The following is a 72089-nucleotide window of genomic DNA, read 5'->3' as shown; positions in this document are numbered from 1 at the left end:
TTCTTGAAAAATAACCCTTGATTATGATAGATAATGTTATAAGGATCATTTAGGCGCTTGAATCGCTCGATTCTGATTTACGGATCAAAATTATGGTCATTTTACTAAACGTGATTTACGCGATAAAAACTGCTACGAATTACGAACTTTGAAAATATAAAGGATCAACTTAAGAAGGTTCATAAATCATGAAATTTTTATAGAGAGTAGCATATTATTGAGTTTCCTAACTGCCATAAAATTTTCAAGTGAGAATAATAATTTTTTAATTTTATAAAAATATCGGAGCCGAGACCGCGCGATTAGAAACCGTAGAATCCATAAGCGGAGCCGGCGATAAAAATGAGAAAGGACTTAAGATACTTTGAAAAAGGAAGCGACCATAATGAGAATAAGGACTTAAAGAAATAATAAGGGTAATATAAGTTGAGAGGGTGCATAATAAGTAGCGCATGAGTGTGAGTCACCGTAAATTAGAACGGGACTTAACGAAATAAATTGTGTTTATGATTATAGATTTCTGAGCGGAACCTAGAGCATCCTCCACCTCGAGATACCCAGGCAAGTTTACGAACCCAACTCCATTTATTGTTGTGTTGTGAAAGGATTTTTTTATTATCATTGCATAAATACCATGCTTGTCATGATACGTAGTAATCGAATTTTCGCATAATATAGCGATGTTATACAATAAGTATATATCGTAAAATATTTAATTACGCTTCAAGCGTGACGTATAATTATAAGACCGAGAGTCGGTCGGGATTTTAAGATAAAAACCTGGGAATCATTCCGGTGATATTATTAGGACAATTAAAAGTCCATAGTAGTACGATTTGAAGGACTCAACATCCACTTACGAAATATTATATACCTCGAACTTTTATTTAAACGATTTCCAAAGATTGTATTCCCTCAACTATACTTTATCGTTCGATTAAAAAATATTTATTAACTATTTACTTATCATGGAGGAAGTATCTCCAGTGAATATTTATTTCAAGCTCGATTAAATGTAAAAGATTATTATATTACGTAAACATAAATTAGTTGAGGAATATTATTTAAATATTCTTTTCAAGTAAACTCATTCGAGGTTTAATTATTTATCGATTAATATTTAATCATTTATTATTTATTAAAGGGTTTATTTACGATTTAAAAATCATAAAACCTGATGTAAAATACTTTCTGATTTTCAGAAAATCATTCGAATAATTTCAGATCGTCGGAGAATATTATCTCGACTTATTTTAAATATTTTGAATATAGTTTCAAAAGGAAATCCCCCTTTATTTACTTATTTGTTGACAACGGTCAACTCACATCCTTAGTACTTCCTCTGAAATCTTTCGTAAGTACATATATATATATCAGAGGTAAAGTTGTGCCTATCAACAAGCAAAACGCTTGGGGAACTTCGATATAGTTCGATGATTCCAAGTATATGATAGGATTTCCTAAAGGACAAGGGAGGGGTAGGATCCAAGTACTTCGTGTATTGGATAGACTATCGGTACCGTAGGAGACGGTACTATACATACCTAAGGACCTGCGAAGTGTGTGTATACCCGAAATAAGGACACATAGCCCGTATACGGAAAGGGTGATAACCGGGATACGAAGGTGTCGTCCTTCTACTAGTAGAAAAGGTTACTATTATCCTAGTACGACTGATCATCGTATGCGGTGGCTCCAACGAGTATCCTATTCTTCTAATTGGAATTGTGATGCAATACCGTAACCCAAGCCTTGGTGCTGGGTTTACTATTAAGGTATTCGCAGGATAATAAAATCCACTAAAGAATTATTTTCATAAGAAGGTGTGTATCACCAAGGAAAACTAATTTCGAATAAAACATAATTATCATATATGATGTTTTACATAAGTTTATCATACAGTCATTTTCATACTGTACATTATTATGCTGGGCATCATAGCTCACACTTATTTTCTTAAATTGACACAACACAACAGTGAATCAAGGTGCCTACCATGAGAACCACAGCCAGGAAATGGGTAGGAAATGGCCAGCTGTTCCGTAGGTTGTTTGGTGCTGTACCACAGGTAGTCCGAATAAGCTGGATTGGTTTCCAGTTGTTTTTAGTTCGGCTTATTAATAAGTATGACTTATGTAAGATTATGAAAGGTCACACAACACTGTAGAAGGGGGTAGAATACAGTGTAGAATACAATCAAATCGATTTAAAACACAAGTAACTGAAAACAGATGTATTCGATATAATAAACTCTGTTACAATGGATCTGTTCTCTCTCAGTGATGAACAAATATCACGAGAGGTGCTAGGTTACAATGTATGATCTTCTCGATGATCGTAACATATATAGTGTAAACCTATGTCTGTGTTTATATAGACACACAGTTACAAGATAACTTCTAATTGATATAGAATATAATTCTGTCTCCTAAAATATATCAATCAGATATCTTATATAATTCTTCTAGTCCTCTAACTCTTTCCATGCATATCTTCTTCTTGTATTAGTCTCGATCTTTTTTCCTTTAAATCAGCTTCCTTCCTTAACTGTTAGTCCTCCAGTACTTAAGTTCTGATATCCATCTTCTGATATTATCTTCTGATAATCTAAGTCCTGATATCCTTAAGTCCTGATTTCCAGTCAGAACTGATATTTCCTGTTAGTTAAGATCTGAAAACTAAACATGAAACATATTAGACATGACATCTCAAATATATATTCAACAATCTCCCCCAACTTGTAAATTATGCAAGAATATACAAGTTAATAGATTTGATGATGTCAAAAACATTTAAGTTAAATGCAATAAGAGTTTAATAAGACTATTAACTACAACTTACAAAACATCCAGCTTTACCAACATCAATGAATCAATCTGAATCCATAATGATTCATAACAAAATTATTTATCAGATTATCTTCAGCTTTCTTCAGAACTTCAGCCAACTGTGCTTTGACCTGCAATAGTTCTTCTTCTTTACTATCACCAATTTGATAAATGGCTGTTCTGAGAGCTTGAATGGATGTTCTTTCAAGTCCATCACCAAGTCTGATAACCTTAGGATGTGAAGAGTTTTCATTAAAACATAAGCATCTTCCTTTCAGAATAACTTCCACCTTAGCAGAATTCTTCAGCATAGGAATTTCTCTTCCATCACCTTTAGCAATCATTGGACTGTAATGAGAAGTCTTTGTACCAGAGATTCTGAATAGATCTCTTATAGCCTTCAAAATGTATTCTGACCATCTTCTTGTAATATCAGATTTTACTTCCAGAAGATAGTGAATATATTGAAGTTCTCTGATAGACTTCTTTAGTACATCAGTATCAGCTAATCTATAAGTCCTTCCATCATTGAGAAATAAGATCAAGTTCTCTTTTAGATTCTCTTTGTCATGAGCATCTATCACAATTTGAGCAGACAACACCTTGTCAAGGTGCCTTTGTTTGATTTGTTTATATGGTTTGTCTGTCAACATGAAAGGATCTCTTAGAGTAACCTTTACTCCTGTTTGAATCTTCTCTTCGTCAGAACCTAATCCAGCTCTATCTCTAGGTTTCTTGGATTTCAACCCAAATGTAGCAAGTTGATTAATCATGAGATTGGATTTTGGTTCAACTGGATTAGCTTTCATTCATAACAGCTTCTTCTTATCAGCAATTGTCATTTTATCCAAATCAACTTGAGCATTGTCAGTAGTTGATGTCTTGATAGCTTGATCAGAATTTGTTGTTTCTTTTGTACCGTCCTGTCCTTTATTCTGAACAACAACTTGAGCAGTGTCAGAGGTTGTTTTAGAATCTTCATTTATCTTTCTTCTTTTCAGAATTTGAACAGTTTCATCTTCAACAAGATTATCATTAGTTACTTGAACCATTTTACGCACTGGTTTCATCAGATCTTGAGAAGTTTTCAAGTCTAGTGACTTGGTTGGTTCATCAACTTTTCCTTTCCCTTTGTCTTTGGGATCACTCTCAGTCTATGATCTAGTCTTGAACTTTGAAGTTTCAGAATTTAACTTTTCCTTGATCACAATGCCTTTTTCCTTAGGCCTTGGAGGTTTCTTTGCATCAGAAGCTTTAGACTTAGGATTTGTTTTTTCAGCAGCAAATCGAGCTTCTTCCTCCTTGAGAGTTTCTAAATCCATTCCTGGATTGTGTTTCAGAAATAATCTTCTTGATATCTCCTCATCAAGTGTCTGGATTTTAGGATCTTTGTAATAAACAGTAGTCTTCAGATCCTGACTGAATCAGAATATCAGAACTTGAAATCAGACTTTGCTTATCACCACTTGACTTCAGTCTTTGAGCATTCACAGCATCAGAACTTGACTTGTTCTGAATAGAAGATTTTCCTTGAACTTTTCTTTGACCTGTGCTCTTTTTAGAGTTTCCCTGGTCATCACCTTTATCATCCTTTTTCTTCAGTTCTTGAGTAGGTGAGCATTTGGACTTAACTACCTTCTCCCCCTTTTTGGCATCATCAGGAAGTAAAAGAGAAAGAAGAAGTTCAACTGAAGATTGGATTTCATCCAATTGAGCTTTCTGAGAATCTTGATTAGCCAGGACCTCAGCAATTTGGGCATGTTGCTCCTCTTGAGTTTTCTCAATGGCTTCAACTTTTTCAGAAATAGGTCTGATATACCTGTTCTTGTCAAGCTTGATCTGTAGATCTGGCTTATCAGCTTTTTCTCTGAGTGTATCAACCTTTTGATGAGTAGAAGTATGTAGACCTTGAAGATGTTTTGTAGACAGAGTTTTGATCTTGAGTTGTGTCTTGAAATCAGTATTTGTGAGCAACTCATCAGCTTTTGCAATATGCTCTGTCAGAACTTTAGAACATGGAATAAAATCTGATTCATTCCATCTCTTGGTCCACTCAACACCTCTGTGAGTATCCTCCCAAGGAATAGGTGCTTCATTTTCAACAAATTTCTTCACCAATTCTTCCTTGCTTAGAGTAGGTACTGGAGTCTCAACAGAAACACTGTCATCAGAACTTGAGGAAGACTCATTCTGTTCTGATAGCTCAACAGTGTGTGAAGCAATTGGAGATTTAGGAATAACATCATCTAAATTATGATCAGCAGAATTTATCTCCAGAGCTGGTGTCTTTGATGTAGATGGAGCTTCCAGATAAAGAACTTCAGGAATATTCAAATTATGAATATCTATTTCAGAATTGTCAGTTTGTTCTTTAGCATCATCTGTAGCTTTAATAGGAGAGACAGGAGGGGTAACATATGTGTCATTAGCAGTGTCTTTGGCTTGAGCTGGAAGGGCTTCAATGATAATTGGTTTCTGTGAGATCAGAGATTCCTGATCCCCTTCCTCAGCTTCTTCAGTATCTTCTGATATAGCCTTAGCCAAATACCTCCTAGCCTTCATTTTCTTCAATCTCCTTGCCAATGAAGGAGTTGCTTCAGCAGCATCAGAATTTACAGATTTCCTTTATAAAGTATGAGAACTTTGAGCTGCTTTCTCTTTCTGAGAAGTAACATTCTCAGCTTCAATTATCATAGGTTCAGATGCATGAACTCGTGCTTCAACTGTTTCCTCTTCACTCTCAGACTCATCTCTGAGAATCATCTTCCTTCTCTTTTGTGGAGGTTGAGGAACAGACTTTGTCCTCTTAGAAGGTTTGGAAGATGAAGGTCTGGTTGTTTGTGCTGATGGTTGAGAAGTCTGAGGTGTTTGTGTAGAGGTGGTAGGTGTTGATGGTTGAGGTTCTGATGGTTGGACATCAGGATATAGTGTAGTGTATTTAACTGGATCATAGGTTATTAAGGCTTGTTTGACAGATAAAGGAACTCGGAGGGGTCTTAACACAGCCTTCTTATTATCAGTAGATAATAAGTCATTAAAAGCTCTTTTAGCTAGTCTGAATGATGGAATTAATTCACTAGCTGATTGGGGCTTATCATCACAACAAAAACTATAAATAAGCTGACAGAATCTAGCAAAATAAACAGTATTTCTATCTGCTGTCATCCTATCCCCAATGAAACCTAAGACAGCACTTGCATTATCAAAATCAGTTTGATTAATGAGAGCATACCCGATTTGTTGACTGGATATGGGGATTGCATCAAAGTTAGAACATTTGTTTGCAAAAGACTTGGTGATGCAGTCAAAGAAGAAACTCCATTCCCTTCTTATGTAAGGTCTCTTCAATTAACCCAGCTTTGCCAATGTCCTTTCATACCCCAGACTGGCCATCATATTTTGAAGAATATGCTCCTCAACAGTTGTATAGGCTTCATTTTCAGGCAACTACAGTGCTTGGCATACTGTAGACAAAGTTACGGCATGCTCATCCTCCCCTATTGTAAAGATTATACTTGGGGTCCCTTGAGCACCACCATCATCATATACTCCACTTCTCCAGAACTCCAGCACTTGAGTTCTAGAGACTGCATCAGGTTGGGTCAGAGTGTACCCAATATCAGAATTAGCGAGAAAATCCTGAATGAAGTGAATTTCCGATGGAGCTTCAGCCTTGCTAAGAATGGCGGAGTAGTTGTTAGGAACAAACTTAGCTCCATTGAAAATTATGACTTTTGGTGCCATCTGTGTAAGAAATTAAATGAGAAAGAGAGTGTTTGCAAAGTGCTTGTTAAAAGTCCTGAAAGAAAACACTTCAAAGAATATTTTTGAAGCCTGGGATACACTTTACACCTGGAACCGTGTGAACAGTCAATAAACGGTTAGATCAGGAGTTAATGGGCACGTAAAATAAGCAATAATTACTGTGCACATGCAGTTTTTTAGGACATACAAGATAACCACTAACCCATAATGATTATGACTGTTTTTATCTCACCCAAATTATTCTGATTTAACTATGACTGTTTCAGATATTATCACAAATAAGTCAAATAAAGAAAAATGCCACGTAAGCATCAAGGATTCCATCAGGATTTAATATCAGAACTTAACTTATATCAGATTTTAACAGTCATCAGAACATGGCTTCTGTACTCAAAAAGTGAATATCTTTTTCTATGATTCTTCATACAAATACTGACTTGTTTTCTTTAGAGTTTAATCATCCGAACTTCCATCAGAACTTGTCCTCAGAATTTATGCAAATAACACTAAACTGTTTGTGAAAAATGACTTAATCACCACAGTAATTTTCATCATTCATATGGAGTGAAAGTGTGTACATTCAGCAAAATATCGGATAAAGATTAAGGTCTGATAAACTTTAGTACATCTTAGAAATAAGGCATAACTAAGAAAAATGCTTAAAATCTGTCATCATTCATGATTTCTACTATAGAACAAATTTATGCAAGAGTCCACCTCAACTGTTTGTGCTTATTTTATGCATCTTTTGAAATTCCTTTTTACAGTGGCTTCTCAGTGTAAGTGAGTCACGACTGCTTATCAGAATTTATGCTGTTATCAGAGTATTTCTCCAGTAATCATAGAGTGTGAAAAGTCACCAAGAAATTTTTTTGCTTTTCTAATGCATATTACTTAATACCAGCAATGCACTTGGGTCTTCCCTTCCATATTTTTACTCTAGATCTCAAAGGAGTGCCTGACTTTTATTCTTTTCTTTTCTTTTGATAAGTGAGGCTTATCAGCACTTAGTTCATTCTTAAGATTTACTGATATCAGAATTTGACAGATAAGAAACAAAAATCTAGTTTGTGACTTAGTAATAAGATACACAAAGTAAACTTGACTAAGCTCAATATCAGAATCTGCTTGTGTTAATGAGTTTCCACATAAATAACTAATTCAAACACGGGATTTCTAGTATGTTAAAGACTACTAGGTCAGCATCTAGCACAGTTATCCTCATTGGATTGAATAGTCACAGAACATTCAAAGCACGTATCAGAGTATATAAATCCACATCAGATAACAATCAGCATTTAATGAATTTTTAAATTAAGCACAGATTACATATAGATAATACAATCTGTAAACACTGATCATAAAGTCTGATGCATGAGAACAAAAACTAAGCAGATTTAGAGAAAGAACCTGAAACCATTCCAAGTTCATTTACCAATCTTATAAAAGTAGCTTCACATAGTGGTTTTGTGAAGATATCTGCTAGCTGTTGATCTGTTGGAACAAAATGCAATTCCATTGTACCTTCATCCACATGTTCCCTTATGAAATGGTACCTAATGCTGATGTACTTTGTCATTGAGTGTTGAACTGGATTACCTGTCATAGCAATAGCACTTTGATTATCACAGTAAATAGGGATTTTAGAAAATTCTAACCCATAATCCAGTAATTGATTCTTCATCCAAAGAATCTGTGCACAACAGCTTCCTGAAGAAATATATTCTGCTTCTGCAGTTGATGTACAAATTGACTTTTGTTTCTTGCTAAACCAAGAAACCAATCTGCCTCCAAGAAATTGGCAGCTTTCACTAGTGTTTTTCCTGTCTATTTTGCATCCTGCAAAATCTGCATCTGAGTAACCAATTAGCTTAAAATCTGATTCCCTAGGATACCACAATCCTAGATCAGTTGTACCCTTAAGGTACTTGAAAATTCTTTTCACAGCTAATAAGTGAGGTTCTCTTGGATCAGCCTGAAATCTTGCATAAAGACAGGTAGCATACATGATATCAGGTCTACTTGTAGTTAGATAGAGTAATGAGCCAATCATACCTCTGTAGTTAGTAATATCTACTGATTTACCAGTATCCTTATCTAACTTGGTTGCAGTGGCTATGGGAGTGGATGCAGTGAACACTCTTGCATTCCAAATTTCTTCAGTAAATTTCTGGTGTACTTGGATTGATAGATAAAAGTGCCTTCTTCAGTTTGCTTGACTTGAAGGCCCAGAAAATAGTTGAGTTCTCCCATCATACTCATTTGATATCTTGACTACATTAGCTTTGCAAACTTCTCACACAGTTTGGAATTAGTAGATCCAAATATGATATCATCAACATATATCTGTACCAAAAGTAAGTCTTTTCCATGGTTGAGGTAGAATAAAGTCTTGTCAATTGTGCCTCTGTGAAATCCACTTTCCGGAAGGAATTGAGCTAACGTCTCATACCATGGTCTTGGAGCTTGCTTAAGGCCATAAAGTGCTTTTTCAAGCCTGTAGATATGATTGGAAAATTTAGGATCTACAAAGCCTGGAGGTTGTACAACATATACCTCTTCTTCCAATTCTCCATTGAGAAAAGCACTTTTCACATCCATTTGAAAGACTTTAAAATTCTTGTGAGCAGCATAAGCCAAAAAGATCTTTATGAATTCTAATCTAGCAACTGGTGCAAATGTTTCATCATAATCAATACCCTCCTGTTGAGAGTAGCCTTTAGCAACCAGTCTTGCTTTATTACTTGTAATAATGCCATCACTGTCAGTTTTGTTTCTGAAGACACATTTTGTACCAACAACTGATCTGTTCTTTGGTCTTCGCACTAGGGTCCAGACTTTATTTCTTTCAAATTCATTTAACTCTTCCTGCACTGCTTGCACCCAATCAGCATCTTGAAGAGGTTCTTCCACTTTCTTTGGTTCAGTCTGAGATAGAAAGGAATGATATAGACATTCATTTAAAGTCGCAGTTCTAGTTCTAACACCTGCTTTAGGATACCCAATGATTAAATCAGGTGTGTGTGCTTTAGTCCACTTCCTTGCAGATGGAAGTTGATCTCCAGAACTGGATCCTCCCTATGATCCATGCTGTCTCCATCAGCATTTTCTGATGCTCCCCCTGTAGTTATGCTCTATGAGACTTCAGAATTTGAATTTGATTTTTCAGGAGTTGAAGAATCAGATATTCCAAAATTATCAGAATTTGGCTCATCAGAACTAGATGAATCAGAACTTGAAGAGCCAGTGACAGGTTCTGATGCTTCTCGAGAGTCTTGAGATGTGGTAGGTTCTTCAGCTTGCTCCCCCTGGACAGGTGCATATTCCTTTGGAGTTGTTACCACAGAGTCAATGACATCAGAACTTAATCCATCAAAATTTACTGGTTCAGGATTTAAGTCATCAGAATTTCCAGAATCATAATTTAAATCTTCATTCTCAAATCTCAGCTGATCATGATCATCGAAATCTTCAAGTCCAGTAATCTTCTTATCATCAAAAGAGACATTGATAGATTCCATGACAACTCTTGTTCTTAAATTGTAGACTCTGAAGGCTTTTGTGGAAAGTGGATATCCAACAAAAATTCCTTTATCGGCTTTTAGATCAAATTTTGACAGCTGTTCAAGATGAGTCTTAAGAACAAAACACTTGCAACCAAATACATGAAAATATTTCAGATTTGGCTTCTTTTTCTTCACCATCTCATATGGTATTTTTCCATGCTTGTTTATGAGTGTAGCATTTTGTGTAAAACAAGCAGTCTGCACAGCTTCAGCCCAAAAATAGGTTGGTAGCTTTGCTTCATCAAGCATTGTTCGTGCAGCTTCAATGAGAGTCCTGTTCTTTCTTTCTACAACTCCATTTTGCTAAGGAGTTCCAGGTGCAAAAAGTTCATATTTGATTCTATGATCTTTGCAGAACTCTTCCATGATTGAATTCTTGAACTCAGTGCCATTATCACTCCTTATTATTTTAACAGAATCTTTGATCAATTTATCCAACTGTTTGACATGATCAGTTAGAGTAGATGATGTTTCAGTTTTCTTGTACAAGAAATACACCCAAGTGTATCTTGTGAACTCATCCACTATAACCATAGAATATTTCTTCTTTGCAATAGACATGACATTGACTAGACCAAATAGATCAACATGCAGTAGGTGATAAGGCTCAAGAATTGATGACTCAGTTTTGCTCTTGAAAGAAGATTTTCTTTGTTTTACCTTCTGACATGAATCACAAAGACCATCAGGAGCAAATACTGTTTTTGGCAGTCCTCTCACAAGATCTTTCTTTACAATTTCATTTATATTGTTGAAATTTAAATGAGAGAGTTTCTTGTGCCAATTCCAGCTTTCTTCAATTGATGCTCTACTCAACAGACAGATTGCAGAACCATCAGTACTTGTTGAAAGTCTGGCTTCATAAATGTTACCATGCCTGTAACCTTTCAGAACCACTTTGCCTGTAGAATTACTTATAACTTCACAGTGTTCTTCAAAGAAATCCACGTGATAACCTCTGTCACAGATTTGACTTATACTCAACAGATTGTGTTTAAGTCCTGAGACAAGAGCTACTATTTTAATGATGACATTCCCAAGATTGATCTTGCCATATCCCAGAGTTTTTCCAATGTTGCCATCTCCATAAGAAACTCCTGGGCCAGCTTTCTCCACAAAATCTGATAGCAGGGCTTTATTTCCAGTCATATGTCCTGAACATACACTATCCATAACTAGGATGTTCTTCCTGTTTCCCTGCAATCACAAAGACCACTAATGGTTAGTTTTAAGGACCCAGACTTGCTTGGATCCTTTGGCCTTTTTAAGTTTGTTAACATTACAGCGGATTTAACATCAGAGTTTATGCTAACATTTTTCTTATCAGTATTAACAATATCAGACTTTGCATCATACTTTACACTAGAAGGAATTAAAGCAACTTTCTTCAAAGAAGGTTTTATCTGATAATAATCATAGTACAAACTATGATATTCCTTACAAGTAAAAATGGAATGCCATATACTACCACAATGAAAACAAGGATTTTGTGGCTTAAACCTAACAGACTGACTCTTAACTCCTGACTTAGAAGGTAAGGAGTTTATATTCTTATTCTTCCTGCAAAAGGAAGCCAGATGGTTAGAGTTTCCACAGTTATAGCATTTCTTTCTAGGAGCATTAGGAACAGGCATATAATTGTTGCTTTTATTCATACCTTCCTTTCCATTCCTATTTTTCCTAGCTACCTTTACCTTGTTTACACTGGTAATCTCTTTCAGATTATGTTTAAGCTGCTTCTTAGTCATTAAGCATGTGTTAACTTCAGTTGGTTTATCCTGTTCTAATTTGTCAGAAGTTGACTCTGGTATCACTTTTATCTCAATATCTTTCATCTTTTCAAAATCAGACTTTACAGTTTTAGCTACAAATTTAACAGGATTTACCTTTGGTGTAGTAGTCTGTTTAACAATAATTGGCTTAACTTGTTCAGTTCCTTTTTCACTTTTCTCATCTCCATAACCTAAGCCCTCTTTCCAGTTCCCACTACTTAGTATATCCTGAGTTGTTCTGCCAGAGTTAGTCCAAGTCCTGATAATCTCTCTCTCCTTTTATAACTCAGTTTTTAGAGATTTATTAATTTTTAGCACTTCATCTCTAACATAGAAAGCATCATCTCTATCCTTCTGAGTTTGATGGAACATAACTAACTCTTTTTCTAAATAATCATTCCTCTTTTTAAAAGCAAGATTTTCAGAAGTTAATCTTTCACATGTTAAAGTTTGATCTCTATAGCTAATAAACAAGGTTTTAAGATATAATCTCAACTCAGTAATATCATCAGTATGAAAGGCATAAGTTGTTTGAGGTACCTTTAACTCAACAGCATCAGAACTGCTATCAACATTTTCCATCAAGGCATAGTTCTCCTCATCTTCAGAATCTGAGGTGTTTGTCCAGTTTTTCTTCTTTGTGACAAGAGCCTTGCCTTTGTCACTCTTTCCTTTCTTGCAGTCAGGAGATATGTGGCCTTTCTCACCACAGTTGTAGCATTTGACATTTGAGTAATCTTCTCTGTCATCCTTTCCTCCTTTGCCTTCAGATTTTCTGAAGCCCTTCTTATCAGAACTTCTACCTTTCCTAGAAAACTTCTTTCCCCTTCTGAATTTCCTGTAGGCTATATTTGTGATACCCTTCACCATAAGAGCACATAACTTCATCATCTCTTCATCAGCATCTACTTCAGGTAGACTTTCAGTTTCTGAATCATCATCATCAGAACTTGATGATTCTGAATCAGACTTTATGATGAGAGCCTTTCCTTTTCCTCTCTTTGAGATAGCCACTTTAGGGGATTCCTCCACAGCATTAAGAGCAACTGTCCTTGACTTTCTCCCATGTCTATTGCTTCTTTGATCCATCTCAAGTTCATAAGTCTTGAGCATTCCATAAATTTCATCAAGAGCATAGTTGTCTCTTATAATATTAGCTTTCAAATCCCAACTTTCAGGAAGAGCTAAGAGGAATTTTAGATTTGAATCTTCAATGTCATATTCCTTGTCCACTAGTGACAGATCATTCAAGAGTTTGACAAATCTGTCATATAAGTCAGTTAATGACTCATCACTTTTTGAGTCAAAGTGCTCATACTCTTGAGTGAGTATAGTCCTCATGTTTTCTTGATTGCATCAGTTCCCTGACATCTTGTCTCCAAAGCATCTCATATCTCCTTTGCAGTCTTGCATTGAATTACCCTATTTGACATGACATTATCAATGGCACTATGCAGCAAATGCCTTACCTTTGCATCCTTGGCGATAGATGAGATATCTTCAGCTGTGTATTCACTTTTCTCCTTTGGTATGGTCTTTGCTGGCTGATTTTCAACTACAACAGAGAGCTTGGTTGGCTTATGCGGTCCTTCATAAATGCTGTCAAGGTATTCTGGATCTGTAGCTTCTAGAAACATAACCATCTTCACTTTCCATATGGGATACTCAGAAGGTCTCAGCATGGGAACCCTGATAGTCTCATATCGACTGTGAGTTTGAGTCTTTAGAGTTTCTTCAGTTTTGGCGGGCTTGGTTGGATTTTCTGCTTCTACAGACATGATTGTTTTGGATCTTTACTGTATGTGTGTTAACAGATACGCTCTGATACCACTTGTTAGGTCACACAACACTGTAGAAGGGGGTTGAATACAGTATAGAATATAATCAAATCGATTTAAAACACAAGTAACAGAAAACAGATGTATTCGATATAATAAACTCTGTTACAATGGAATTGTTCTCTCTCAGTGATGAACAAATATCACGAGAGCTGTTAGGTTATAATGTATGATCTTCTCGATGATCGTAACACATATAGTGTAAACCTATGTCTGTGTTTATATAGACACACAGTTACAAGATAACTTCTAATTGATATGGCCTATAATTATGTCTCCTAAAATATATCAATCAGATATCTTATATAATTCTTCTAGTCCTCTAACTCTTTCCATGCATATCTTCTTCTTGTATTAGTCTCGATCTTCTTTCCTGTAAATCAGCTTCCTTCCTTAACTGTTAGTCCTCCAGTACTTAAGTTCCGATATCCATCTTCTGATATTATCTTCTGATAATCTAAGTCCTGATATCCTTAAGTCCTGATTTCCAGTAAGTCCTGATTCCAGTAAGAACTGATATTTCCTGTTCGTTAAGATCTGAAAACTAAACATGAAACATATTAGACATGACATCTCAAATATATCCAACTGGTAATAAATAAGAAACGTGTATTTGATCGACGGACTAGCCTTACTTAAAGCTTACTCCCCGGTAAGACTTAATTACTTTTGGGTTGTAATAATTATCACTTTATGGTTTGAATTACTCTAGTTATGAATGGTTCGTTTCCAAGACAATAACATGTAAGTGTGTGTGTGATGAGTATGGGGTCGTAATGTTTGAGTATTTATATATTGTGATATGAGGTATGTGGTTTATAATGGTTTAGATGGCATGGCCTCCGAGTTTCCTGACCCCGGATTTTTGGGCGCCACAGAAATGGTATCAGAGCCTTAGGTTATTAAAACTTGGAAAAGATAAGATATAAAATACGTAGACATTAGAATAATAAATAATCAATTAGAGGTCAAGTCGAGTTCGTCGTTAGGCTACACGGGTAGTCTTGACAGTTTTACCGTCAAGGGAATTCCGACTCTAAGTTAGTAACATATTGCCTATTGTGTCAGGTACCAGTGGAGCCTATGAGAGAAGTTGACCCTGTTGATGATGTTATGGTTCCTGAGCGAGACCCTACTCCCGAGCCGGAGGACCCGCCCATTGATGACTCAGACGATGACCCTACTGAGGATGCCCCGGAGGAGGAGACTGGCCTTCCTGTCCCCATAGCTGATGATGTTGAGATGCCCCAGGGATATGACTTAGGATGGAAGGATTTAGAGATGTACCCTCTCCCGACTATTCGCTCTCCTACACCACACCCAGGGATGCAGAGCCCTTTACTCTATACTGATGATGATGAGGAGGATGGGATGGATGCACAGATGTACGAGGCTTATGATCTCTAGCGACCCAGACTCACCTCTACCACCCCCGGCGACCATACATGTAGTTGTACACGACTGGATGGTGGCTCAGCTTAATGCTGAGATCACTGCGGCATCTGCCCGTATTGTGGAGTTACGTCAGGCACTGACAGCTGAGAGAGCCATCAGACTAGGATACCCAGGGGACTTCAGAGCTGCTTCCCCAGCCATAGCTCGCAGAGAGATTGATGGGATCGAGCTCCGTACCCGGGTTCAGATGAGGATGACGGCGATTGGAAAAATACACCCCGGCAGTTGACGCAGAGCTGATGTTGGCAGGAGCGATGAGGAGGGTGTGTGACCTCACGCGCAGTGACAGTGACTTAGGGACTAGTGACTAATTATGGACTTTGAAGAGGACTGGGTGACTTGTCACCAATTTTGATAGGATAGCTAGTAGTAGATAGCGATCCTAGCCCTTCAGGGTACACGGCTTATGTATTTGCATTTTAGTATTCAGGACAAGTAATGATGTATTATAATCAGACCATGTATGAACTCGGTTAGTTGTTTTGTCCCCAAGATATAATTGGGAGACCCAATGGTATATATATCTAGCAGTCATTTAGAAATGGATTTCCATACTATTGCACCTAATAAAAAAAACATGCTAGATAACAGATGACATGCTTACATATGAATAAATTAATCCAACTGTAAATAATTGCAACTATATTGACAAATTTTCATTATCAGAACAATGTCACCCCGTAGAAGAGGAACCAGGGCACAGCCCGCAGAATCTATTAACCAACAACGGAATGAACCTAACCCTGTAGTGAATGAATAAAATGAAGAGGACCTAGACTATAATGAATATGATGAGGAAGAATATGTAGAAGAAGAGGCTGAGGATACCCATCAGGGAGGGAACCCCATGAATGTGTTATGGAACTTTTAAGAATAAATCTGAACCAACAACCCATTCCACCACAGCCGCGTGCTGCCTAACAGACTGCAGCCACTGCCTTCAGGGCATTCAAATCTCTCAAACCCCCCGAGTTTCTAGGATCTGCCAACCCCGTTGAAGCACGGGCCTGGCTCAAAGAGATAGAAAAGTCCTTCGAGATACTAGGTGTAGAGGAATGACACAAGACCATTTTCGCTTCTTACATGCTGAAGGGAGAAGCAAATTACTGGTGGGAGTCCAAAGGAAACCTATAGACTGATGCTATAATTTCATGGGATAGGTTTACCCAACTGTTATTAGAAAAGTATTTCCCTAGGTTTATGGAGACCCAGATAGAGATTAAGTTTCTGGAGTTGAAACAGGATAAGATGACTATGGCGAAGTATGAGGCCAAGTTTACTGAGCTGTCAAGATTTGTGCCTGAGTTTGTGAATAGCGAAGAGAAGAAAGCGCGAAGGTTTCAGCTTGGTCTAAAACAGTGGATCCAAAACCGAGTGGCGGGACTAGAGCTGACAGATTATGCCACCTTAGTGCAGAAAGCCTCGATTGTTGAAGCTGGCAGTGAGCAGAGTGTGAAGGAAAAGGAAAATAGGAAGAGGAAGATAGGAAGCCAAGGCGGAGGAGGAGGAGTAGGAACCGGGAACGAAGGCTTCCAAGCAGGTTCGTCAAGGGAGTGGTGTCCCAACCTGCACGAGGCCCCGGATTTAGAAAGGCCCCAAGTGAGAGTGTTGGCCAGGGCAGCGGACAATCTAGGACAAAATTTCATAGCCAACCCCGTGCCCCAATACCCAAATGTCATACATGTGGAAAAAAACACCTTGTAGTGTGCACCCAGGCGAGAGCCCCTCTGAAATGTTACAGGTGCGACCAACCCGGACACTTTGGCAACAACTGTCCCCAATACAACAAGATATGTTTCCAATGTGGAAAAGTAGGGCACATGAGGAAGGATTGCCCGACATTGAAGCCCCCGGCCTCAGAAATGAGCAGAGCTGCATCCAACCAGCCCCCAGCTGCTAGGACCTTCAACATGACTGTTTAGGATGCTATCCGAAATACTGATGTGATAGCAGGTACCCTTCTGTTAAATTCCGAACATGCAAATGTCCTATTTGATTCTGGAGCAACCAAATCATTTATATCTCAAGATTTTTCTAAAAAGTTAAAACTTAACGCCGTACCCTTACGTGAGATATTACAAGTGGAAATAGCAAACAAAGAAATAATTCCTGTGAATCAAGTACACCCTAAGTGCAAGTTGAAATTAGAAGGGAAGGTCTTCGAGGTTGACCTAATCCCATTTGCGTTAGGAGAATTCGATATAATCTTAGGAATGGATTGGCTATCCAGTAATGGAGTGCAAATAGATTGTGAGCGGAAGAGGGTAAAGATAAGAGAGCAAAATGGAAAAGAAGTAGTGTTTAGAGGTCAATGACAGAACCAGAAATTTCTGACCATGCTACAGGAAAAAAGATTGTTAAGGAAAGGTAACGAGGCCTATTTGGCTTATGTGGTAGATACCAAGAAGGAAGTTCCTAATATACAGGACATACCCATATTGAACGAATTTGAGGATGTGTTTCCACAGAACTTACAAGGGTTTCTGTTATTCCTAATGAACTAACAATGAGATTTACAGAAGGGGGTTGAATGTAAATCTCAAAACTTTTTCAAGTTTTGAGCAGTTTCAAAGGCTATGTGTTTAAGATAAACAAGTATATGAATTGCTTTAAGCTAATACAGACAGATATATATTCAAACACTAATGTAAAGAACACAACAGACCTTAAAAACTTTTCTGGTGGATTGTTGTTCCACCAGAGATGGTATTTCAGAAAATCTGTGATTCAAGAAGTTGATCACAGCTGCGTCCTAGTACAAACTAGATAATTTTTCTCTCAAGATTTTTCTAAACAGTTCTGGAAAAGTTCATATCTAATTACTAGCTGCTACTTGGTTTATATATTACCAAGTTTACAAGTGAAGACAAAGATAAAAAGTACAATAATAAAATAAGTTCTCCACTTGTTTCTTCTCCATTTTACTCCAGTGTATTGTTGAATATTGCCTCTTTATACTAGAGTAGAACGGCTGCTTTTTCTGATGTTCCTGAAATAGGCTACCACATCTCAGTTGTCTCTGTCAACCCATGTGCCTCTGTTTGTAGGTACAATTACCACTTGTCAACTGCTATCTAACAGAACATCCTTTGAAGCCTTCATCCGTTGATGGCTTCATCCGTTGATGTGTTAGCAGTTGAAGCTCTATCCGTTGATGCACTCATCCGTTGAAGGATGTTATCCGTTGAAGCTTTAGAGACATCCGTTGAAGCTTTGTTTCTCATCCGTTGAAGGTCTTTAAGTTATCCGTTGACACCATTTCATTTATACAAAATTACAAGGCATGAAATATTTACAATTGGCCTTCCTATCTGCATATCCTCTAGTAGTCAACATGACTTATAATTTCCCTCAACATTTAAGAATTATATCTCAAATTCAGAGACTGAAATGTGCTACAACACTAGACTTATTTCTAAGTAAAGCTACACCATCAACGGATAGCCAAAATGGTCTTATCCGTTGAGGCTACAAACACTAGTTTTCTACTTAAGTGTTTTGTTAAACATATCATCAAACTAATGCACATATATTCCTAACAATCTCCCCCTATTTATGTCTATAAGAATTGTAGACATAAATTCAAGGTTAACTTGATGATAACAAAACACTTAACAAATATATGAACTGAAACTAAGTAGAAATTTAAAAGTGCTGCAAAAGTGTATGTACTAGAAGGTAATTGAAGATTTACAGTATTTCCAAGGGTGCTCCTCTAGCCTGAGCAAATCATCTTTTTCTTCTTTGTTCCCTGGTTTTCTTTCCTAGCCCCTTGTCATTTTCCTCAATTTGGAGTTGGAGTTGTCTGAAGAATTCAGCTTCATCTTCATCACTGACATCCAACTTAGATTGCATTTCTTTGAGAGTTTCATTGCTGGCAATCTTGAGTTGGTCTTCAAGTCTGAAAAATCTTCTGACTCCTTTATCATCTCCGAATTCCATCAACCAATGAGGTGATTTGTGAATTGTAGTTCCCCTTTCTTGAATGAGTAAGGTTCTGGGCAAAGCATTGGGCTCCCTCCAAGTTTTCCTTATGTTGGCAATCTTATTGAGAATTTCAGTCTTGGCAGTCCTGGTAAAGCCAGAATCCTTTTGTATGGCTAAAAAGACTCTGATCAAGGTAGAGTAGCCTTCATTCAAAATCCTGTAGAGAGGCCATGTTCTTTCCCCAGCTCCTTTGTATCTGAACACCAATCTCTCTGGTAGCTGTCTATAGGCAGCAATTCCCCTTACATCCTCCAGCTCATCCAGATAGAGTTCAATGTCTGAAATTTCTTTTATGTCACAGATGTGAACATAATCATCTTTAGAAATGGGTGGCTTAGGGTTAGGTTTATGTTTTTGAGTGAATTTCTTAGAGTTTAGGGGAGGTGTAGATTTGGATTTTCTTTTTTGTTTTTTTGGTAGTGGAAGAGTGGTTAAAAAGGTAGGCAAATTAATGGTGTCCCAATCAATAGGTTCCTCTTTTGGGATGATTGGTTCACCATGGATGTTTATAGTGGGATCAGCAACAAAGGGTTCAGGTATGGAAGGTAGAGATTTAGTTTCTTCAGTGTTGTCTTCACTCCTTCTATGTGCCTTGGCCTTTCTTCTGTTTCCCTTCTGCCATTCCTCTTTTTCCTCCATACTTTCACCAAATATACTCCCAAAAACCTCATCTAAGTTTGCAATCTTGTCTTCACCCCTGACTTCAATTCCTTTCTCATTTTCAACTAGACTTGACTTTAGCTTTTGTTCAAGCTTTGCTTGTGCTCTTTTGTCAGCCTTGAGTTTTTCAGCTTCTTTCTTTAACCTTTTGGTTTCTTCCCTCTTGGCTATTGAGAATTTGGGATGTCCTTGCATCACACATATGCTCTTTCCCTCTCTAAAGATAATAGCCATGTTTCTCCTTACTGCCTCATCCATGGTCTCCTTGTGTTTTATGATGCTAGCACCCAAAACTTTGTCTTCATCAGGCTTTGGAAGAGGAAAGTCCACTTCTTTCATCTGAGCAAAGTCTAGAGGGTTCTTTGTGGAGTCCTTGCTGGATCTAGTGTTGGGCTTGAGAACCATAGGTTTTAGATTCTTGAAAGAAGTCTCTCCAACCTTATTTCTCCTTTCTGGCTTGTGCTCCATATTGATTGGTTCAACCTTTGTGCTATGTTTCACAGATATTGATTTATCTTGTATAGAGCCAAACAACTGTTGCATCCTTTCATCAATTCTCCTCCTTTGCTCTTTCACTTGAATTTCAGCTGCTGCTAGCTGGATTAAATCAATTCCATCAGGCTTTCCTTTGATTTGAATGATTGAAGAAGTAGTGATGGCAGGAACTAGCACTTTAGATATTTGGATTTTTGTAGATGGCTCTCCTTCCCCTTCCCTTTTACTCTCCCCCTTTTTGTTATCATCAAGGAGAGGGGTCAAGCCCTATGCTTTTGCCAGCTGCATAAGTAGATTTGTTTGAGATTGTTGGTTGTGAAGAATGGTGGCCACAGAATCTTCCATAACTTGAACTCTGTCTTCCAATTTGGCCAGCCTCTTTTCAGTATGTGATTCCTTTTTCAATCTCAACAAAATGTCCTGCATTGTACCATAGGGCATGACTGAATCCAATTTTTCAGAATTGTAGGATTTCAAGTCAGCAATATCCTTTCTGAGTTCATCCACACTCAGATTCTGTCTTACTTGCTGCAACTTCATGAGATGCAGTGAGTCCAAGTGAGCTGTAAGGATAGCCTTTGTACCAGCATGAGAAGTTTTCTGAATGGCCTGTTTGATAGTACTGATTTGTTTGACTAAGGAGACATTGAATTGCCCTGTTGTAGACTCCTTTGTTAAGGCCCATTCAGGTAGATTTGGAATAGAACTAGGGCCTTCATCTCCCCCTAAGTTCATGCTTCCATCAGAAGAAACAAAGTCATCATCATCAGAATTTACTCCAAATTCTTCAAATGACTCACCAGCTGTTGAAGGCATCTTGTTAATAGCAGCTTTGTCCCTTTGAAGAGATGTTGTTGTATGTACTAGATGTAGTGTCTTTTCTGCCTCCACATTGCCCTGTGCAGCCAATAATTGATAGGCTGAAACAGGATGAGTAAAAGTGTCAGCATCCAAGGAAATGTTATCAATTACAGCTTTGTAATGTTGCTGAAATTGTCTTTCCTTTTCAGCATCATTCACAATCATTGACTCACTAGCAATGGCTGGTTCCATCCTTATATCTGCTGTACCTGCCTTTCTCTCATTTTCTCTATGTTCTTGCATCAGGGGCTCCCCCTGGCTCACACAACTCACTCCCTCACCTTCACCTACTAAGGTGGTACTCCTCTCACTTACTTTTGCCATGCTGGAAAAAATAGCATGCATATTTGAGCTCTCAATCTCTCCTTTTTCCTGGGAGCAACCCAGCCTCTCACTCAAATTGTCACTCCCTTCCCTCAGTCCTAGAAGTGATTGTACAGTAATCAAGTCTTCTACACTTGGAATTGTTTCAGTTGTGTGTGTAGAGACTATCAACGGATGCGAAATAGCCGTTGAAGGTGAAACTGATGGTATCAACGGATAACTGCTGTTAAGCTTATCTGTTGAAGAACAACCACTTGTCAACGGATGAGTGATATCCGTTGAAGAAGGAAAAGAAGTAGAAATTGAAAGTGATATAACTGTTGAATCTGTGTAGATTGATATGAGTTTTGGTGACACAGATCCTTCAATTACATCTGAAAGAATTTGCGGGTGATCCAACAAATCATCTAAAAGATGATGATCACCTGTATTTGAGTGGGGCTCCTCCCTGAGTTGTAAAGAGGGAGAATCAGGAATTGATGGGAATAACATATCCACATCTAGAGATGGTGATGAAGTGTGTGGTGATTGATGTGTGTTAATTTTGAGAGAATGGGGCTGTGACTCCACATTTGTTGGAGCCACATCAAACTGAGTTTGAGAAGGCATAGATATAGATGGATGTATCTGTGCAGTGTGTGCACCCTGTGTAGAAGATTGGGTTCTGGCTCTCTTTCTTCTAATAAAGGCTTTTGTTGGTGAGTGTTTAGCTTTATTGTCCCTCCCTCGTTTGTTCTGTGTTCCTGGTTGGGAACTATTTTCAATAGTTACATCCTTTTGGGAGGATGCAGCTAGGGATATGCTAGTAACCCTTTCAACCACCACAGCTTTTTGAGAAACTGTGGCTTGGCTAGCTTGGGAAGCACTTATCTCTCCTTCCTTATCCTGGGGGTTTCTTTGATGTTCACCCCTCCCCTCACCACTCACACCCTGTTCACTCCCCTCAGGGTTAATGGTAGATGTTACAACTGTTGTCTTTTGAGAAACAACAGAGGTAGTTTTCTTTGTCTTTGATTTTGAAAGTGTAGTTTTGGTGACCTTGGTAGGAATCTGTTGGGGCATTGTCACAGATTCCATGGCCACACTAGAAGATAAAGAAATAGAGGGGTTGGAAGAAGTAGGAGTTGTAGAAGCAATTACCTCACTTACCTGTGGTGCATTCATGATTGGTAAATATACCAATGGCACACTGCTGTTGAGATCCATTCTCAATAAATCTGCAAGAACTCTTTTCTCTTGTGCCCAGCACTTGAGTTTATTATTCTCATTGGTTATGACCAAACCTTCAGCAACATGGTTAGCCAATAACATAAAGAATCTAGCATAATAGATGTTATTAGATCTATTAGCTTTGTTACCTAATCTAGTACCCAATTCTAGCATAACATAGTTGCTAAAATTAAAATACCTATCAGAAACAAGCATATAGAGCATATTAACAAGAGATGAAGTTATGGCATCAAAATTGCTAATTTTCCCAGAGAAAACCTTGATAAAGGCATCCCCAAGAAAACTCCATTCTTTCCTAAGGCCTTTTCTTTTAATACTCCCTAAACTAGCAGAGTTAAGAGAATAACCTATGGAATCTAACATGCTGGATACATCATTATCAGTGTGTGATGTCATGGCATTGTTCTCAGGTAATTTAAAACATGCTAGTAAATCATCACAGTTAACACAGTGATTTTTACCTTTGAAGGTGAAGGAGATAGTCATATCTATTGATTTGAACTGAGCAGTTGTCCAAATCTCCACAACTACTTCACAGTAAATCGTTGGGGCTTCCAGCATTGCATAGCTAAGTTTACAGTTTTTGATGAAGTCCATCATTTTGTGATAATCGGAATGGGCTTCATTCTTTTCTACCAAATCTATGAAATTGTTCTTCTCATAGATGAATCCAGATTGAGACATAATCTTTACTACTGGTGCCATTATTGTGAGTAGAATTTGCAGAGAATAACTTGAAGGTTTTGCAGAGAGAAAATGGTAAAAGCTTTGAAATTTCAAGAAAGCATAAAGTAAAAAATGAAAAATCATAAGGGCTTATATACTTTCTCAAATTAAAAAGCATAAATAAAAGATTAAACAATAAATATATGTAAGTGAATTTCAGCCGTTTAAGAATAAACTGTAAGTATTCTAAAAACTACCTTTAAAACAAATACATACAGCTGTATGTATGAGTATCAACGGTTAAGACAATAGAATCAACGGCTGTGAAACACCTGAATCGACTGATGTGATATTTCAACGGATAAAGTAAACTGTCATCCGTTGAAGAGCACTTCAGTTTTATCCGTTGACGGATAAAAAAAAAATTCCAGAAATGTATATGTCTTTCAACGGATAATGAACATCCGTTGACAGAACAATTTTGACTTTCAACGGATAGGGAATATCCGTTGATGGAATAATCTGTGTTAAAAATCAAATTTGTTCTAGCAGCTAATACATTTCAGGCTTCAAGCAGATTGCAATAAGGACATGAATTTTAAGAGTAATTAAGCATACCTAGCTCACTTACCAATCTTGTGAATATTGATTCATCAAGTGGCTTGGTAAATATGTCTGCAATTTGTTGTTCACTTGGAACAAAATGAAGTTCCACTGTACCTTTCATCACATGTTCCCTAATGAAGTGGTACTTGATATCAATGTGCTTGGTTCTTGAGTGCTGCACTGGATTTTCAGTAATGGCAATGGCACTTGTGTTGTCACAAAATATTGGAATTTTGTCAACAGTCATACCATAGTCAAATAACTGGTTCCTCATCCATAGAATTTGTACACAACAACTACCAGCTGTAATGTACTCAGCTTCAGCTGTTGATGTGGAAACAGAATTCTGCTTCTTGCTAAACCATGATACAAGCTTGTTCCCTAGAAATTGACAGGTGCTTGTTGTGCTTTTCCTGTCTATTTTGCAACCTGCATAATCTGCATCTGAGTAGCCAATTAGATCAAAACCAGACTCTCTAGGGTACCAAATTCCTAGATTTGGAGTCCCCTTGAGATATCTGAAAATTCTTTTAATAGCCACTAAGTGAGATTCTTTAGGGTCAGCTTGAAATCTAGCACAGAGACATGTAGAAAACATTATATCAGGTCTACTAGCAGTTAAATATAAAAGTGATCCAACCATGCCTCTATAACTTGTAATATCCACAGACTTTTCAGCCTTATTTAATTCAAGCTTAGTGGCAGTAGCCATGGGAGTTTTTGCAGGTGAACAATCCATTAAGTCAAACTTCTTTAAAAGATCATAAATATATTTAGTTTGACTAATGAAAATTCCACCACTGACTTGTTTAACTTGTAACCCAAGAAAGTAAGTTAGCTCTCCCATCATGCTCATTTCATATTTACTTTGCATTAATTTAGCAAACTTTTTACAAAGCTTATCATCTGTAGATCCAAATATAATATCATCTACATAAATTTGTACAAGTATCTTAGAGCCATTAACATTTCTAAAGAAGAGAGTTTTGTCAACAGTACCTCTTGTGAAATGATTATCTAGAAGGAATTTTGACAAAGTCTCATACCAGGCTCTAGGTGCTTGCTTTAGTCCATAGAGTGCTTTCAACAGATAATACACATGGTCTGGAAAATTTTGATCTTCAAAACCTGGAGGTTGGCTTACATAAACTTCTTCCTCCAATTCCCCATTTAGAAATGCACTCTTGACATCCATCTGATAGACTTTGAAATTGGCATTAGCTGCATAGGCTAGAAAGATTCTGATGGCTTCAAGTCTTGCAACTGGAGCAAATGTTTCATCAAAATCTATTCCCTCTTGTTGAGAATAGCCTTTAGCAACCAATCTGGCTTTATTCCTTATGACAATGCCGTTTTCATCCATCTTGTTTCTGAATACCCATTTTGTGTCAATGGAACTCTTGTTCTTTGGCTTGGGTACCAGCTTCCAAACTTTGTTTCTCTCAAATTGGTTCAGCTCTTCCTGCATAGCTAATATTCAATCTGGATCCATTAAGGCTTCTTCCACTTTCTTAGGTTCCTCCTGAGATAGAAAACTACTATACAGACATTCATTTTGAGTAGCTTTTCTTGTTTGCACTTTAGATGATGCATCACCAATGATCAGTTCAAAGGGATGATTCTTGGTCCATTTCCTTTGAGGTGGAAGATGTGCTCTAGATGAGGTGGCCTCAGTATTGTCATGATGTGAGACAGAGTTTTGATCAGTTGAAACTCCCCCTGAGTTATTGGTCCTTTGCAGGGAACTTGGAGTTCTATCAACTGATGATGTAAATCGATTATCCGTTGATGAACTATGATCAACGGATGCTTCATTATGTACTTCAACGGATGATGCACTATGTCTTTCAACGGATACTGCATTGCCTCTATCAACGGATGCAGAATTCTGACTTTCAACGGATGCAGTATTTTGTGCATTATCCAAGGGCATATCTTGAATCCCTTTTGAAGTGTCATTTCCATCAATCTCCTCTTCACTATCATCACAATATATCTCAATGTTATCAAATTTGAGTCTTTCATGGTGTCCCTCATCTGTTAGTCCATCAATCTTTTTATCATCAAACACAACATGCACAGATTCCATAACAATGTTGGTTCTTAGATTGTAGACCCTATAAGATTTTCCAGCTGAGTAACCAACAAATATCCCTTCATCAGCCTTTGCATCAAACTTCCCATTATGGTCAGATTGATTTCTCAGTATAAAGCATTTACATCCAAAGACATGAAGAAAGTTTAGAGTTGGTTTTCTTCTCTTGAACAACTGATAAGGAGTCATGCTTTTAGCTTGATTGATCAAAGAAATATTCTGAGTGTAGCAGGCACAATTAACAGCTTCAGCCCAGAAATATGTTGGTAACTTTGATTCTTCAAGCATTGTTCTACAAGCCTCAATTAAAGATCTGTTCTTTCTTTCAACTACCCCATTTTGCTGAGGTGTTCTTGGAGCTGAGAACTCATGCATGATTCCATTTTCTTCACAGAACAGCCTCATTGTCAAATTCTTGAACTCAGTTCCATTGTCACTCCTGATATTCCTAACTTTCAAGTCAGGATGATTATTGACTTGCCTGATATGATTGATAATGATTTCACTTGCTTCATCCTTTGATCCAAGAAAATAGACCCATGAAAACTTTGAGAAATCATCTACAATCACCAAGCAATATCTTTTTCTTGCAATTGACAATACATTGACTGGTCCAAACAAATCCATATGTAGCAGCTGTAATGGTTCATCAATTATGACATTCCTTGTTGAAATCAAGCCATATCCCATAGTAAACCCTTTGCTGTCATCTCCAAAGGTTATGCTAGGGCCAACTCTCTCCTTAAACTCTGTGAGCAGGGAGAAATCTCCTGTCATGTGTCTTGAACGGCCACTGTCCAAGTACCATAGATTTCTTCTTTTTCCCTGCACACCATAAAATCAATCAAGTTGATTTTGGTACCCAAGTTTCCTTGGGTCCATTCTTGTTAGCCTTTCTCCTAGACTTCATTCCTCCTGCATCTTTAGACTTAGGTAACTTTGAGTCAACCTTGATCTTAGATGTAGTTGGTTGAGGTGTAGGGTTAGTCACAGAATCATTTAGCATATTTGGAATTTGATAAGGCATGGATTGTGCAAGCATGTTATTCCATATTGGCATATTGTATGGCATTTGAGGCATACTAAATGCAGCAAGATAAGGATTGTTAAAATATGGCATGTTTGCAAAATGTGCATAAGGATTCTGATGAGACATAACAGGCATAGCATGCAGAGGTGATGCAGACATATTAGGCATGGAAGAGGGCACAGGTATGGGAGTTTTCTTAATAGATTTGCAATTAGCAGATAGATGATTAACACTACTACAATACACACAGCTTTTTCTAGGAGCATACTTATCAGGTGTGTAATTGTTATGTTTGTTAACCCCTACCTTCCCATTTCTATTAGATTTTCTTTTAGTTTCCTTTTTATTCTCAACCACTTTGAGCCTATTCTTTAACTGTTCTAAGGTCATGTGTCCTATATTCACCTTACTGAAATCTTTGGATGTGCTTGCTTCTTCTTTGACAAAGTTCTTGGAAGTTGAACCAAACTTTTTATTGAGTTTCTTTAGATTTTCACTTTTAGAAACATCTGCCTGTTTTAATTGAGGAACCTTCAACGGATGCTCCTTTTTTTCCTTCAACAGATAACTTTCATCATCCGTTGATTCCACATCCGTTGACAGCCCATCAATTAATTCCAGTTTCTTTTTGTTTTTATTTCAGGCAGTCTCACAGAATGATTCAATTCCTTGGACCTTGGCAATTTGAGCACTAACATCCCTAGATGTCTTCCAGGCTTTAATCACCTCTTGCTCTCTCTCTAATTGATTAGAAAGTATTTCTACTTTCTTAACAGATTCAGCTAGTTCATTTTCAACAGATATACAATGTAGCTTAGTTTTCTCTAGGTCAATCAACTTATCTTCTAACACAGCATTTCTATCACTTAAAAACAAATTGTTCTCTTTAATCCTACTATTTTCTTTAGCAAGAGATTTAAGAGACACACGCAAATGATACAGTTCAGTAGACATGTCATTAAAAGCATCATTGCACTCTTCTTTAGTAAGCTGTGTTAAATCAGTAGTGATTACCTGGTTGCTTGATGAACTAACTTCATTTTCCTCAGAATCAGCCATGAGAGCCAAGTTGACATATTCCACATCTTCATCCTCTTCTTCTCCATCAGCTGCCCAGTCTTTTTCTTGAGTAATGAAAGCCCTCTCCTTTTGCTTGAGCAGATCAAAATATTTCTTTTTGTAATCTACTTGGTCAAATTTCTTCTTTTCAGAAGTTGGCTTTCTGCACTCACTTGCAAAGTGTCCACTTGTACCACAATTGTAACACTTGAACTTGGATTTGTCCACCATGTTCTTATGAGGTTTAGTGGCTCTAGTGTTTTTCCTAAATTTCATCTTTACAAATCTTCTGGACAGAAATGCAAGATGCTCATCAATACCATCAGAGTCATCTTGGCTGGAGTTGTCTTCATTCTCAGCAACTTGCTCCTTACCCTTGCTTGATTCTGATTTGCTTGTGCCATCTTTGGAGTTTGATGTAGATCTCACAGTTTCTTGTCTGTATTCTTTCTCATTTTCACCTACCAAGGCAACTGAACCTCCTTTCTTTCTTCCCTTCTCCAATACCTCATCCTGTTCCAGCTCTAGTTCATAACTCTTCAAGATTCCATATAATCTTTCAAGAGTGAAGTCCTTATAATCTTGAGAGTTTCTCAAGGAGACAGTCATAGGTTTCCATTCCTTTGGCAAGGATCTTAAAAATTTAAGATTTGAATCCTTCACCTGGTACACTCTACCATACAGCTTCAGTCCATTCAACAGCTTTTGGAATCTATTGAATGTGTCATTTAAAGATTCATTTTCTTCAAAATGAAAATACTCATACTGTTGAATGAGAAGCTGCATTTTGTTTTCTTTTACTTGTTCTGTACCTTCACACAGTAGTTGAACTGTGTCCCAAACCTCTTTGGCAGTTGTGCAATTTATCACATTATCAAACATATCCTTGTCAAGACCATTAAACAAAATGTTCATAGCCTTCTTATCCTTGTGGACTTCTTCTGTGTCTTCCATTGTCCATTCTGCTCTAGGTTTTGGAATGGATTGACCAACAGCAATTGTGGCCGTAGCAAATGTGGCTACTTTGTAGGGAATGTGAGGACCATTCTCAATGCAGTTTACATAACCTTCATCTTGGGAGAGTAGATGAAGGTGCATTTTCACCTTCCAATGGTGATAACTGTCTTTGTCAAGAACTGGGATTTTTACTCCAATATCCTTCTTACTCATCTTTGTTAGTTTCCAAGATCTTTAAACTCTTTGTGTGTCAAGAGCTAGCTCTGATACCAATTGTTATTCCTAATGAACTAACAATGAGATTTACAGAAGGGGGGTTGAATGTAAATCTCAAAACTTTTTCAAGTTTTGAGCAGTTTCAAAGGCTATGTGTTTAAGATAAACAAGTGTATGAATTGCTTTAAGCTAATACAGACAGATATATATTCAAACACTAATGTAAAGAACACAACAGACCTTAAAAACTTTTCTGGTGGATTGTTGTTCCACCAGAGATGGTATTTCAGAAAATCTGTGATTCAAGAAGTTGATCACAGCTGCGTCCTAGTACAAACTAGATAATTTTTCTCTCAAGATTTTTCTAAACAGTTTTGGAAAAATTCATATCTAATTACTAGCTGCTACTTGGTTTATATATTACCAAGTTTACAAGTGAAGACAAAGATAATAAGTACAATAATAAAATAAGTTCTCCACTTGTTTCTTCTCCATTTTACTCCAGTGTATTGTGGACTATTGCCTCTTTATACTAGAGTAGAACGGCTGCTTTTTCTGATGTTCCTGAAATAGGCTACCACATCTCAGTTGTCTCTGTCAACCCATGTGCCTCTGTTTGTAGGTACAACTACCACTTGTCAACTGCTATCTAACAGAACATCCGTTGAAGCCTTCATCCGTTGATGGCTTCATCCGTTGATGTGTTAGCAGTTGAAGCTCTATCCGTTGATGCACTCATCCGTTGAAGGATGTTATCCGTTGAAGCTTTAGAGACATCCGTTGAAGCTTTGTTTCTCATCCGTTGAAGGTCTTTAAGTTATCCGTTGACACCATTTCATTTATACAAAATTACAAGGCATGAAATATTTACAATTGGCCTTCCTATCTGCATATCCTCTAGTAGTCAACATGACTTATAATTTCCCTCAACATTTAAGAATTATATCTCAAATTCAGAGACTGAAATGTGCTACAACACTAGACTTATTTCTAAGTAAAGCTACACCATCAACGGATAGCCAAAATGGTCTTATCCGTTGAGGCTACAAACACTAGTTTTCTACTTAAGTGTTTTGTTAAACATATCATCAAACTAATGCACATATATTCCTAACAGTTTCCACCCGACAGGGAAAGAGAGTTCGTTATAGAATTAGCACCAGGAACGGCACCAGTATCCAAGGCCCCCTATAGGCTAGCCCTAGTTGAGATGAAGGAACTAGCTTCTCAACTGCAAGAATTATTAGATAATGGAATGATAAGACCCAGTGTGTCACCATGGGGAGCTCCAATACTGTTCGTAAAGAAAAAGGACGGCAGTATGAGATTATGCATAGACTATCGAGAATTGAATAAGCTAACTATTAAGAATAGGTACCCTCTCCCCAGGATTGATGACCTATTCGACCAACTCAAGGGAGCTGTATATTTTTCCAAAATAGATTTGAGGACAGGATATCACCAGTTGAAAATTAAACCCGAGGATATACCGAAGACTGCCTTTCGCACTAGGTATGAACACTATGAGTTCTTAGTCATGTCATTTGGGCTAACCAATGCACCCGTAGCCTTTATGGATTTGATGAACAGAGTGTTCAAAAGGTACCTAGATATATGTGTGAGAGTTTTTTATAGATGATATTCTAATCTACTCAAAGACAGAGCAAGAACACGCAGAACATTTGTGGATAGTCTTAGAAATCTTGAGGAATGAGAAATTATATGCCAAGTTCTCGAAATGCGAGTTTTGGTTAAGGGAAGTACAGTTCTTAGGACATGTGGTGAGTAGAAAAGGAGTTTTAGTTGACCCTGCCAAAATAGAGGCGGTATCCAACTGGGAAAGACCAACTACCCCAACTGAGGTTGGGAGTTTTGTAGGTTTAGCAGGGTGTTACCGGAGGTTCGTGCAAGACTTTGCTAAGATAGCCGGTCCACTGACTAGACTTACCCGGAAGACAGAAAAGTTTGTATGGACAGAAAAATGTGAGGAAAGCTTTCAGGAACTGAAAAGGAGGCTGGTGTCAGCACCAGTGCTCGCTCTTCCCGATGGAAAGGGAGAGTTTGTGATATACAGCGATGCATCGCTTAAAGGATTAGGATGTATACTGATGCAGCACGACAAAGTTATAGCATATGCCTCTCGGCAATTGAAGGAGTATGAGAGCAGATACCTGACGCATGATCTAGAATTAGCAGCCATAGTGTTTGCCCTGAAAATTTGGAGACACTACCTGTACGGTGAGAAATATGAGATTTACACAGACCATAAAAGCCTCAAATATATTTTTACTCAGAAGGAACTGAACATGAGACAGAGGAGATGGTTAGAGTTGATTAAGGACTATGACTGTGAAATTTTGTATCACCCGGGTAAAGCCAATGTGGTGGTTGACGCCCTTAGTAGGAAGGAAAGACTCAAAATAATAATGACATCTGAGGAATCAATTAAAGAATTTGAGAATATGGAAATTGACGTGAGGACGACCGGTAAAGGAACATAAGGATTATTTGAGATCAAGCTAGTGCCGGAACTGACTGAAAAGATACGAGTATGTCAGGAAAAGAAGTTGAGTGAAGAAAGAGGAACATTTACCGGTGAGGAAGTGAGATGCGAGAAAGACGAGAGAAGGATCATGAGGTATGCGTCCCGAATTTGGATTCCCAATGTGCAAGAGTTAAAGGACGAGCTGCTACACGAAGGGCACAGCTCCAGATATTCAATCCACCCAGGAAGTACGAAGATGTACCGTGACATTAAGGAATATTATTGGTGGCCTAACATGAAGAGAGAAGTAGTAGAGTGGGTCAGCAAGTGCTTGACATGCCAGAGAGTGAAGGTTGAACATCAGCGACCCAGTGGACTATTACGGCCCCTGGAAATTCCGGAATGGAAATGGGAGCATATAGCCATGGATTTTGTGACAGGCCTACCACTACTAGAAAAAAGACCTTAGACTTCGGTTAAAAACCGATGTCTATGTAAAAAATGTATGATGTCTTCGCGACTGATGTTAAATGTATTTTCTCATAGACATCGGTTAAAAACCGATGTCTATGTAATATTACACATCGTTTCTAGAAAATTTCTGATGTCTAATTCATATTAATGTTATATAATTGTATAATGTCAAGTTCAGAAATGTAATATTAGGACGATTAGGTCCATTTAAAACTATAATACACAAGCAATATTTATAAAATAACATCGATTACAAATAAAAAACCGATGTCTATAACCTATTAGACATCGGTTGTATTTAAAGAACCGATGTTAATTTGAACAATAGACATCGATTGTTTTCTAAATAATCGATGTTAATTTGAACAATAGAGATCGATTATTTTTTAAATAACCGACGTTAATATGATAAATAGACATCGGGTGTTTATTTTTGAATTGAAGTTATTGCCTTGTTTATATGTGCTAATATCCCTTTATTAACATCGAATATTAGATAATGTATTAACCACAATATTGAAAAAACTTAATTCTCAAAACTCAACCAACACATATATATTATTACTCAATTGAATTCAAGATCAACAAATTCTCAATATGTACAACTAATATCAAATATGTTTATTATTCTAAACAAAGTACAACTAATGTGTAAAATCAACCATATTTCTATTTCTAGTACTCAAGTCATCCCCTTTCATGTGGGCTTCAATTTTCTTTACCATGCTTCCAATCAATAAAAAGATATTTGTCTCGCCTAAAACTTTTACAATCCTTTAAAAGATATCTGATGTATAAACTGAAACAGTGATGAGGGAATCAATTAGTATGTATTAGTTAAGAAGGTAGGTTACACTAAACAAATGGAGGACATGTGCTCACCCTTGAGAGCACTTGAACAATGAGAGCTAGTATGTGCATAAAAACAACTCAATGTTAAAACAGAAGCAGTAGTATAAAAGCCTTCCATCAAAAGAATATCAACTAAGCATAATTTTTACCTGGTTATATACCACAGATAGTCACTAGCATCCCTAGTAACATTAATTTGCTCTAATAGACCAGAAGTAGTAAACGCGGAGCTATCTTCCATAGAAGATATATCCTCATTATAGGTCTCCCATGAGTTAATATCAACGTTGCTCGGCAAAATTTCCATTTTGATGTCTGAACTCCAACCTGTAACAGAGGAAAAATTTAGATTATCAATCTTAGGACACTGAAACTCTGAAGATCTGGTGATTTCCTAATTTTTTTATGACATCTGTTAATCCTTTATCTCACTGACATTGTACTAGTGTGCTTATCATGCTTCTACAATTAGATAGGCTGCAAACAAAACTAAATAAGAGATATTATCTTTACATACTTTAGCAGTATTGAAGACTACATTGTGGCAGTCGGGAAGAATACTGATTGACCAAGGTGGCAGATTATAGTGTTTATCGTTGAACAATACTCTTGCAGCAGACTTTGAATCATAATTTGAGAGAAAAGCTGCACAATCTCCACCTTTTGCAGAATTTATATGAGCCTGGATATTGACAAACAATCAATACACTACAAACTAATGAATTTTGCGTTTGCGATGTGCAGAGCATTAAAAGATGGTAGCAAAACCTCTTGCTGGCTTCCTAAAGAAGTAACAGTGGGGTCTGCAGCAATCAAAGCTTTTTCACACTGCTTAATAACCTGGTGAAGCTCCTTCAGATGACCATATTTCGGTTGCCTAATCATACCTGTGAGATTACAATATAAAGCGTTTATTTTTTTGCAGCACAGACTTTAAGTGATCCACCAATTGTTTTTGATATATAAATCCAAATGATAGTGACTTTTTGCTTAATTTATCAAATTAATTAACAAATTTGATAGAAAAAGAAACATAAAGATTTGCAATCACCATATTCATCAAGTGGAGCATCATAGTCGTAGCTTGTAGTGATAAATGGACCTCTTGCGGTGCGTCCAAAATTGGTGCCACCATGATACTATTTAGATGTTGAAATATAAAGTCAAGCATTGGGAAAGAAGAGTTGAACTGATATATTTCATAAATCTTTGCAAGAGCAGAATCAATTACCATATAGTAATTAACAAATGACCCTCCCTTTTGAATAAATCGGGTGACTGCAAATGCCAAATCCTGAACTGGTCTCTCATATATTGGGCCTCCAAAATCGGCAAACCTTTTAGTTTACATAACAAAAAGGGATTAAGTGACTTCTAAATATATTTATAACTTCCAGAAGAGTAGATAATTATGATTACACATACCATCCACTCCACGCTTCTGTCCAAATTGTTGGTTTGTAGGGTCTATTTGGGGAGAAGTCATCACAGTAGAATACATTACATGTATTAATCTGTACCAGTTGCATCAATTAGTTACCAGTGATTTTCAAATAAAAAGGTGAATAATTAGCTGTTTAACTTTAGTATAAAATATTAATAAATTTTAATAAGAGTGGTAACAATAGGTGAAATCACGAAAGAGGTTATTATGTGAGAGTCAAATTAATAACCGAGGGCATTCAACTGAAAAGATGAAAATAGTGTTGTAGTAATGCAGCATGCTAGGAGTACTTACCACTGGATCTGGTGCATCGTCCTCCTTGCACATAACCCAGGGGACTCCTATATCCATTCCCACAGCTAGCTTTACAGCCCAAGTCATGTAGTCATATCCAGCAGAACCAAGGCTTTTACTTTGCGGCCCATACTCATTCTCAATATGTATTTATATATATACATATTCTAGTAAGTAACATTGACTATTAAGAAACATTGCAATTGGAAGATTTTATGATTAACTTTTATTAGTGAGTCAATGCACATGCCATCCTTTTGAAGTTGTAAGCTCAAATTGAAATGATGTTGTGCATATAGCAAAACTAAGGTCAATAACCGGCTTTAAACTCAAACCTGGGAGAGAATAATGGGGCCTCCTTAAGACTCGTACATTTTTTCACTCTTCATCAAATTGACATTTTTCTCTGTTAAACCTTTCATAGCCATCTGCAACACCGCCATTTCATTCAATTAACAAGTTAAATACTGAAGTCGATAACACCGAGAAATATGCAAAAATGGAAGTAATTCAAATCCAAAATTGTAACCTTAAATGGCTCATTGTCTGTTCTAAAGCTAATGCCTGGAACTTACTTCAGCCAAACAGGAAACCCTCTGAACAAATTTACAAAAAAACACACATCCCATTAAAACAACTTCACATTTTAATTCTCACCAACACATGCATCAGAATAAACAAAATAAAATCTAAAACAACTATATACAGTACCCAAAATTCCATTCGGCACAGACATAAGGCCCGACTCGAAGATTCGCATAAAGCTCTGCTTTCTGCACTGTCTTTAGAAACCTAACTAGATCATATCTCCCCTCAAAATTGTACTGAAATTAAATAGAAACGTATTATAGATCTTAAAGTAAAAAGTGGAAACAATGTAAAAGAACCAATTACTAGAAATAGAGATAAAAGTAAAGTACATTGCCAGGAGAAGGCTCATGAACATTCCAAAACACATATGTCTCAATAACATCAATGCCTCCATCTTTAGTTAAAAAGGATGAAAAAAGAAAATACCTTCGGGGAGCCAACCGTAACCGACTCTCGAAAGCGTAAGCATAGAAGTCATCAAAGCAGAAGCAGTGGTCGTGTGATAGGGTTGCATCGAACTCATTTCAACCGTACAACTACAAAACACACACAAATATCATCACTGTGTGTAAATAATAAACGTAATAGCATAATATAATAGGCAAGAGTGTGTGTAATAATTAGTACTTGAATAAACGAGTGGAGAGAGATGGCTTTCTGGTGGGCATACGAAAGGGAGATGGAAAAATTAAACCTAATTGAACAAACAAACCTAATTGAAAAAATTAAACCTAATTGAACAAACAATCCTAATTGAATAAACAAATCTATTCAGAAATTAGGGTTTCTCGTAGATGGGATTTGATTAATTGAAGGTGTTCTTCAATTTGGGGTTTAACTGAGACCCTATATACTTGCAATCAACTGATATGTTTTGTGTGTGAGAGAGAGAGATGGAAGAGAGAGAGACAGAGAGAGAAGCAGAGAGATGGAAGAGAGAGAGAGAGAGAGAGAGAGAGAGAGAGAAAGAACCAGAGAGAACAGAGAGAGCTCAGAGAGAGAGAGAGAGTAGAGAGAGTGAGAGTGAGAGAGAGAGACAAGAAAAAGAATTAGGGGAAAACAAGTTTTTTTTTGTTAAGGGGGGAATATTTGGGGAATAGTGGGGGGAAAGTTTTCGCATGTTTTTTTTAATTTTTTAAGTTAACCATCGACAACGGTTGTAAAATACAACTGATGTCTATAAAACAAAGACATCGGTTATATAGAAAACCGATGTCTAACTAACGTTTCTCATTTTTGAAAAATAATTATAGACAACGGTTATTTTCTCGACCGATGTCTAATATAAGCAGTAACATCGGTTTTAAAATAACCGATGTCTAAAAAAACTTTAACATCGGTCGTCTGTTCAACCGATGTCTAAGGATCGATGTCTATTGACAGAATTCTAGTAGTGTACCAAGGACAAAGACTAATCACGACGCCATATGGGTTATCATAGATAGATTGACCAAGTCCGCACACTTCCTACCAATCAACGAAAGGTACGCCGTAGACAAGCTAGTAGATATTTACTTGAAGGAAATTGTAGTGAGACACGGCGTCCCTGTTGCCATAGTATCATATCGAGACCCAAGGTTTAATTCCCAATTTTGGGGAAGCTTCCAGGAATATGTAGGCACCAGACTAAACATGAGTACCTCTTACCACCCTCAGACTGATAAACAAAGCGAAAGGACTATTCAGACCCCAGAAGATATGCTACGAGTGTGTGCCATTGATTTTAAAGGAAATTGGAATGACCACTTACCCCTGATCGAATTTGCTTACAACTACAGCTATCACGCTAGCATAGGAATGCCTCCGTATGAAGCTCCTTATGGAAGGAGATGTCGCTCCCCCTATGTTGGGATGAAGTTGGAGAACAAAAGATAATAGGACCAGAGTTAGTCCAACAGACCAGGGAAATGGTGGAACTCATCAGGAAAAGACTGGTAGCAACTCAGGATAGACAAAAGAAGTACGCCGACCAGACTAGGAAGGATAGGGAATATGAAGTAGGAGATCCAGTGCTATTGAAGGTATCTCCATGGAAAGGAGTGATGAGATTTGGGAAGAAAGGGAAGTTGAGTCCCAGATTCATAAGACCCTTTGAAATTTTGAGGAGGATAGGACCTCTAGCTTACGAGCTCGCCTTGCCCCCTAATCTGCAACAAGTGCACAACGTGTTCCATGTGTCCATGTTAAGGAAGTACCATGCAGATGCACGACACGTAATAGAATACGAGTAGGTAGATTTACAACCAGACCTAACCTACATCGAGCAGCCAGTAAGGATAATGGACCAAAAAGAACAAGTGCTGAGGAACAAGACTGTGAAGCTGGTTAGAATCTTGTGGAGAAATCAAAATGTCGAAGAGTCAACTTGGGAATTGGAAGACGCAATGAGGAATTGATACCCCCACTTATTTTCTAATTGATTCCGGGACGAAATCCTTGTTAGAGAGGAAGACTGTAATAAGTCGAATTTTTGAGACCTTGTAAAACGTTTAATGAATAGTAACTGTAATAACCCCAATTTTTGAGGAATTTTGAAACCCTTATGAATAGTGTTTTTGCTGAATGAGAAAACTTTTCATGCCACGCTATGTAGGGGTTCTGTTATGGATATTCTGGGATTTTATTAGAACTCTATGAAGTATATAAGTGTATGTAAATATCGTCAGAACCCAATTCCGAACACTTTGGTTTTTCCCGGAAATCCATAAGATACGGAGAGAATTGAGTATAAGGTAACATAATAAAAAGGATTTAAATTAAAGGATTATAATAGAGGATCATAAAAAGGAATATAATGTATTGAGAAAGGTTAAGGGAACCTAAGTAATAAGATCCCGGGTATGATCCTTCAAACGATAAACGAGAACGAAAGTTAAGCGAACCGTACAACAGATCAGCGGTCATTAGGCAAGCGATTAGGAAGCTAATCAAAGGGTTTAATGGGAGTGATGTCATCCAACCAATAGAAAGGAGACAAGGAAGGGAGGATGACATCATAAGGGTGACATAAGCATGACATGGAAGAAGGGAGGTGTGGTTGATTAAGGACCACACAAATTCAAGGGCAAGGTGGTAATTTGCTAAATCAAAAACAAAACCAAGCCAACCAACTAGCAAATCATTTCATCAAAATCAAAAAAATCAGCCAAGGCATTTGTTCATCACCTAGCTCTCGGCTTTTCACTTTTTTCAAAGCTAAAATTCTCAAAATCAAGATCCAAGCATCCTTAATTGGTAAGAAAATTCCCTAACCATCTTTATGCTTAGTTATGGCTATATCATGAGTTTAAGCCATTAATTCTTTCTCTAACTTCTCCATTTAATCAATGAAGAAGACAATGAATAGTGTTTTCAAGTTTTTAACTTGAACTTTTTCTTGTTTTTCTTGAAGATCCAAGCTTTCCTAAGGCTTCTCCAAGCTTCTTAAGGCTTCCTAGCTCAACCCACCACTTCAAGGAAGGTATACCATTTTCAAACCCTAGGTTCATATATATTATAAGGTGATTTTGATGAGTAGGATGTTATTGTAGTTGTTGTTATGATTAGAGTTTGAGATTTGGAGTGGTAGTGAAATGAAATGGTAATTTTGTGGTTTTGATTTAAAGAAACTTAAGAATGATTAAAGTAAAGTTTAAGCATAAGTATGAATGGTTAAATTGAATTGGTTGGGGTTGTTATGATGTGATAAGGATGGGTGTTTGTTGTGTGTTGGATTTGAGGATGGTTTGTGTTGATTGTGGGTAGTTTAAAAAAAATGGGAAATCGTGTAAACATAGCCGTCGTAACGTCCGATTTTCTTTGGACTGTTTTTGTGCATAGCATTAGGACCCGAGAACCCCCTGCTAAATTGTGACCACTGCCATGTTTAGATAGCTCATGTTACGAGCTTCGTTTTGATATGTAGTTCGTTCGATTCCGATGCACGGTTTAGGAGAAACGACCGTTTCAAGTAACGGCGTTTCGCGAACGAAACTTTGTTCCCTCGCCTTACTTTGAAATGTAGGTTAAAGACCAAAAAGGGTTAATTAATGCACGAAACATTTATGGTAAGTGTTTTAGGCAGTTGGTAAGTCACTCGCGAAGGAATCGCTTTAAAACTCGTAAAGGTTAAATTATTAAAAATGGTGGAGCCGAGGGTACCCGAGTGACTTAAGCGAATTAGTGAGCGCAAAACAAGCGTTAGAGTCTAAGTTAGTTAAAGTATAGAATTACAAGTGATTTTGGTTTAATTCCAACTTACTTGTTGTTTATAGGTTACCAGACTCGTCCCGAGCCATTCGTAACCCCCAGTCGCTCAGGCAAGTATTCTATTCGTTATACTGTTGTTGTGATGAATACACTTGTATATGCATTATCTTGCGATATATTGTAGCATGTGATATGGTATATATGCATGCCTGTTTCATATTCTTGAAATATATATCTGTTGGTTCAGTTGATAATACCTATGCTAGAGGATAGCGGTAACTTGCATATACCCTTAGTATAGGGACCCAAAAGGTGAAAATATTTTCTAAAACCGGGAGTCGAGGATCCCGAGTAATCTTGTATATATGGATATGGATATATATATATATATATATATATTTATATATATATATATGGTTATAGTTTTCCAAACTATTAATCGAATAAGGTTTATTCGATAACTTTAAACTTTATTTTATTATTGAACATTATTTCGAATATTATTCGAGGACTTATGACTCCTTTTATATTATTTATTGAATATTATTTGAATATTCATTCGAGGGCTTATGACTCAGTTTATATTATTTAATGAATATTATTTGAATATTCATTTGAGGATGTATGACTCCTTTATTTTATTTAATGAATATTATTTATAATATTCATTCGAGGTATTATGACTCAGCTTATTTTATTTTTTTGAATATTATTTGAATATTCATTTGAGGATCTATGACTCCGATTATTTGCTGTGATATATTCTTTATTTTATTAAAGAATAAGGTGTAAATAATCAAACTTATTTTCGATTATTCAAATAAAGATAATACTTTCATATAAGTATATCTTGGGTTATTTAATACTCGTTTCAAGTATAAATTTAATACTTCTACTTCAATTATTTTTATAAAGATTATTCTTTATGGGAATATTATTTAATTAATAATATTCAGATATTTTCTAATATTCTGGGGACTGATTTACTTCATTAAATCAGTCTTACTCCAAACACTCTTTAAAGTGTTTTCGAGTCTTCAAAATGATTTTTTAAAAGTCAGAGCGGATCCCAAAACTCATTTTTATATTTAAGATCTTCCTTTTTAAAGGGGATTTAAATACTCGCTCAAAAACCTGGGGAGTCCGGCTCTGTGGTGTATTTTATATTCGCAACAAGGTTGCAGATTTGGTAAATGAATTGATTACTTGCCCAACGTTCGGGAAGTAAGCCCCTCTCATTGAGTCGGCATAAGCGACAGGCCGAGGTACGGTCTATTATTGTGTAAGTGGCTCAGTGGGAGTCCATCAAATGCATAGGTGGCTGAGTGGCAGTCCAGCATAGGTCTTAATTATGACCAGGGTGATGACCAGTGAGGAATTCATCCATCTACAGTAGAAAAGGTTACTTATTGGTATCTTTGCCTGATCAGCGAGATATCGGGTTTATGCCAAAATTCTTTTCCTTTCCAAAATTCATTGGATGTTTCGAACTCTGTTCATACTTTGCATAACAGAGGTTCCAGGAAATGTTTAAAGGGATATATATATGTGGATATATATATATCGGGACTAAATAAAGTATCTCATAACTTTTTCATTCAATAATATTTCAAAGATTGAATCTATTCAAGTCTTATCTTGTGGTCTCATCAGTGGGATGAACTTTTGAAATTGATTATAACTTGAACGGTGGTAGTTCAAGTAGTATTTGGGAATGATATAAGTGTAGTGAAGTATTTGGTAACTTCATCTTTTAAACTTATATCTAATTAATAATTGTCTTATGAATGACAAAGATTTTCAGAAAAACGTTGAGACAAGGTTAGATATATGAGATCACCTTGCAACGATATTTTTTTTTATATACAGTCATACACTGGGACTTGTGTATATTATGCATGGAAGAGGACTTCCAATATTTTGAAAAGTATATATGTATATATATACTGAATATTTTGCGACTTCATCGCATTAAGTTATCAACTTGGTTCATTTCTTTTGACCAAGACTTTCATGAGTATTATGAGTAGACTCATATATTGTAAATAATTATGCATATTATTTTGGTGGGCTTGCTGCTCACCCTTGCTTTCTTCTTTCATCACACAACATCAGATAGACAAGATGAACCGGACCAAGCTCCCGATTCGCAAGAGGTTAGAAAACGTTCGGCAGTCTTCTGGAAGCATTGATGCTGCTGTAGCTGAGGTAGGAGCTACCAATAGGCTAGGCTTTCAACTTTTGATGTACCAGACTTATGTATAATATGAATTGTAATAATGGCAAATAAAATGTAAATCTATTCAGAAAACCTTTTAAGGTGTATTGGCAGAAAATTGTGGAATATAATTACTTGTGGTTATATTTTTTTTGATGTTCATCTCTGAGACTATAACGGATTGTGGTGTGTGTTAGTGTGGGGTCACAGCATAAGGTTATTTTTATTAAGTAAGTGAAGTGGTATTGTGGAATGAAAGACCGTGACGACTCGGATTCCCGACCCCGGATCTGGGGGTGTTACAGAAATGGTATCAGAGCTAAGCGTTATAAACCTCAGAGATGATGGGACGTTAAGATAATAAGTTCACTAAGATAATAAGAACTCTTGCCAAGTTCATAGTCGGGCTACCTAACGTAGCACTGACAGTTAAAACCCTTATGGGAACCCTTATAGGTATCGTGATAGTAACATAGTTTGTTCTCGTATAGGGCAGCGGGGCACCAAACCTTGAGGTTCAGGAGCATCAGCATGAGGATGTTTTATTACAAGTTGGAGATCAAATTGTGAATCCGATGGAGTACCCTAATGAGGGACCGGATGAGGTTCAGATAGAGAATGCTGCGGTTGAGGATGTTATTCCGGAAAGGATAGTGGCTGAGGAGGATCTCATGGAGGATCCTGATGAGAATGAAGAGAGGACCGTTGAGGAACAGATGACCGTAGTCAGGGCGACTACCAGAGCAAGAATGGCCGCGAGGGTGGCCCTAGAGAATGAAGAGTTACCAAGGGCACAAAATTTAATGAGGGCAGAAGGGGTGGGGCCTTCCACGACCCCAATTATACCAGTATCAGACCCTCTTCCAGAGGCTCCTGTAGACCTCCATGAGGTTCCACCAATTCCTGTTCCCTCCCCTGTACAGAGCCCAGCACATACTGAGGAAATGCCACCTTTATCCCCTGCACCATTGTCACCTGATACCGTGCTTGGTTATCCATTTGGATCTCCTGGGTCTGCACCACCTGTTCCCCATGGACTGCTAGATGCTACCACTCAGGCTTCTCTTATCGCTGATTATCATATGACTTTGGGTGGCCTGTCAGAGGCCCGGAATGTTAGGAGTGATCTGTTGGATCGACTTACTGCACCAAGGATTGAGGGTGGGATACTTCCGGCAGGATTAGCGTATAGCATGGAAAGGATTGAGGCTACCACCCGTGTTACAGCTAGAGGCCATCTTGAGGGTCAGGTTGATCCAGCTCTACTTGCGACTATCTTAGACCTCATCACCTCTGTGATGGAACAGGTTAGGGATGTTGTGCGTGCTCACACCTCTTAATCCATGGTAGTGTGCAGAGCCAGAGCAATCAAACAAGGGTCTCATGTAGCACCGCTTTTGGATGATTAGCCTAAGTTATGAATGATTAGTATTAATGACGAGATGACTATTTATGGTAGTACTTTTGGGATAGGAGCGATAAGTTCATATGATGTAATCCTCTTTAATATGTTCAGTTGTTGTACCCTCGAACAAATGGTTATGTATATATTCGTTAATTTCAGTTCAGATCAGTTTGATTGTGATAAATCACATTGTTAATTGCTCTATTAACACTTAAGAGAGTGTCATGAAGTTTATCGAACTTAAGAATTCATAATTTGCAATCGCGCAAGGACTAAACGAGGGGAAGACTTAAGCAAAGTAAGTAAGACAAATATCCAGAGACTCTCAAAATTTTTCCAAGTAATATGCCCCACAAGGAATAAGATTAGGGGCAAACCTTGAATGTGATAATCAGGGAGGTCGCAATTAAGATATAAGGAACCCAGAATATAATAAAGTGGAAAATGAGGATTTTAACGTATAAGATAACCCCAAGTATGGGGAGTAGGAAGAAATATTTAGACTGAGAAAACAAAAGTCGAGCGAGATAAGGAGACCCGAGACAGTACTCCTATACGGAAATTCATGGACCTGTCTAAAAAGAACTTAGACTATTATCCCCAACCACCACCTTGAGGAAACAATGCGGTAGGAAATTCTTTCATGACCTTTAAGTCGCTAAGCTCTCAGAGTTCCAAGGAACAGGTTGACCCAGTCGAGGCAAGAGCCTGGCTAAAGGAAATAGATGAATCATTTGAGATTCTAAATGATTGACGAACCACAAAAGACTGTTTTTGTCACTTACCCTCCTAAGAGAGAGACCACCTGCTGGTGAAAGGCCAAGGAAGGCACGGAGCCAGAGGTTAGAATAAACTAATTTAAGTTCAGTCAATTGTTTTCGGGAAAGTAATTCCCAAAGATAAGGAGATAGTGTAAAAGCTTTGGAGCTAGAACAAAAGTGGACGAGTGTGATGAATTATGAATCTAAGTTATAAAAGTTATCAAGATTCGTTCTGAGGACACGAATCCAGAATGTCGGGATGTTTAAAATCAATGCTTATGTTGTGTTTGTTCATGAAATAATGATAAGGGAGTTGGGTATAAGGAAACCCTAAAGACTCATAGCAATAGATATAGAAAAGTATGCATTCGTAAGGATGAGGGTGATTTACCATGAGTTAAAGTTGATGGTGGAAGGCATAAGAGATATATATAGTTTACCCCTGTAAGTTGGGGGGATTTGAGGAAACCTTGAGATAGTTTGAAGGATAAATAATGAGACGCGGATAGACTGAGGAGACAAGGAAGTAAGAAATCAGGAAAATTGGATGAAGGAAGCGACCTTCAAGAATGTGAAGTGTAAGACCGGTGGCTTGATACCCAGAAAGGGAGACGCCAGGTATGAGAGATATCCCAACATTGAGGTGACTGTTGAGATAAACAACAAAAGTAAATAAGGAATTATTAAGAAGAAGTTCATGTTGAACATGACCAATATCTTCCAGAACATCCTTGTTATCGTTACCAAATTAGGCAAGACAAGCGGATAACCGTTGTTATCTTTTGGAGGCCATATTTATTAACCTCATTTTGAATACAGACGTTATTGTGAAATTAGACATGTACTATCAAGGTGGTAATGATTGAATAAGATACCCTTATCAGGGATATATGACTTGATTTATCCATGGAAGGATGCAGGTACCTTTTAAAGGTGGAATTAAGGATAGAACATCGGTAACTTAAAATGAATCCTAGGGGAATGCATAAAGGTTGGCATTTCACCCTTAATAGGGATAGTATGAGTTTTGACAGTATGAATTGGAAAGGATTAAGGTAGCAACAACCTTTAAGAATCAGTGGAGAAATTTTTCAGAAGTATATAGACAATGGTTCTAGTATTAGTAAATGGTATTTTGATATGCCCTGTATCTAGGGAATACAGGAGGAACGATTGAAGGATAACCTTAGAGGTTTTACAGGGAGAAAGGTAATATTCGAAATTCTCAAGAATAGAAATGTTGATAAAGGAAATATGACGTAATTATGATGTTGCCAAGTGGGGCACGTGTTAAACCACGAGAAAGTATGGATCGAACCAGTAATGGTCGAAATTGTTCAGGGCAATTAGGACTTAAGATAAAAGATGTTCTAAGTATAATTGAGAGTCAGTCGTGACAGTGATTAACCTCTAAAGACTGAGGCAATAACTTATGGAAAAATGGTGAATTTTTTTTTTACTCATCAGATTTTAAGGAATACATCTTCACTCAAGCAGTGATCGGAAATAAGGTAGAAAATTTATTTGGAGGTGGTTAAAAAGACATTGACTGTAAGGAAATTTTACTATCAGGAAAGGCCAAAGAAGTGGCCGACACTTTAAAGGTAAGTGGATAATTATAGGCGCGTGTGCCAAAAGAATACAGTGATGATGGTTAGAAATGTGAAGGTTGAATTATGGTTTGGAAGATTGACATTCCTTCTGATGACGGTGCAATACCCAACCGTAATAGTAGTAGGTAAAGGTTTCATTCGTGTAATCGCCATGAACGGGCTATCTATCTTAGGAGGTCCTATCTGGGGATAAGCCAGGACCATGTTTCCAAAAGGACTAAACGAACCTTTGAGTTAAGTCTTCTATCGAAAGCATATGATTAAAAATGGTATTAGCCTGCTATCGTTGCTTTGAGCGAAACTCTTCTGCAATTTTATCTGCTTCATGTCATGTATGTATGTCAGAATCAGGAGTGTTCTTCATGAATCGTGAATGGTGATTATGTTACCTCCTTAGAAGGATTGATACGACATGTATGGACTCCGTATGGTTAGCTATTAAGATTTCATGGAATGTGAATGACGACAGTAGGTCAGTGGTGGACCATAGTAAGGCAGCAATGATTCTGCGAGTATCGAGCTGATTACAACCGTGAGAGTTGTATTGGAATGGGTGTTGAGATTGAGTACCACTAATCGGGTCATGGTAGTGTATAAGTTATCATCGATAGACTAATTAAGTAGAGTGTCTACCTAGTGAATCATTATTCTTTCTTATCAATAGGGAGTCGTATTATTATACGAGGAAGGTTGCGGTGCAAGCATAGAATTCTAGTAACGATGATGTCTAGAATGAGATCCCAGATTCGATTTTCAATGTCGAGGGAGTTTCAAAGGTGATTGTGTATAAGCTCGAGGAAGAGCATGGGTCCATAGAATGATGGACGGGATAGCGAAAATATTTAGGCATGTGAAATACGATGCTATAATACTTGATGTTGATATAAATACATATATGTTTTGTTCTCCTATGACAAACCTCTATAGTTCAGAGGTAGATTCCAAGCCAGATATTTTATGGCAATAATTTTTTCATATATACAATTCTCTTCAGTTCGTTCTTTTCTCTTCTTTTCATTTCATGTAAGCTGAGAAGAACAACCCTTCCAGAAGGGGAGGTATTGCCGAATGACTATCTATCTTTGTGATAGAAGCCTAGTAGGATACCACATGTTGTTTAATTGCTTGTCAAGTACTAAAGGCTGGCCACCTTCTGTACTAACTATGCGATATAACAAGTGTTCATGATCATAGTGATCTCTCAACAAATTCCTTTACTTCTATTTGATTGATCAAATTTTGGAAAATAGAAACAGCTGAAAAAAAAAGAGGAGTAATAAAGTGGTGGTAGTATGCGGAATGGGAATACATTCGTGATACTAAGGTTGACGTGGTTATTAAAGGGTTATAGAACGCTAGCGAGCAAAAGTATGACCAGTATAATATTAGGAACGGAAGGTAGTAGCAATTACGAACTGGAAAAGAATGGGTATTAAGAAGCAGAAGCTCTAATGATAAAAGCTATAATGAGAGTCTGTGCAATAGACTTGAAAGAATTTGGAATGATCACTTAATTCGGATTGAGTTATCTTACGACAATAGATCATATGTCATTATCGAGATGTCGCCTTATGAGATCCTTGAGGGAAGATAATGTCGATCTCCCTTATGTTAGGATGAAGTTGTAGAGCGCAAGATGCTCGGACCCGCAGTAGTCCAAAGGACCAAGGATATGATAGATCTAATCAGAGGACGGCTGGTAGTAGCCCAAGATGGACATGATAAGTATGTTGATTTGACACGAAAGGATAAAGAGTATGAAATAGGGGACCTAGTAATGTTATAGGTATCCCTTGGAAAGGATTGATGAGGTTCGGAAAGAAAGGAAAGCTAAGTCTACAATTTGTTGGACCCTTGGATATATTAAGACGTTTGGGAAGTTAGCATATGAGCTAGCCTTAACCCAGAACCTGTAGCAAGTTCGTAACATGTTTCACGTATCAATGTTAAGGAAGTGTAATTTAGATGCCAGATAAATCGAGGCATATGAGCGCATAGATATGCAACCCGACGTAACCTATATGGAGCAACCAGGAAGGGTTATAGAGTAAAAAGGGACAAGTGCTTAGGAGAAGGATTATCAAACTAGGCAGAGTTTGGTGGTAGAACCACAATGTGGGAAAATTGACTCGAGAGTTAGAAAGTGTGATGCTAAGAAAGTGTCCCCATTTGTTTTCTATCTGATTCCGGGACGGAATCCTTTTAAGGAGGGGAGACTGTAATAACCCCAATTTTTGAGGAATTTTGAAACCCTTATGAATAGTGTTTTTGCTGAATGAGAAAACTTTTCATGCCACGCTATGTAGGGGTTCTGTTATGGATATTCTGGGATTTTATTAGAACTCTATGAAGTATATAAGTGTATGTAAATATCGTCAGAACCCAATTCCGAACACTTTGGTTTTTCCCGGAAATCCATAAGATACGGAGAGAATTGAGTATAAGGTAACAGAATAAAAAGGATTTAAATTAAAGGATTATAATAGAGGATCATAAAAAGGAATATAATGTATTGAGAAAGGTTAAGGGAACCTAAGTAATAAGATCCCGGGTATGATCCTTCAAACGATAAACGAGAACGAAAGTTAAGCGAACCGTACAACAGATCAGCGGTCATTAGGCAAGCGATTAGGAAGCTAATCAAAGGGTTTAATGGGAGTGATGTCATCCAACCAATAGAAAGGAGACAAGGAAGGGAGGATGACATCATAAGGGTGACATAAGCATGACATGGAAGAAGGGAGGTGTGGTTGATTAAGGACCACACAAATTCAAGGGCAAGGTGGTAATTTGCTAAATCAAAAACAAAACCAAGCCAACCAACTAGCAAATCATTTCATCAAAATCAAAAAAATCAGCCAAGGCATTTGTTCATCACCTAGCTCTCGGCTTTTCACTTTTTTCAAAGCTAAAATTCTCAAAATCAAGATCCAAGCATCCTTAATTGGTAAGAAAATTCCCTAACCATCTTTATGCTTAGTTATGGCTATATCATGAGTTTAAGCCATTAATTCTTTCTCTAACTTCTCCATTTAATCAATGAAGAAGACAATGAATAGTGTTTTCAAGTTTTTAACTTGAACTTTTTCTTGTTTTTCTTGAAGATCCAAGCTTTCCTAAGGCTTCTCCAAGCTTCTTAAGGCTTCCTAGCTCAACCCACCACTTCAAGGAAGGTATACCATTTTCAAACCCTAGGTTCATATATATTATAAGGTGATTTTGATGAGTAGGATGTTATTGTAGTTGTTGTTATGATTAGAGTTTGAGATTTGGAGTGGTAGTGAAATGAAATGGTAATTTTGTGGTTTTGATTTAAAGAAACTTAAGAATGATTAAAGTAAAGTTTAAGCATAAGTATGAATGGTTAAATTGAATTGGTTGGGGTTGTTATGATGTGATAAGGATGGGTGTTTGTTGTGTGTTGGATTTGAGGATGGTTTGTGTTGATTGTGGGTAGTTTAAAAAAAATGGGAAATCGTGTAAACATAGCCGTCGTAACGTCCGATTTTCTTTGGACTGTTTTTGTGCATAGCATTAGGACCCGAGAACCCCCTGCTAAATTGTGACCACTGCCATGTTTAGATAGCTCATGTTACGAGCTTCGTTTTGATATGTAGTTCGTTCGATTCCGATGCACGGTTTAGGAGAAACGACCGTTTCAAGTAACGGCGTTTCGCGAACGAAACTTTGTTCCCTCGCCTTACTTTGAAATGTAGGTTAAAGACCAAAAAGGGTTAATTAATGCACGAAACATTTATGGTAAGTGTTTTAGGCAGTTGGTAAGTCACTCGCGAAGGAATCGCTTTAAAACTCATAAAGGTTAAATTATTAAAAATGGTGGAGCCGAGGGTACCCGAGTGACTTAAGCGAATTAGTGAGCGCAAAACAAGCGTTAGAGTCTAAGTTAGTTAAAGTATAGAATTACAAGTGATTTTGGTTTAATTCCAACTTACTTGTTGTTTATAGGTTACCAGACTCGTCCCGAGCCATTCGTAACCCCCAGTCGCTCAGGCAAGTATTCTATCCGTTATACTGTTGTTGTGATGAATACACTTGTATATGCATTATCTTGCGATATATTGTAGCATGTGATATGGTATATATGCATGCCTGTTTCATATTCTTGAAATATATATCTGTTGGTTCAGTTGATAATACCTATGCTAGAGGATAGCGGTAACTTGCATATACCCTTAGTATAGGGACCCAAAAGGTGAAAATATTTTCTAAAACCGGGAGTCGAGGATCCCGAGTAATCTTGTATATATGGATATGGATATATATATATATATATTTATATATATATATATGGTTATAGTTTTCCAAACTATTAATCGAATAAGGTTTATTCGATAACTTTAAACTTTATTTTATTATTGAACATTATTTCGAATATTATTCGAGGACTTATGACTCCTTTTATATTATTTATTGAATATTATTTGAATATTCATTCGAGGGCTTATGACTCAGTTTATATTATTTAATGAATATTATTTGAATATTCATTTGAGGATGTATGACTCCTTTATTTTATTTAATGAATATTATTTATAATATTCATTCGAGGTATTATGACTCAGCTTATTTTATTTTTTTGAATATTATTTGAATATTCATTTGAGGATCTATGACTCCGATTATTTGCTGTGATATATTCTTTATTTTATTAAAGAATAAGGTGTAAATAATCAAACTTATTTTCGATTATTCAAATAAAGATAATACTTTCATATAAGTATATCTTGGGTTATTTAATACTCGTTTCAAGTATAAATTTAATACTTCTACTTCAATTATTTTTATAAAGATTATTCTTTATGGGAATATTATTTAATTAATAATATTCAGATATTTTCTAATATTCTGGGGACTGATTTACTTCATTAAATCAGTCTTACTCCAAACACTCTTTAAAGTGTTTTCGAGTCTTCAAAATGATTTTTTAAAAGTCAGAGCGGATCCCAAAACTCATTTTTATATTTAAGATCTTCCTTTTTAAAGGGGATTTAAATACTCGCTCAAAAACCTGGGGAGTCCGGCTCTGTGGTGTATTTTATATTCGCAACAAGGTTGCAGATTTGGTAAATGAATTGATTACTTGCCCAACGTTCGGGAAGTAAGCCCCTCTCATTGAGTCGGCATAAGCGACAGGCCGAGGTACGGTCTATTATTGTGTAAGTGGCTCAGTGGGAGTCCATCAAATGCATAGGTGGCTGAGTGGCAGTCCAGCATAGGTCTTAATTATGACCAGGGTGATGACCAGTGAGGAATTCATCCATCTACAGTAGAAAAGGTTACTTATTGGTATCTTTGCCTGATCAGCGAGATATCGGGTTTATGCCAAAATTCTTTTCCTTTCCAAAATTCATTGGATGTTTCGAACTCTGTTCATACTTTGCATAACAGAGGTTCCAGGAAATGTTTAAAGGGATATATATATGTGGATATATATATATCGGGACTAAATAAAGTATCTCATAACTTTTTCATTCAATAATATTTCAAAGATTGAATCTATTCAAGTCTTATCTTGTGGTCTCATCAGTGGGATGAACTTTTGAAATTGATTATAACTTGAACGGTGGTAGTTCAAGTAGTATTTGGGAATGATATAAGTGTAGTGAAGTATTTGGTAACTTCATCTTTTAAACTTATATCTAATTAATAATTGTCTTATGAATGACAAAGATTTTCAGAAAAACGTTGAGACAAGGTTAGATATATGAGATCACCTTGCAACGATATTTTTTTTTATATACAGTCATACACTGGGACTTGTGTATATTATGCATGGAAGAGGACTTCCAATATTTTGAAAAGTATATATGTATATATATATACTGAATATTTTGCGACTTCATCGCATTAAGTTATCAACTTGGTTCATTTCTTTTGACCAAGACTTTCATGAGTATTATGAGTAGACTCATATATTGTAAATAATTATGCATATTATTTTGGTGGGCTTGCTGCTCACCCTTGCTTTCTTCTTTCATCACACAACATCAGATAGACAAGATGAACCGGACCAAGCTCCCGATTCGCAAGAGGTTAGAAAACGTTCGGCAGTCTTCTGGAAGCATTGATGCTGCTGTAGCTGAGGTAGGAGCTACCAATAGGCTAGACTTTCAACTTTTGATGTACCAGACTTATGTATAATATGAATTGTAATAATGGCAAATAAAATGTAAATCTATTCAGAAAACCTTTTAAGGTGTATTGGCAGAAAATTGTGGAATATAATTACTTGTGGTTATATTTTTTTTGATGTTCATCTCTGAGACTATAACGGATTGTGGTGTGTGTTAGTGTGGGGTCACAGCATAAGGTTATTTTTATTAAGTAAGTGAAGTGGTATTGTGGAATGAAAGACCGTGACGACTCGGATTCCCGACCCCGGATCTGGGGGTGTTACAGTAACCCTGACGGAAGGGGAAAATTTTTTTAGCCCACACTATGTAGTGCATGAGAAAATGAGTTTCGGAGTTGATATTATGATTATACGTACCAAATGAGTGTATGTAAACGCTATTAGTTTTCGAAGAAAACGAACTTTGAAAAAATGACCATATTTACGAATCATCGAGGATTACGGGATTCACAATATAATTACAAAATTAAAACCCTGCGGATTTATATCCAAGTATGATAATTCGAAACATAAGGAATAAATACGAAAGGAATTACGTCGCGAACCATTTATGAGAAAGTATTATGAAAACATTTAAGCGACCGAGCGAACGCGTAGACGATTAAATAAACGTAATGCACTAACTAACCATGGTAGAAAAGTAACCATGGTTACTTTATCAAATAGTGAGCTAAGGTGTAGAATGATCAACCAAGGCTATAAAATAGTAAGCTAAAGAGCTAAACAAGTGGCTTAGCTTGTAACCTAGGAAGCTAGTTGGATTTGTTCCCAAGATTTGCAACAAGAATAAAATCCTAGGATCTGAACTAGAGAATATCAATCAAATAAAAAGATATCACAACCCCATTTCCAAGAAGCAACCAAGGAAGCAAGCATAAAAACACCTCTTATCTCCCAAAACCTCTTACATTCGGCTTTTCTTCTTCAACCAAGAAATCAAAATCAAAACATCAAGCTCTAGCCATGGATAAATCCTCCCATTAATTCTCAAGCTTCCTAACAACCAAACTAAGGTAAGATAAATCTTTAAGCTCTTTTTATCAAGGTTTGATGGGTGAAATAAAATCAAGAAAGTTGATAATGAATAGTATGAATAGTAACTCTTCTTTGGTTTCTTGATTTTGATGGTTGTTTTAGGTTCCAAAAACCATACTAAGCACTCCCAAGACTTCACCATCATCAAGAAAACATCTCAAGCTCTCAAGAAAGGTAAAAATATTTGACCCAACTTTATTTAAGATTTAAGTTCAAGATCCTTTTAGTATGTAGTTGTAAACATAGTTTTGGTGGGAGTATTGTTGTAATCTTGATGTTTAGCTAAGTAGATTTAAGGTTGATTGTTGTTGCCTCAAGAACATGATGTTCCTGAGAGGAGTTAGTTTGTTGATAATGATATGTTGGTTGTTGGTGGTAGTATAATGATTTAAGGCATAAACGAAACTTCGATCGTAACCGTAATCTCATTAAAACGAACAAAACGTAACTTTACGTTTCTGCAGAAAGTCCCGAGGATGTAAACTGTAGTTCCTTGAAAAATAACTCTTGATTATGATAGACAATGTTATAAGGATCGTTTAGGCGCTTGAATCGCTTGATTCCAATTTACGGATCAAAAGTTATGGCCGTTTTACTAAAAGTGATTTACGCGACAAAAACTGCTACGAATTACGAACTTTGAAAATATAAAGGATCGATTTAAGGAGGTTCATAAATCATGAAATATTTTCAGAGAGTAGAATATTGAGTTTCCTAAATTCCATAAAAATTTCAAGAGAGAATAATGATATTTCAATTTTATAAAAATATCGGAGCCGAGACCGCACGATTAGAAACCGTAGAATCCATAAGTGGAGCTGACGACAAAAATGAGAATGGACTTAAGATACTTTGAAAAAGGAAGCGACCATAATGAGAATAAGGACTTAAAAAAATAATAAGGGTAATATAAGTTGAGAGGGTGCATAATAAGTAGTGCATGAATGCGAGTCGCCGTAAATTAGAACGGGACCTAACGAAATGAATTGTGTTTATGGTTATAGATTTCCGAGCGGAACCTGGAGCATCCTCCACCTCAAGATACCCAGGCAAGTTTACGAACCCAACTCCATTTACTGTTGTGTTGTGAAAGGATTGTTTTATTATCATTGCATAAATACCATGTTTGCCATGATACGTAGTAATTGAATTTTCGCATAATGTAGCGATGTTGTACGATAAGTATATATCGTAAAATATTTAATTTCGCTTTAAGTGTGACGTATAATTATAAGACCAAGAGTCGGTCGGGATTTTAAGATGAAATGTAAAAGATTATTATATTACGTAAACATAAATTAGTTGAGGAATATTATTTAAATATTCTTTTCAAGTAAACTCATTCGAGATTTAATTATTTATCGATTAATATTTAATCATTTATTATTTATTAAAGGGTTTATTTATGATTTAAAAATCATAAAACCTGATGTAAAATACTTTCTGATTTTCGGAAAATCATTCGAATAATTTCAGATCGTCGGAGAATATTATCTCGACTTATTTTAAATATTTTGAATATAGTTTCAAAAGGAACTCCCCCTTTATTTACTTATCTATTGACAACGGTCAACTCACATCCTTAGTACTTCCTCCGAAATCTTTCGGAAGTACATATATATATATATATATATATCTGAGGTAAAGTTGTGCCTATCAACAAGCAAAACGCTTGCGAAACTTCGATATAGTTCGATGATTTCAAGTATATGATAGGATTTCCTAAAGGACAAGGGAGGGGTAGGATCCAAGTACTTCGTGTATTGGATAGACTACCGGTACCGTAGGAGACGATACTATACGTACCTAAGGACCTGCGAAGTGTGTGTATACCCGAAATGAGGACACATAGCCCGTATGCGGCAAGGGTGATAACGGGGATACGAAGGTGTCGTCCTTCTACTAGTAGAAAAGGTTATTATTATCGTAGTACGACTGATCATCATATGTGGTGGCTCCAACGAGTGTCCTATTCTTCCAATTGGCATTGTGATGCAATAACGTAACCCAAGCCTTGGTGCTGGGTTTACTATTAAGGTATTCGCAAGATAATAAAATCCACTAAAGAATCATTTTCATAAGAAGGTGTGTATCACCAAGGAAAACTAATTTCGAATAAAACATAATTATTATATATGATGTTTTACGTAAGTTTATCATACAGTCATTTTCATACTGTACATTATTATGCTGGGTATCATAGCTCACACTTGTTTTCTTAAATTGACACAACACAACAGTGAATCAAGATGCCTACCATGAGAACCACAACCAGGAAATTCGTAAGATATGGCCAACTGTTTCGTAGGTTGTTTGGTACTGTACTACAGGTAGTCCGAATAAGCTGGATTGGTTTCCAGTTGTTTTTAGTTCGGCTTATTTATAAGTATGACTTAAGTAAGGTAATAAATAAGAAACGTATATTTGACCGACGGACTAGCCTTACTTAAAGGTTACTCCCCCGGTAAGACTTAATTACTTTTGGGTTGTAATAATTATCACTTTGTGGTTTGAATTACTCTAGTTATGAATGGTTCGTTTCCAAGACAATAACCTGTAAGTGTGTGTGTGTGATAAGTGTGGGGTCATAAAGTGTGAGTATTTATATATTATGATATGAGGTATGTGGTTTATAATGGTTTAAATGGCGTGGCCTCCGAGATTCGTGACCCCGGATTTTGGGGCGCCACACACTATCACATGCTGATCAGCCACTGTGATAGAGCCGGATCATGATTCGTAGAATTCATGTCCCAAATATGAGTACTCAAATAAAAGTTACATATCGGCCACAACCGGTATGTACTTAAATAAAAAGGCATATTGTGGTCAAGGACGAAATTGTATTAATATATTTCAATTAATACAAAGCCCTAATGTTGGACCATCCGCCCGGGTCACTTACGTATCATCCAATCAAAATATTTTCCTTTCATAAAGGAATCGAATCAATCGATATCCTATCATATTCAACTCCCCATTTCTCATGGTCCTGAGTAATCTCAACAACTGATGGAGAGATAACTAGTAAGATTAGTTATTCGCTAAATTTCTTATCAAGTTCCACTGTATAAAGTGAAATGGAATAACATAGTTATTCACTATCTATCAGAAATTGAATTATGTTCTGGGAAAAAAATTGCTAGAATAGCATGATTTCAATCATCCAATGATTATATGCATGCAATGTCTTCCAAAATCTTTATAAAATAGTTTAATCCAAATATATAAACATAAAACTATTCTGGAAGTAGAATAGCATATGAAAACATGTATAATTATAATTAAGCAGTTTAATAAGTAAAACATTAAACTATTCTGGAATTAGAATGGTATAATAATACTTGCCTTTGGTTTTTTAGAAGCTAGGCACACTCGTAGTAACACAAAATATATCATCCTGATAGCTCATGACATCATCGTCTTCTATTTCAACAATTCACTGAAATGCTACTCTTGCGATTGATAGAAGCCCGATATGCATTATTATTCAACTTTACTCTGGATCCCACTATCTGGGTCTTGATTTTCTTGAACAACTCATATCTATAATTAAAAGATAACACTTTAGTCGTCTGCACGATAATTACTCAACGAACTACGCGTCAAAACTCTATCGTATACCCAAACGAAAACCCACATATAGAGAAAACAGTCAGACATAAAACATTGGACCCACGTACGCACGTAATTCACATAGCATATACACACATAATCCATGTATCACATAATTCATATAACACATAACTCGGTTCGTCACAACATTTGACTCGGTTCGTTTAAAATTAAAATAGAGTCAAAATACAACTTTTCGATAAATACGCGACTCAGAACTGACTTGCAATACGTACCTTTCGAAAAAAAAGAATTTATGTCTCGAAAGTATTTCTAATAGAAGCAGAACATTTTTCTGAGTCTGGACTCGTTCGTTTCGTATTAAACGGATGAACGGTCTATTTATTATAATTAAAATAAGAATACATCAATTAATAATGTTATTAATTAATTTTTAAATATTTAAATATATTTTTAAAATTTAAAAATAATTTTTAGGAATTATTTGGCTTAATTATGAATAATTATACTTTATTTAACTATTTATAAATAAAATTAACTGATTAAATAAATTAATCAATTAATTAAATCATGAATAATTAATTAAAATAAATTATAAATAATTAAAACAAATCTGAATTTTTGAAAATAATAAAAGAAAATAATTTTTGGAATTTAAAATAATTCAGTTAATTATTAAAATAATTAACCAAATTAATTTTGGAATTAAAATAAATTTTTAGAATTAAAAACTGAATTTTTGAATTAAATTTAAAAAGAAATTGCCAAAAACAGTTTTTGTACGACAAAATTGGGGCTAAACGGATCAAACATGGGTCACCAAGTCAGGCCGCCAAGAACACGGTTGGGTCGCCAAGAACAACCCACCGGAATCTGGGTTTTCCAGAATCCGCGCGGCGAGCTTGGTTTTCCGGCCAAGCTCCGATTTCAGCCAAAAATGCATCATTCGACTTGAATTTTGATCCTATCATGTTCTAGATCATTCCAGGAAGCCAGAAAACCCATTAACATCTCCCAATAACCCCTCAGTCCATCTTTCCGGCCAAAATCATCAACACCGGTGAACTAACAAGTTTTCCGGCCAAGTTCGTTTTCATTCGTTTCTAAACCAAAATCAGTGTTCTTGGTACCAAAATAAAGCTAACATCATCTAGAATCATTCATGTATTCAAAATCAATCACAAATCACAGAATAACTCATAAATTCGAATTAAAATTTGGACAAAAACTCGAAACTCATTTTTACTCAAAACAGCACTAAAATCATGAAGTTTATATACCAAAATGATCCTCATGAACTCAGGAATCATAATCAATCAACAAAATAATCAAACAATTCTTCTAATTCAGAAACCGAATTTAAATAAAAAATTTGAAAATTTGAAATCGATAAATATACGACCTTATTCGAAGATTTGAATATTGATACGATCGTCTCGATACGAGCTTCGCAACGGTATAAAGAACATAATCAACAGATAGTTGGATTGATCAGAAAGCTTGAATCTTTGAATTCGAAATTTCGAAAACTAAAATAAAAATACAAAACTGATAGATATTTGTATGATCAGGATAAGTACTAACTGAAATCAGATAAATACGAGGCGTATTTATATTTACACAAACAGTCTCGATAAAACACAAATCGGTACCTCTTTCTCGTATAATTTAAATCTCAAGCCCAAAATAATAATTTACGGGGAAAAGCTGTAGAAATATAATTTATAGATAATTACAATATTTATATCAAAATTTCCCAAAAATTACGTACATTTCAAAAATATGAAAACACGGACTATTAGGAGAGTCCTTGATTTTATAAAAATATAAGTACAAATTTTGTGGGCTTTTACGTCCCTGTCGAGTCCCGGTCCGATAACTTTTATTAAACCGAAATACTACCTAAATTAATAGTAAAACCCGAAAACACATATAATATGTGCAAACGCCCGCAAAACGAGATAATTAAAACAAGTACCTCGATAAAAAGGCACTTTAACACGAGTCCAAATTGCGGGTAATTTCATACAAATGCATTTTAAACAAGTAATGAATATCCGAAAAATACTCTAGTCCTTACATGATCACATACAAATCCACCGCATGTTAAATCATGGTCAAACACATTTTAAATAATATTAAACGTATTATTATTCATTTAACATGTAACAAAATAGCTGTAAAATATTATTTTTTTAAAATATTTTTAAACCTCACCCTATGCCCGGGTGAACAAGGTTAAAATACTAAATAATATTTCTCACACAAATAAAATATTGAGGCGAGTAAAATATCCACTCAATCCCCAGGACTTGAAAATACACTCAGTTTTACCGATATCGATAAAACCATTGGCTTTCAGATAAAAAATTTAAATTATAAAAGTAGTTAAATACTGTCACAATAATAATAGGGATTGGGACAAACTACCAATTAGCACATTACCATTTAATGAAATGAACACGTCAAACAGAAATAAAATATCCATAATTTTACTCCTTCTAAATCAGAAAATCATATAAACATATTCAAGGAATAATAATAATAATAATAATAATAATAATAATAATAATAATAATAATAATAATAATAATAATAATAATAGTTGAAAGTCCGGGATATCACGTATATTAAGTTAATAATATTTACGTAAATAAACAAATTTTAACAAGGATTCTAGAACTTACTCAATTAGCTCTTATACTTCCTTGTCAACATAATTAAATAAGATGTATTGATGAGTTGCAGTCCTTGTATCTTCAGGAAAATGGTAAGCTTTCACTTTTCGGTTCCTCCCTGAACCAATAGGATATCCACTGATTCCTTGATTTCTGATAGCAGATTTATTCAGTGAGTTAATTTTGTTATTTCCTAAAAATCTTGCACAAAATGTTACACATTATTTGCCAAGTATCCATCCGTTATTGACCCATCCGGATTACTCTTATTATGAACATATCATTTTAATTTACTTAGGTACCTCTCAATTGAGTACATCCACCTTTGGTGGACTGATCCACCAAGTTTAATTTTATATCATAAATGAACTGGTAAATGCACGATGATATCGAAGAAGGCATGTGGAAAAGTAATTTCAAGTTGGCATAATATTTCGATAATATTTTTCTGCGGCTTCTTTACATCATCCACCTCAATCACCATGGAACATATACCTCTAAAAAACTCACCAAGCCTTATTAAGGGGATCGCAACTTCAGGCTTCAATGTTTTTTTCACAGCAATTTGTAACAGGCATTGCATAATGATGTGTGCATCATGACTCTTGTATCCCGCCATTTTCCTATCTTGTACAAATTTTCTAAAATTGGAAGCAAAACCATGTGAAAATTTAACATTTTGCAAAACTGAACAAAATATGTCTTTTCTTTATTCGTCATGTCAAAGTTCGCAGCCCTGATTTTGAGGGACTTTCCATCAGTAGAGGTGGTAGGATGAAGAATCTTCCTTATACCCAATTCTTGAAAATTTAATCGAGCATTTACATGATCTTTTATCCTACCACTGATATTTAATAAAGTACCAAAGAATATTATCCTATAAATCCTTTCTATATGCATGACGTCAAGGTTATGCCGTATTGAAATTTCACTCCAATAAGGTAAGTAAAAAAATATTGACTTCTTATTCCAGGGATTAATGTCACAAATAACTTTCTGCTTCCCCTTCAGTTTACCAAAATTATTCTCGTAACCATACAACAGCCTCTTGATCATCCTCCCTGATAAAACTGCAGGGGCCTTCCTAATTTTAATATAACCATTAAATCTTTTTTTATCCAGATCTCCACTTATGATTGGAATCTACAAATCGTCAATGGTTCATATAACAAACCTTCCTACAATATTTCAAATACATGAATGATGTCTCGTAATTGCATATAGGGCAGGCCAGCTATCCTTTTGTACTTCATCCCGATAATATAGCGTAACCGGGAAAATCGCTTATCGTCCACAATACACTTGCCCTTAATATAAAATTTTGATTCTTCGATGCATCAAAAGTTATAACTTCTACATCACATAAATCTTTTAGCTCCTCCATCAAATGTTACATAAAGATATCGATACTATTCCTGGGATCATTTGGACGTGGTATAAGTGTGCAAAGAATTAAATTTTTCGGCTTCATATTTAGCCAGGGAGGTAAGTTGTAGTTCACCACTACAACTGAACATATTATATGACTGCCACTCATTGTACTAAATGGATTGAACCCAACTGAAGCTATATCAAATCTGACATTTTGATTTTCCGATGAAAAAGTTGTATATTTGGCATCTATTATATTCCAAGCTACACCATCAGCTGGATGTCGTAACTTCCCGTCTTTCTTTCGATCCACTGCGTGCCAGGTCATTAGCTTTGCAAAATCTTTGCACATATAATCTGTTGGAGCCTTGTTTTTAAAGGGAAATATCGCATTACTTTGTCAATATTTTGTTCTTTTTATCTTCTTCTTCCATTTCCCTCCACCTAGAGACACTACAAGTTTTGTATGGGACTTCATTCTGATTTTTACCTCAATATAACATGCAGTGATTTGGACATGCATGTATTTTTTGGTAGTCAAGTCCTAAATCCCTAATTATATTTTTAGCAGAATTAAAATAAGTAGGTATCTCAATATCGGGAAATGCCTCTTTTAATAACTGTAACATTTCACCAAATGCAGTTTACGTCACCTCATTAAGACACTTCCAGTGGTACAGCCTAACAAGAAAACTTAATCGAGAAATTTTTTTGGAACTAGGATACAAGGGCTTTTTCCATATTTAACAAGGTGATAAAATTTCCTTCCATCTGAATTAGGTTTCCTATTGGTGTAAGTAATGTTCAACATCTGATTAAGATCATCTTCACAACCTATATTTGCTTCACAATCCCTCAAATCAGTAACATCCAAATTTGAGATGTCGTAAATCCATTTTACAACTTCCATGGAAGGACCCTTACAAACAAGGTGACTGTAGAAATCATCTAGACCCCACCACATCTTACCATTACAATTACTACAAGGACACTTCAATTCGTCTCCGATTGCATATTTGGCCATCACTTTTTTGACGAAACTTTTAACCCCATTAGTATACTCTTCACTTGATCTCGGAAGATTTATCCAGATTTCCTCTGCCTCGCTCATTACTGCAAGTGAAACATTTACCATCTTTAGTTTTTAATTCTATACGTAATAAATATATATACATATATACATATAAATATATTTATACTTACCTATATTGTATTAACAAATCATAACCTAACTTATAAATCATTCATCATAAACATATCTCTTATTATTCATGAATAAGTATCCATAATACAAAAAAAATATTAACTAAAATTCTCGTCTAACTAGGTTAAATCGTATGTTCAGTTAACATCGTTTCTTATTTAAAACTAGGGTAAGTATATAATGTATATAATGTACCAGATTAAATAGATAAATTGCATTTAAAGTAATGCACTAAACTAATCAGGTGCCTTTAACTCTTGTTAATTGACGTATATAATATACAAAACCAAATTGTACTTCACCTACACTATTAAAACTATTATGGTTCAGGGTCGTCTACGAAGTCATGCGCTTGTGCTTGCATTTTTATATACGTACACAGACTCAATAAATCATAGCAAAACTTTATGTTATATCACAAACACACTGCAAAACAGACTTAATAATGATATCAAAACATAAAGATTGTTATAAACTGTAAATCATACACAAACGGAAACATAGAAACATCCAAAAATCTTCAAAATAAATTAGGGTTTCAAAACCCTCAAATTCAACAAATTGAAACCCCAAAAATTAGGGCTTCTAAACCACCAAAATTAACAAATTAAACCCCCCCCCAAATTAGGATTTCAAAACCACCAAAATTAAAAAATTAAAAACCCCTAAAAATTAGGGTTTATGAACAAATTATAACCCCCCTCAAAAAAATTAGGGTTTATTAACACATTAAAATTAGGGTTTGTACCTTTAATTAGAGCCTTCAAATAGATCTTGAAATTAAGTTTGAAAGCGGAGTTGTGCTTCGAGAACGGAGATGAAAATGGAGCCTTAGAACGGAGCTTCGAGATGCAGAGTTTCGACTAAGTGACTGAGCTTCGAGATGTGCGGTGACACTACTAGAAATTTTGCCTTAGACATTGGGTAAAAATTGATGTGAAAAAAATCATGACTGGTGTCTTCGCATGTGTAGAGAAATGCACCCCATCTATGATATCAGTTTTTAGCTGATATTAAACACTCTTAAAGACATCGTTATAATTAACAGAAATGATATCTTTTACCCATAATTTGAATAAGATTGTGCAACTTTAGTTTAATTATTGTTAATTTAGGAGGTTTAGATTACTTTTCACATAAAACACACAAGAGAAAAATATTCATTTTCATCGGAATCTTCTTTATAAATGATGTCTGTTTAAATCTTTTACATCACGACGCAGAGATCCTGATGTTAAAAATGGTATTTTACATCAGTTTTCCTTAATACGGTAATGTAAAATATATCCTTTTACATCAATTTATAATTGGCCTTCAGAGGATCGATGTAATATGCCTCATTAGACATCAATTTATTTCAACTAACCAATGTTAATCACCATCTTAGACATCAGTTCTATTTATGAATCGATATAAATTGGTCGCAGCTACATCAGGTTACCAGTTGAAAACAGTGTTGTTTTGAGTTTAGATATCAATTTTTGATTAAACTAAAGTGTTTTGTTAGTTTTTGACATCAGTTTATACATAGTAAACTTTTAGGAATTTTCTTTTACACATTAGTTTAATAATAATAGTATGATGTATATTAAGCTCATATACATCACTTTGTAACATTATATGATGTTAAATTCTTGTTTTTGCCAGCAATAATCATGCTCATTTTTGCATAAACCCAATGACCAAAAGAAAATTTTGAACATCATTCAACCATACCTTTCATTCAACCATACCGACATCAAAATCTACATAACATCCACCTAGACCAATCATTTACATCAAAAAACTAACCAACTTCATAAATAACATTAAACATTCTACTTAATTCAACCTAGCTACTAACATTATTTAATCTAAGTGTAGTCAAAATGACGAAGTTGCATCCAGCCCACAGCATTTTTAGTACATACCACAATATAACTGTTAGGTATGAAATGCAACACATGGGGGGTGAATATATTTTCTTAAATTTGAATAATCTTTTTACTTATTGAACAAAACAGTTGTATGAAATTATGGAGATAAAATACTGAATGTAAACACACAAGCAGATTATCAAAAACTCACTTGATTTATATTAAATGAAATTTGTTTTGCTACAAATCTGTGTTCTTAGAAATTAAAACTTAGCTTCTACTCTTGATAGAATACAAGAGATTTTCTAAATTTTTTTGTTACTTCTCAAAAAAGGACCTGTGGCATGCTTTATAGATCAACATGCATGGGTTTACAAAACTTGCACTAAAATGGACTAACACAGTTTCCAAAGCTATTTTGTACATTACCATTTCCGGTGTTAGCAAAATCTATGCAGAATCTATTTGGTTTGTGACTCTCCTTTGTCCAGTTCATCTTGGCCCTTGATCTTATATTCTTCAAGCCGCATTTATAGGATTTCTAATTCAGTGATAGAATTGTTTATTGACTAATAATCCTGGATCTTCAAGTTGCATTCTGAATTATTAAATTGTTTATCGAGAACTCTTTTGTTCTGTAGAGATGTCACATATCGATAAGTAAATAAAATGACTTATCGATATCTTTAGTTCTCTACATGTGTTTTTGACTTTTCGAGGTCTCCAGTTCTCTATAAGTAGAATGACTTGTCGATATCTCCAATTCCTTAAGTAAGCTTTTGACTTGTAGATATCTCTAGTTATCTACATGAAGATTTGACTTGTCGATATCTCTAGTTCTCTACATGAAGAATTGACTTGTCAATATCTCCAATTCTCTATATGGACTTTTTGACTTGTCGATATCTCAGTTTTGTACATGCAGATTGACTTGTTGATATCTCTTGGGACTTCTCTATAAGTCATTTTAGACTTCTCGACATATTTCTTGATATTCCTTGATCTGTGATTTGTCGATATCTGACTTAGAACATTTTTCTTAGAACAACATTAATCAACTCCAAACTTCTATACTTTTTTTTGAGGCATGATCAAGATTGATCTTCTTCCATAGCTTGATGGTTGTTTTTAGAAAAATCATCCAGTTTAATCTACTTACTATTTTTACAGACTCAAGAAATACAATTACATAATACAATTAGATTATCATACAACTTATCCTTAGGGTTGTCAAGATGACTTAGTCTTTTTATGTGCAAGCATGTCTTGCACTACAATCTCCCCCAATTTGTGAAAAGATTACTTGTCACAAATTCATGCCTGATAACAAGACTAACCCCAAGCTAAAATAAAAACAATAAGACTGACAAATTTAGAAAGTACAACTTTTATACATTCTTGCAGTCATATACAGAATTGAATTACATGACCATCTGAATTTTTCATAGCCTAGTTGTTCTCTAGTTATATATTGTTCTTCTTCAACGATTTCAGTTCCTATTAGAGCTTCTACCAGCTTGAGTCGTTCATTTAAGGAGTAACTGTCAAGATGATTTATTATGTACCTTGATATCTTGTAAGTCTTGATGTTAAGAAATACACCATTTGGTAACACCCTGCTCAACCCCTTTGCTTTCAGTTCATTAAACCTTTGCCCAAAGATTTCAATCTCTTGTGCATATTTTCTTTCATCTTCTTCCCTCTCAGCTTTTTCCCAGGCATGTCTTTCATTCCTTTCTCTCACCCTCTCAGCTAACTTTGCCTTCCTCATTCTTGTACAAGCATCTCTTACATTCATCAAACTAATCACTCTCTCAAGTTCTACAGAAGAGTAATTCTCAATAACTTTCATGCTCAACAAATTGAATGTGCCATACTTGAAGTAAATTCTAACTTCTCCCAAAGATACAGCATAGACTTTGACTATTTTTTTAGCTAGCTGTCTATTGTAGTCAACATCTGTTATGTTTTCCCAGATAGGTAGAGTCATTTTGATTAAAGCAATCCCAAAGTGCACCAGCTTCAACTTGAATCATTTTTAGTTTTCTCCCTGCAGACTTAAAGTGAGTTTTGGTTGGAGGTTTGAATGAAGGTGGCTTTGAGAGTTTCTTCAAGAAGGTTTGGTTTGCTTTGATAGGAATTTTGAGTAGAGAAATTGCAGTTTATTTATACAGGTACTTAGGCTTAAAGGTTTGGATATTTTGAGATAGTGTTTGGCTAGGTCTTTTTGTTTGGATTGGTAAGGTTTTGGATGTTTGGGCTAATGGTGTTTTCTTTGTACCTCTTCCATTTCCTCCATCCTTCTTCTTCTTCTTACTGTCATCCTTTCCCTTTTTCTCATCCTTTCCCTTCTTCTTATCATCCCCATGACAACCACTACCTTTTCTTGATTAACCTAGATTTGAGCCAAAAGATTTATGCACATCTTTCTTTTGCTCATCATCATCCAAATCATCATCTTTTTGATTAATTTGTGTCCTTGGTAGCATGGTGTCTGCATATTTCAAAAACTTAGCAAAAATCTTGATCATCTCCACATCTTCATGAGTCTTATTCTTCTTAGTCTTCAACTTCGTTTCCATAATCATCATCAGCTTTTTGTTGCCCATGACACAGTGTTTAGGTAGTTGGAAGTGCTTGCATCTTCTAGTATTGGGGCAGATGTAGGCCACTCATTTGCTTGACTATAGATAGGCTTCAAGAAAAGCACATTTTTGACATTTTTAAGCTCATGCAGAAAAAGAGTGTCCTATGGACTCATCACCCTGACTTTGTTGATGAATATATCCAGTTTAGACGCCCTTCTTGATTGCAGAATAGAAAGGGACACCTATATAGACCTGTCAACACCTAAGTCATTTACATTCACAACCACTCTCTTTTCGATAAAATATGTCTGGTCACAAGCACCACCCTCAAGAATTTTATGGTCTTTTCCACAGCCTTCTTGTATGTAAAATTATTGAAATTGAGGGAGACTCTCAGAGCTTCTAGAAATTCAGCAAACTCCTTGTCAAGGCAGGGGCTTTCAGCTGCCATCTTGAGTCTTTAAAGTCCAATATCCTCTTCACTTTTGCTTGATTGGCTGGATTTTAGCCTGGGCTCCATCATCTCCTCATTAGGCTTGGTAGCAGGCAAGTTTGAATGTTGAGGAATCTGGGCCCTTACCATTTGAGGTGTTTCCTGGAGTGGAACTTTCAAAATGCCTATAATAGCCCCTAAAGACACATTGGTCTGCATCTGAAAATACTTTTGGGAGTCTATTAGGGACTTGATATCCAGCCATTAACTTTGGACTAGAGAAGTGAGTTGATAAACTTGAGTTGTGAGAGAAGCATTTAAAGCTTGTAGCTCAGTCACTCGATTTGGAGAGATTGAATTTGAAGATTTGTACAAGTGGAGGGATTAGTTTGTGATCCTGTTGAGATAGAGGTACCAAGAGAATTGAGCATTGAATTTTTTACTTCCTCCATTACCAATGCAGATGGTTCAAACCTAGCTTTGTATAGTTGTTCCAACTTGACCTTGTTGTCATTTTTGTTTGTGATTTAATGTTGGATCACATTGTACAGTGTAATGATGGTGTCCCTGAGTTTCTAGATACTTTCTTCAACTGAAGTGAGTGTGAGAGCTTGAAGTTTATCTGAGAACTTGATGTATTTGGTCTTCATGCCATTCAGTATAGTCATTAATTCATCAATTCTCTTGTTCATCAGCTTCTTGACTTCATATTGATGACCATCCAGAGTCTTTTCTATAGCCTTGCCAATAAAATTGAACGCTTTGAGTTGAGCTCTGTAGTCCTCTATGATGGCATCATACAGTTCATGTGAAGTGAGCACCTTAGCATTGCTTCCAAAAATTATGATGTACTCCTCCCTAAACCTGGTAAGTGCCTCATCCATGTTTCTTCATTTGAGCTACTCAAATGAAGAAAGAACTCCCCCTCAAACCTGGGGGTCTGGATTTGATGTCATCACACGAAAACACTTTTTAAAATAATTTTGAAAACCTGTATTTTTTAAAAGATAATAAAAATCAAAGAATTTAAAACCTGGAACTTTAGTAAAAGATTTAAAAGAAAATTTTTAACTCCCTAAAAACAGGATCGCATACAGGTTACAGCATTAAAATTAGAATCAACCACTATTATTAATAAAAAACATCTTTTACAACATCAAGTCATCTTCGATAAGAAGAATCACTACTGCTTTATTTACAAACCTGATTTACACTGAATCTCAATAAACAATTCTAACTCAAACCATCCCTATCATTCTCCCTGGGTACCTTCTTTGAACTCTGGATAACTTAACCACTCATGCTCTTCGCCTAGCCTTAGCCTTAAATGCTATCATACTCGAGCAACTCATCTTCACACCTTTCTGAAATGGTTATAAGAAAAGCAAGGGTGAGCAACAATGCTCAGCAAGTACCAATATAGCAAAAACAATCTGAAATAGTTTATCAGGAATTCATAAGCTCATGGTATTAAACAAAAAGATTTATCAATCTTTGAATCAATTGAAAACTAGGAAAATTCAATCTTTCGAAAGAATTATAGAATTGGATTTATCTCATTTTAACTAAAACCAAAGGTTAGGCTGCTGATCAGTCACGCACTAACCCCGAACATCACACACAGCCCTGTTCTCTATACTGCATCAAAGGCACACATTGGCCTAATATGACCACGAATCTGGTCTGACCACGAATCTAGTCCACATATTTTATAAAAACAATCCAGTTCTAATAATTCAATCTAATAAAAGTATTCATTTCCATGAACAAAATCATAATCAGCAGTTATAAAATATTCAACTAAAATAACATTTGCAATTGGTAATAAAATTATGTACGACTAGAGTTTCAACCTTGTGATAACAAAGGTCTGGTATTTATGAAAGGAAATCAGGTATACATGGGTGTGTTTTCATTGAAGGAAAGGTATCTGGTTATTTTGATGTGGTATCATATTGTAGGGTATGTGTTCATAGGATATGATAAAGTGTTTGGCTTTTCAGAACTCAAAGGTAGAAAGAAGTCATGGGTTTCATTTTCAGAAGTAAATTTTTACCAGACGTGGTTCACAGCATAAATATGATACCATAATTTGAAAGAATCATTACAATCTATGTCACATATATAAGAAAGGATTTTGGAAACTTATAATATATATCAAGAAGGTTTGGGAATACTTTCCTTAAATCATATTCCAACTCACATCTCAGTCTCATACTTCATACTCCGCAATCTATGCATATCATAACTCACGGATAACCTCTGACTATACTCTATCTATAGCACATCGTTGCTTTCACGCCTTATTCCTTATTCGATGTGCGACATCATTTGACCTTCTGTACATCTTCGACATTACACATCTCGTCCATATCCTTATTCGGAGATTTTAATACAGGTACGACCGTCTCGTCGAGAGCTTCCATTTGACTACTTGAGCGTCAAAATATGATTTCCCTAACACCTTCGAATCTTGGTTTGATTACGAAGAACAAAAAGAACACTTATCGGTTTATCTGGATAATTACAAAATTCTATTGTATAATTATTTTTTCTGCCTAAAATAAAGTACGGTGATGGCTATTTATATTTACGAGAAATTAGGACCTCGTTGAATCATGTCGGATATAAAAATCCAATACTTAATAGCTAAGAATAAATAAAAACTGATTCAAACAGTCCTGGTTTTAGGATAAACATTAAAACCGAACAATTCAATAAAGGTTTGGGGTTCCGAGCCCCCCGATGCACGTACTTTAATAAAAACTAATACTTTAATCAAAATATCTTGGATAACGAAAATATCTAGATTGCACGTATATCGAGACAATTAATAAAATAATATTTTAATACCCATAAAACTGATCCGGAATCTTTGTAGATAAAACCGTACTCCTGCTCCAAGAAGTCCAAACATGAAAAAGTGCTCAGAATTACCAAATTAGTCTAGAATTCATTTTTCGTCAATATTTCGGTTTGTAGATTTCCTACACCGTTGAAGTTACTGGTTTTCGAATAATCACAAATAATTAATAATTAATTTTAAAAAAAATCATCAAATAAATCCGTAACTCATTTATAAAATCATATAAAAACCAATAAATCACTTGAAAAATATCTAAATAATATTTGACTCATTCTGAGAATATTAATAATCAAAATTCACAAATTTTAGCACATATAAACCGAAATGAAGGAAAAATTTTCAACATAAAATTTCACAGAAAATTCACATATACTTACATAATATTCGTAACTTCTTTTCACTAATCATACGATCAAATCCACACGTACAACTTAATCACATAACCATTATACTCACATAACCAATAAATTTGGATTTCAGAAATAATATATGAAATTTAGTTTAGAAAGGAAATTACACATTGACAACACAATAACCCGAAATAAAATTTTGAAAACTATATAAGCTGGAATATTAAATTTTATTCCTTTCTTTTTAGGGAAAATTACTTTTATAATAATAAACAGATTTTGAAAAATCCTAGTCATTATAATCTAACCTCCTTAATTGGGTTCCACCCTCGGAATCACAAAAAGAAAGATAGGGTGCAATATTAGTTAATCCATATTACTTCACATAACAAGCACATACCGACTATTTACATTTCAATTAATGTCAAACATAAGATTTAGAGACTCGTACAAATTTGAAAACCCGGGATATTATAGAATAGATAAGGGAGTTTCAATAGATGTGCTCTATATGTGTGTGTGCCAGCCAAATTACTTCTTTCACCCTCTTAAGAGTGCAAAAGAGGGGGTGCAGACTCATTGCATGATGCATTGGGGAGAATGTTTGATTCAATAGTGACACCTTGTTGAGAAGGTGCCACTAGAGTCTGTTTATACCCCTGTGTTACAACTGCATCTTTTTGAGAAGATGCAGAGGTGGTCACTTGAGTGGTCAGCTCAGTTTTCTTTTGCTTCTTTAACTTCTTGACCAAGGGTGACACAATTTTTGTTTGATCTTTACCACTCTCACTAACAACTACTAGGGTTGGTTGCTTCCTCTTCTTTTTACTAACTCCATCATTTTGAGAGGATGAAGCAGTTGGTTGACTACCAGCTAATGGTTGTGAAGAAATGGTTGCAGCCGTGGTAGGCTTCTGTGGGTGTTTCTGCATTTGTGCTACTGCGGGACCAGGTGCCATAGTTGAACTAGGTATTACAGTGTTTCTCATGTTAGGCATTGGATAAGGATAGGTTCTAAATTTCTCCAACATAAATTCAGTGATATTTAGCCTAACCTTAACTTGATTCTTTGTATTAAGTGAGCCAAATAGAATTTTGGACACTTGTTTACAAATGCCTATTTGATTTCTATCTATACCATCTCGCAAAGCTATTTTATGATTTAAAGTTGACATGATAAATCTAGGAAAGAAAATCTTCTTATCCCTACTTACCAAAGGCATAGTGAGCCTTATGCTTAGCTCTTCCAGTATTAGGCTTACAACATTCAGGTGCTTATTATAAGCCATAGAGTACACCAGCTTCTGCACCATACTTGAAATGTTATCATAACCAGTTTTTCTGTATATAATTGCTCTGATTATGGATTCAACAATAAATAACCATTCCCTCTCAGTTTCTTCTTGTTTAGCCTGGCCATGTCAATCTTTTCATTGTAGTTTATGAAATCCATGAATTCAGCCAATTCCTGAGTTGTGGGAGCTTCAACCAAATTGTCTGTAGGAATGCCCAAAGCTTTGTTGATGTCAACAGTGAACTCGATAGCCATACCCCTGATTGTGCAGTTAACCACCATGAAAACTGCTTGATTATTATGAACAATGTTGTTGATGACTGCAGTGTTCCAGAAATCATTTAGAACATCCAAGTAGAGCACTGGATTTGCAGTTAGAGCTCTTGAAATATAAGAATCAACAATAAATTTGACAAAGCACTTGAAGTTATTAGGTGCTTGAGTTTGATCAAAAAAAGCTAAGTAGTTGGTACCATCCTTGGGAATAACATCCCTCACGTAGTTAGCAGCCATTGAAGAGTTTGGGTTTAAGTGGGTAAGAGATTTGAGAAAGAGAAAGCTTGAAACGGCTGAGAATGGTTAAAAATTGGAGAAACTAGGTCAATTTAGATCTCGAAAGCATAAAGAGGGTTTATATCGAGATGTTTGGGTATTTATAGGGTAGAGATGTGACTTATCTACAAGAGAAGAATGAACGGTTGAAAATTTCTTTTAGAGAAGTTACATGACTTATAGAGAACTCATGTCGAGATGTCACTTTCCTGACTCTTATCGAGAACTAGATAGTGACTTATCGAGATGTGGTACAAATACCCAGTTTGTTCTTATTGGACTGAATTATTCTAATTTATATTGAGAAAATTAACATAAAATTAGAATTGATTTTTATATCAAAGGTATTTTACTAAATATTTTATTGAATTAAATTTTTTCAGGTCTGAGTTGTCGA

The 72089-nt window shown here is 35.9% G+C and overlaps 1 pseudogene; it reads right to left on the bottom strand.

Annotated features, from left to right (window-relative positions):
- Nucleotides 1-33366: 33366 nt before the first annotated feature.
- LOC141687617 (beta-galactosidase 3-like) lies at nt 33367-60901 on the bottom strand (annotated as a pseudogene).
- Nucleotides 60902-72089: the final 11188 nt, after the last annotated feature.

The sequence above is a fragment of the Apium graveolens genome, chromosome 2 (assembly GCF_009905375.1).
Source record: "Apium graveolens cultivar Ventura chromosome 2, ASM990537v1, whole genome shotgun sequence".
Classification (NCBI taxonomy): domain Eukaryota; kingdom Viridiplantae; phylum Streptophyta; class Magnoliopsida; order Apiales; family Apiaceae; genus Apium; species Apium graveolens.
The sequence above is the reverse complement of the archived record's forward strand: the minus strand, read 5'-3'. Positions and strand labels throughout refer to the sequence as shown.